General features: G+C 45.7%; 3 protein-coding genes, 1 long non-coding RNA gene and 1 other non-coding gene across 6 annotated transcripts; 2 read left to right on the plus strand and 3 right to left on the minus strand.

Moving 5' to 3' along the window:
• Positions 1-2632: 2632 nt before the first annotated feature.
• LOC137312617 (histone H2A-like) lies at positions 2633-3022 on the minus strand. The gene has a single exon (XM_067979143.1). The coding sequence runs from the start codon at positions 3020-3022 to the stop codon at positions 2633-2635; it is 390 nt and encodes a 129-aa protein (XP_067835244.1).
• Positions 3023-3319: 297 nt separating this feature from the next.
• On the minus strand, positions 3320-4192 carry LOC137312618 (histone H2B 1/2-like). Its single transcript, XM_067979144.1, has one exon. The coding sequence runs from the start codon at positions 4190-4192 to the stop codon at positions 3818-3820; it is 375 nt and encodes a 124-aa protein (XP_067835245.1). The 3' UTR covers positions 3320-3817.
• Positions 4193-6398: 2206 nt separating this feature from the next.
• On the minus strand, positions 6399-13345 carry LOC137312620 (uncharacterized). The gene is made up of 4 exons (XR_010960757.1): positions 12824-13345; positions 12380-12465; positions 9185-9247; positions 6399-8824 (listed from the first exon to the last, which is right to left on the minus strand). It is a non-coding gene; the product is annotated as an uncharacterized lncRNA (long non-coding RNA).
• A 2637-nt stretch (positions 13346-15982) lies between these two features.
• trnag-ucc (transfer RNA glycine (anticodon UCC)) lies at positions 15983-16054 on the plus strand. The gene has a single exon. It is a non-coding gene; the product is annotated as a tRNA-Gly (tRNA).
• A 4212-nt stretch (positions 16055-20266) lies between these two features.
• Positions 20267-24790, plus strand: LOC137312636 (zinc finger protein 271-like). 2 transcript variants are annotated; one of them, XM_067979156.1, is made up of 2 exons: positions 20267-20351; positions 23178-24790. In XM_067979156.1, exon 2 carries the CDS (start codon positions 23537-23539, stop codon positions 24629-24631), a length of 1095 nt encoding a protein of 364 aa, XP_067835257.1. In that variant the 5' UTR covers positions 20267-20351; positions 23178-23536; the 3' UTR covers positions 24632-24790. The 2 variants fall into 2 exon arrangements, with proteins under 2 accessions (XP_067835257.1, XP_067835258.1); XM_067979157.1 differs by lacking the exon at positions 20267-20351 and adding an exon at positions 20947-23046.
• The last annotated feature ends 47299 nt before the right edge of the window (positions 24791-72089 follow it).

Consider the following 72089-nt stretch of genomic DNA (forward strand, 5'->3'; position numbering starts at 1 on the left):
GGAGATCGTGTCAGCGATCGGGTGAGAGAGCGCGATCAGTGCAGCAATGAAACGGGTTTAAATCGAAACTGGTGCTTTCAATTCCGGTGAAAGTTTTTCGACAGCAAACATTCCGGTGTTAGATATAGGAAGGGGCGAGTCTGGGAATAGCCCCTTCCCATATCCTTGAATATGAAGCCCGAGTCTGTAAGGGTTTGTGCGGAGCGCTGTGTTTCGGTTCAGTTATCGATAAACGGTTTGAAATTGGCGGGTGGAGAAAGCTGGAGGTGGAGTTGGAAGATCAGAGGCCGCTCTCTGCTCTGTCCGTTACTCTGACTCTCTCCTCCCCTCTCTGTTTAATATCTCACTCTGTCTCCTCCCCTCTCTGTTCAATGTCTCACTTTGTCTCCTCCCCTCCCTCTATCATCCTGTGAATGTTTCAGTCAGGTCGGGACAGGCTGCATAAAAAGGGAACCAGCATAAGTTCGCTGTTCATTCAGCAGCGATCTGAGTGAAGAATCATCATGTCTGGCAGAGGTAAAGGAGGCAAAGGACTGGGCAAAGGAGGAGCCAAGCGGCACCGGAAAGTGCTTCGTGATAACATCCAGGGGATCACCAAACCAGCCATCCGCCGCCTGGCTCGCCGTGGCGGTGTCAAGCGGATCTCGGGTCTGATCTACGAGGAAACCCGCGGGGTGCTGAAGGTTTTCCTGGAGAATGTGATCAGGGACGCGGTCACCTACACTGAACACGCCAAGCGCAAGACGGTCACTGCCATGGATGTGGTGTACGCTCTGAAACGGCAGGGCCGCACTCTCTATGGATTCGGCGGCTGAACAACTGGACCCTTTCTAACCGAACACAAAACAAAGGCTCTTCTAAGAGCCACCCACCGCCTCACAGAGAGAGCACTGACCTGGGAACGGGGAGAGGAAAGATTTAGGAGTGGGGAAGCAGTTTCCGATATTTAATTACGATGGGGAGATTCCCCAACATTCAGTCAAGGGAGATCAGCCATCCCGAGAGAAAGCGGAATTCCCGGTTTCACGGTATAAATGAACAGGTGGTGATACAGAGTCTTTCCGCAGACATTACATTCTCCGTTCAGAGTAAAATCCCGCCTCACAACCTCTCCCGCTGTGTCCTCTCTGCTCGGTGTTTCATTCAATTATCAGGTCGATGTGAAGTTTCTGTTTGAGGAGCGGTTCACCGGGCTGGAACTGGCGGGATTTTTGAAATTGATGCTGGACTTTGTCCCGTTCAGGAAAACAATGACCGGGGCTTAATTCCCGCCCGTTTACAGACAGATCAGAGAATGAACCGGAATGTGAAACAGCTTGAGATTTGAGCTGAGGAGTTGGAAATAATGGAGATTATACAGAGAGGGATTCTTAAATTGCTTGAGGGAAATGAGATTTTCTTGAAACTGTTATTTGATGACCTGAAATTGGCGGGCATTTTGAAATTCATGTTTAGTTTCAGCTCAGCCAATTGGGCACAATACCTCCCGCCGTTTCGGTCTGACAGAGCTCGGTTCAAATCTACCAATCACAGTCCCGGGGCGGTCCCTCCCTGACAGGGTGTGGGACTTCAGCCAATCACATGCCAGGGGCGGATCAAATTAGACCCTTTAAAAGGCGGCCCCTCGCAAACAGTTGGCTACCAAAGCGGCCAGGAAGAGCGCTCCAGCCACGGGCGGAGTGAAGAAGCCTCATCGCTACAGACCCGGCACTGTGGCTCTGAGGGAGATCCGCCGCTACCAGAAATCCACCGAGCTGCTGATCCGCAAACTGCCCTTCCAGCGCCTGGTGCGAGAGATCGCTCAGGACTTCAAGACAGACCTGCGCTTCCAGAGCTCGGCCGTCATGGCCCTGCAGGAGGCCAGCGAGGCTTACCTGGTGGGGCTGTTTGAGGACACCAACCTGTGCGCCATCCACGCCAAGCGAGTCACCATCATGCCCAAAGACATCCAGCTGGCCCGCCGCATCCGCGGCGAGCGCGCCTAAACCCGACCCGGCTTCAGCACCAAGTTCAACAAAGGCTCTTTTCAGAGCCACCAAATCGGCGATGGAAAGAGCTGTGATCGCCTGGGTTGAAATCGCATGGCCTTGAGAAACTTGCTTGAATGGGAAATGCATAAAAGGGAGGGAGCAGATGTGGGACGGACAGGGACAGAATAATTCCCTCACTCACATCCAAAAAGAAATTTCACTCACATTCTTAATTCAGCAATCGCTGACACAATAATCAGCATATCAGTCAGCATCTGTTCAAATCTGGGCAAAATAACTCAGACTGAGCCAGTGTTGTCCGAGAATGAGACAGAAAATAATCAAATGCCTCCCTGGTATTTCTGTATTCCACCCGCCCAATTGACAATTCTGACGATTTTGTTATTTTTTGTCTCATTCACCATACAATCTGCAATGATCAATCTATGGGAGATTGGCGACATCTGCTGTCCGGAAGCGAGTACTGCAACAAACCGATCTGGATCATATGCATTGAACAAGTTATTGTTAGTTTCTCGGATCGGAATCAAGTCCCTATTAAATTGATTCATGACTCGCTTCGACAGTAACCAGCCCTTTCACCGATACAGTGGGTGGCTCTGAAAAGAGCCTTTGGGTTATCAGATCAAATCGTGTCCGCTTCACTTGCTCTTGGCGCTCACATTGCTGGTTTTCTTCGGCAGCAGCACGGCCTGGATATTAGGCAGCACCCCGCCCTGGGCGATGGTCACCCCTCCCAGCAGCTTGTTGAGTTCCTCGTCGTTGCGGATGGCCAGCTGCAGGTGTCTGGGGATGATGCGGGTCTTCTTGTTGTCGCGGGCGGCGTTGCCGGCCAGCTCGAGGATTTCAGCCGTCAGATACTCGAGCACAGCAGCCAGATAGACCGGGGCTCCGGCACCCACACGTTCAGCATAGTTCCCCTTCCGCAGGTGCCTGTGAACACGGCCCACAGGGAACTGCAGTCCGGCCCGGGATGAGCGAGACTTGGCCTTGGCCCGAGCTTTCCCGCCGGTTTTTCCTCTTCCAGACATTTCCACAATCTCACAAACACTTTCAGAAAGAATGAAGAAATCCTCCTGCACTCGCCCTTCTTTTCCCTTCTGGAGGACTGCAGTGGGGGCACTTGTGATTGGTCCATGTGTTCTCAACCTCATTGAGCTGTTCGTTAAACCAATCAGAGGGTTGTTTCATTCACCACTCAATAGCCGGCAATGAGAAAAGGGCGGAAAATACCGACCAGAACCGTTTTTTTGAAATTTGAAAAGCCCGCCAATATATTTGTAACACAAGAAGCGGATTTAGTAAATAATGTCGCGTAAAAACAAATATTTAAACATCTCATCTTTTACTCTGTTATTCCACATTTGTCGTCACAACTTCCAGAATCTGTTACAAACCGCTTCATTCTCCGTTCCCTTTCAATCGGGCGGGAATAAAGCCTCGTTTTGTCCCGAATAATTAACAAACAAACGTGAGAAGGAGAAAGAAATGACCGAACTCGAATCCACCGCCTTGAAACAGCGCTGAAGTGTCAGACGCGGGGGAAGGGGCGGAAAATGAACTGAAATGAGAGGTTCAGGGACACGTTTTTGTTTATTGGCTGTAAATTGAACATCGACACACAGATTATACCCGGCAGTGATTATGAGAATCTGTCCGATATCAAGAGAAATCACAAAAGGACAAGTTATAGAGAGACAGTTAGTGTCAAACTATCTACCGTAAAATGATTCCATCCAGAGGTGTCGGTACAGCGTCTTCAGAGAGACTGTGGGTGGCTCTTAAAAGAGCCTTTGTGTTCATTTTTTTCAGTACATTGTGGAGTTTTACTTGGAGCTGGTGTATTTGGTCACCGCCTTTGTCCCTTCCGACACGGCGTGCTTGGCCAGTTCCCCGGGCAGCAGCAGGCGAACGGCGGTCTGGATCTCCCGAGAGCTGATGGTGCGGCGTTTATTATAATGGGCCAGGCGGGAAGCCTCACCCGCGATGCGCTCGAAAATATCGTTCACAAAGGAGTTCATGATGCTCATGGCCTTGGAGGAGATGCCGGTGTCGGGGTGAACCTGCTTCATCACTTTGTAGACGTAGATGGAGTAACTCTCCTTCCTCGCCTTTCTCCGCTTCTTGCCGCCCTTGGCTGGTGCTTTACTCAAGGTTTTCTTGGCGCCCTTCTTGGGAGCTGCTTTCTTGTCCTCAGGCATTTTCAAACTCAATTTCAAACTCAGAAATGAACGAAATCCGCTCCGAGCTCGGATTAAATAGGCAACCCCACAGCCCTATGCTAATGAGGGATGGGAAATATAATGATTGTGATTGGGACTGATGTCACAACATTTTTCCTTTATCGATCTGATTGGATATCTGAAGAAACCAATCAGATTTAATACCTGCCACCAATCACAAACACGCTCACACTGCACATTGTCCGGTTTGAGCAATTTGTTCCGAACTGTTGCAGTTCTGCTTCCGGCCAGTAGATGTCCCCAAACCCCGGGTCATTGAAGTTTGCAGATGAGAGAGGGACAGAAGATAAACTCATTCTTCACATTATATTGCACGAGTGGGATTTAGAAAAACTGGGAATGGAGAACATTGTATTATACAAAGCATTGGTTGTAATGCTGTATTAAATGTTTGTAATTAATTTAGGGGGTATAGCCTACACTGAGGAAAAATGCAAAAAATATAAAAAAAGAGTTTAATAAGCTTGCTGAAAGTCCGTGTCAATGGCCATTGAATTTCCATATAGAAAGGTGTGAGGTGGTGCATTTTGCTGGGGGAATAACGAGGCCACATACTGATTGGAAAATACGAGTCTAAATGAGGTCGAAGAGCAAAGGGATTTAGGGGTACAGTTTGACAAATCATTTAAAGTAGCAACACAGGTTGTTCAGACCATAAAAAAGCAAACACAGCACATTCTAGAGGAATAGAATTTAAAAGCAGATAAGTTATGTTGAACTGTGATTTAAACTGTCAAACCTTCTGCCAAACTATTAAACCATCCCTTTCTGAAATCCGTGATAACTCTTCTTTATTATATTTTCGGTCTCTGGATTTTTTCTGTTTCATCAGTGATTAAATGATTCCATGATCATTCCTACCACCGATGTTTGGTGAACTGGATTTGTTCTATCTCCTGTTTCAAAATAGAAGAATCACATTAACTGTAATCCAGTCCTCTGGCACTATTCCTTTATGTAATGATTTTTCCGATATATGTAACGATGCCTCTGCTATCTCTTCCCTTGCTTCACTTACTATGTGCGGATGCAATCCATCTGGACTAGGAGTTCTACCACCATTTTAACATAAATGTCTTGATATCTCTATTGAACTCTTCCTTTAATATCATGTTCACCCTGTTAATCTCCCGTGTAAATACTGAGGCAAAGTAATAATTCAATATTTCTGCCATTTCGCTGACGTTACCTGTGAGTTTATCTTGTGAATCCCTGAGTGGCACTCAAGATATTCTGATTTTCCTTTTGTTATTTTTGTGTCTGTGGAATAATTTACTATTACTTTTTATATTCCTTGATAATTTGATTTCGTGGTTCCTGTTTGCTTCCCTAATTGTTTTTGTGACTTCTTCATAACCTCTTCCTATTCGCTTTTGCCATCCCCTTATTTAATATCTATGAATGAGAAATTCCACCAGCTTGTTGTGTCTGTTCAGGGGATGATTTTTTGGAACGATTTATTGTCTGTGATTAAACTGCCAGAAACCCAAAGGGAACAATTCAGTCCGAAATTCCACAGAAACTCTCTATTTCTCCATCCAAGTGAAATAAGGTGCTATAATGGTGAGTATAGCTGCCTTCCCAGCAATTAATTCCAACAGGTTTGAATCCCAGCACGCTGAATTCAGAAACACCAAGACTGGAACCGAATTTGATGATGTTCAGAGCGATAATGTTTCCAAACGGGTCCAATTTATATAAAAAATACTTTTAAAATTCATTTCTTCCACCATAACGTTGAATTTAACTGTTCCTTTGTATTATTATTTGCCCTGATCTGTACGGTGGATAAAGGACACAATTGCACGGATCTGTGAAATTAATTGATTGTCTGAAGTTTTTCCCTCTGTTGATTCCCGTTCCTTATTTAAATTATGTCGGATTAACCTTTCTGATCTATCGAAGGATCATTGACCTGAATCGTTAACCCGAGCTTCCCTTCTCCACAGATGCTGCCGGACCTGCTGAGTCTTTCCAGCATTTTCGGTTTTAATTTTTTCTATATTTTATCCCTTTCACTTTTGACGGTCGCCGTTGAAACTTCCAGATTTGCGCTCAGTTTTTATTTGTGTTGCAGTTCGGTATATTTGAATTAATATAAATCGTGTCATAAGAAATCAGACAGAAATTTTGCGCAATGTAGAGGGAAATATAATGGGGCAACTTTCGAACGATCAAAACAAAACTTTATTATGAATCAATTGTCTAATTTTTCACTGACAAAATATGAAAAAATACGAGAGTAGAAGTTACGGGGAGAAACTATTTCCTCACATTGCACATTGTGCTGAATCTGTAACAACGACAGATGATGTGAATTTATTCCACTCTGTTACAGTTCTTACTAATGTCCAATAGATGTCAGACTGTATGAGAGTGTGGGATTAATTCTCTGTCTGTCAGTCAGTATGAGATTGTGAGATTCATTCCGTATCCGTCAGTCTCCAGTACAGTCTGTGAGTGTGGGATTCATTCTGTATCTGTCAGTCTCCAGTACAGTCTGTGAGTGTGGGATTCATTCTGTATCTGTCATTCTCTGGTACCGTGTGTGAGTTTGGGATTCATTCTGTATCTGTCAGTCTCTGGCACTGAATGTGAGTGTGGGATTCATTCTGTATCTGTCAGTCTCTGGTACTGTCTGTGAATGTGGGATTCATTCTGTATCTGTCAATCTCTGGTACTATATGTGAGTGTGGGATTCATTCTGTATCTGTCAGTCTCTGGTTCTGTGTGTGAGTGTGGGATTCATTCTGTATCTGTCAGTCTCTGATACTGTCTGTGAATGTGGGATTCATTCTGTATCTGTCAATCTCTGGTTCTATCTGTGAGTGTGGGTTTCATTCTGTGACTGTCAGTCTCTGGTATTTTATCTCAGTGGGGGATTCATCCTGTAACTCAGTCTATGGGAAAAGTGCAAGTCTGGATTCGTTCTGCATTCTTATTTCAGGTTGCAGTATAGTGCTTGAAACTGTTTCTTAAATTCATTAATATGTACAAATCTTTTGTCTGGCATTAATTTGTAAATATGGATACACTATTGGATTTTGTTTTCATCTAACAACATGTGTGAGTTTTGTTGTAGGATTATATCTTAATCTCTGAAGATAATGTACATGTCAATCTTTTGCTGTGAATTTTTTGGACTCGTATTTAATGCGTAGCTCAGTCTGGACTAATGGAATTGATATTGTATCTTTCAGGCTGACATTGTATGAGATTTTTGACCTGGTATGTAATCTGTTGTTCTGTCTGTACAAATGGAATTGACACTCTAACTTTCAGTCAGACACTGCAAGAGATTTTTGGACTGGTTTGTAATGTGTAGCTCAGTCTGCACTGATGGAATTCATACTGAACCTTCCAGTCTGTTACTGTGTCATATATTTAGGCTGGTTTGTAAGGTGTCGTTCACTCTGCACCAATGGAATTGATACTGTATCTTTCAGTTTGACACTGAATGTAACTTTTGGACTGGTATCTAATGTGAACCTCAGTCTGCACTAATGGGTTTGATACTGTATCTTCCAGTCTGATACCGTGTGAGGTTTTTCTACTGGTATGTTACGTGTAGATCAGTCTGTACTAATCAAATCGATACTATATATTCCATTATGATACTGTACTTGATTTTTGGACAGGTATCTAATGTGAATCTCTGTCTGCAGTAAAGGAATTGATACTGTGCCTTTCAGTTTGACACAATGTGATTTTTGGACAGGTAACTAATGTGTACCTCAGCCTGCACTAATGGGATTGATACTGTATCTTCCAGTACGAGACTCTATGTGAATTTTGGACTTGTATATAATGTGTAGCTCAATCCGCACTGATGGAATTGATTCTGTATCTTTCAACCTGACACTGAGATTTTTGGACTTGTATGTGACGTGTAGCTCAGTCTGCACCAATGGGATTGATACTGTATCTTTCAGTCTCATACTTTATGATAATTTTGGACTGGTATCTAATGTGTACCTCAGTCTGCAGTAAAGGAATTGAAATGGACATTGCATTCTGACACTATGAGGTTTTTGGACAAATATGTGAGTCAAATTTGGGTAACATCTGAACTGGTATCTAATGTGTATCTCAGTGTACAATGTGGTCATGAATACTGCATCTTTAAACTCATAATGTGTGAGAGTTGTGGGCTGGTACTTAATTTGAATCTCGGGTACACTATTTTGATTCATTCTGTACCTATCAATCGGTCCCATGTGTCAGTTCTATCTGGGATTTAATTTGTAGCTAAGGCTGAACTAACGTGAGATTGACACAGTGCCTTTCAATCTGATACTGGGTGTGATTTTGGACTGGGAATTATTTATCTGCCGGTCAGCGGTACTGAGTCATTGTGAAATGGAAATTCCGTCTGTCTCTCCTGCTCTGTTTGACTGTTGGATTGGGATCAGTATGCGACTGGCTATTTCTGCTGTCTGAGATTGTGGGACTGGTGACCTGTCCTTGTCTCTGTGCTCTGTGAGTGTTAATGTACCTACTGTGTGTGAGAAGCAGCTGGCTGCATTGACTGCTCCACGTGCCTCGGGTGGAGTCAACATCACATTGACTGTGGGTCCTTCAAGGATTTGCCTGCAGGAAGAAAAAATATCGCTTGTAACTTAACAACAGGTGAAGTAGAAAATACAAACGTGATCAATTGAATCTCTCTGTTAATAATAATTGTAATATCTACAAATAGAAAACCAGTGATACAAACAGTGTCAGTGTCTGACTCCACTGCAGTACTGCAGCACTCAGCTTCTGCACACCAGGTGTGTTGGGCTGTTTTACAAAAAAATAGTGACATCCAGATACAACCCAACCCCTGCACTGATCCATGGGGCGGGAACCTTTGTACAGGTCAGGTTTCTAATCCCCTCTCCCATGGGACTAACCATAAAACCGAAACAAAACAGTCACTGTTTAAAATTTGTCCTTCAAACAGCTCACCTGATGCCTGCAATAGATGGTCTTTTTATAACTCCCCATATCCTTACTGTACGGCTCTGTTCACTGTTCAATAACAAACACTAAAGGTTAATGGGCAGATATGAAAAATCAGATTTAATTCCTGCCACCAATCACAAACACGTTCACACTGCACATTATCCGGTTTCACCAATTTGTACCGAATTGTTGCGGTTCTGCTTCCGGCCAGTTGATGTCCCCAAACCCCGGGACATTGAAGTTTGCAGATGAGAGAGGGACAGAAGATAAACTCATTCTTCACATTATATTGCACGAGTGAGATTTAGAAAAACTAGGAATGGAGACGTGCTGCAAGTACATTTTGTTAGACCAAACACTATTTGTAATGCTGTGTTAAATTCTTCTAATCAATTTAGGGGGTATTATCTATTCTGAGGAAGACTGTGAAGCTAGGAGAACGGCCGTGTAAATGCCAATTGAATTTCAATATAGAAAGGTGCGAGGTGGTGCGTTTCACTTGGGGGAATAAGGAGGCCATATACTGCTTGGAAAAGAAGAATCTAAATGGGGTGGAGGAGCAATGTAAATCGTGTCCTGAGAAACCAGAGATAAATACTGTGCAATGTACAGTGAAATATAATGCGGTAAATTCACAACTATCGAATGAGTAAAACAAAAACCTTATTATAAATCAATTGTCTTCATTTTTCACTATCATAATGTGCAAAAATGCGACAATAATTGTTACAGACAGAGACTTTCCTCACATTGCAGATTGTCCTGTTTCTGTAACCATGACAGATGATGTGAATTTGTTCCACTCTTTTACAGTTCTCGCTTACGTCCAGTAGAGGTCAGTCTCTGGTACTGTGTATGAGAGTGGGGTTTCTTCTGTGTCTGTCTGTCTCTGGGACTGTGTGTGAGAATGGGGTTTATTCTCTACCTGTCTGTCTCTGGTACTGTGCGCGAGTTTGGGATTCATTCTGTATCTATCAGTCTCCACTACTGAGTGTGAGCGTAGGGTATATTCTGCATCTGTCAGTCTAAGGTACTACATATAAGTGATGGATTCATTCTGTATCTGTCTATCTCTAGCACCTGTCAGTCTCTGGTACTGTCTGTGAGTGTTGGATACATTCTGTATCTGCCATTTTCTGCTATTTTATCTCAGTGTGGGATTCATTCTGTAATTCAGTCTCTGAGACAATGTGCAAGTCTGGATTCATTCTGTATTCTTATTTCAGATTACAGTATCGGACTTGAAACTATATTTTTAATACTTTAAAGTATATACAGTTCTTCGAGTATTTAATTTGTTAATATGGATACAATTATCGGTTTTCTTTAATCAAACAACGTGTGTGAGTTTTGGAGTAATGTTACATCTTAATCTCTGAACTTTATTATGAATGATAATGTACTTTTCAGTCTGTTTATGTTGAAATTACTGGACTGGTATGTAATGTGTAGCTCAGTCTGCAATAATGGGATTAAATCTATATCTGAGTCTAACACTATGAGGTTTTTGGACTGGTATGTAATATGTAGCTCATCTTGCACTAAAGGAATTGATACTGTATCTTTAAGTCTGATATTGTATGAGATTTTTGGACTGGAATGTGATGTGCAGCTCAGTCTTCAATAATGGAAGTGATATTGAATCATTCAATCTGTTACTCTATGAGATTTTTGGACTGGTGAGTAACATATAGTTCAGTCTGTGCTGATGAATTTGATGTTGTATATTTGAGTCTGTTACATTATGAGATTCTTGGACTGCTATATAATGTGTGGCTCAGTCTGCACTCATGGAATCGATAATCTCTCTTTCAGTCTAATATTTTATGGGTTTTTCAGTCTGGGATGCAATGTACAGGTCAGACAGTGCTAATAGAATTGAAGCTGTATCTTCCAGTCTGAACATTTATGAGGTTTTTGGACTAGTATGTAATGTGTAGCTCAGTCTGTACCAAAGGTATTGATAATGTATATTTCAGTATAATACTCTATGAGTATTTACCAATATATCGAATATGTAACTCAGTCTGAACTAATGGAATTGATACAGTATCTTTCAATCTGACACTATGAGATCTTTGGACAGGTATGCAATGTATAACTCAGTCTTCAGTAATGTGACTGTGACATTCATTCTGTATCTGTCAGTTTGTGGTACTGTGTGAGTGAGATTCATTCTGTTCCTGGTAATCTATGTGAGTATGGGATTCGTTCTGTATCTGTCAATTTCTTGTACTGTGTGTGAGTATGAGATTCATTCTGTATCTGCCATCTCTGGTACTGTGTGTGAATGTGGGATTCATTCTTTATCTGTGTGTCTCTGTACTCTATCTGAGTGTGAGATTCATTCTGTATCTGTATCTAATTATTTTCTCCGATTACATTATGGTATTCAATACTGTACTTTAATATCATAATGTTTAAATAATTTTTCTCATTATTTAATTGGTAAATTTGGATAAACTTCAGGATTTGATGCTGGAGGTTTTAATCAGATAATTTGTGTGCTTTTGGACTACTATTAAATCTATATCTCTTTGAGTAATATTGTGAATGTTAATATATCTTTCAAACTGACATGGTGACATTTTTGAATTGCTATATAATGTGTAGATCAGTCTGCACTAAATGAATTGATACTGCATTATTACATTTTATTTTATAACATTTTTGGACTGGTATGTAATGTGTATCTCAGTCTGTGCTAATAGAATTGATACTGTATTTTTAAATCTCATACTATGAGTATATTATAAACTGGTATCTAATATGTTACTTAGGTTACACTGTCACAGCATTTCTCAATCTGATACTGTACATGAGTTTTGGACTGGCAATTTGTATTCGAATGGTACACGATTCGAATGGATACTGCATGATTAAACTCACGTGTGTGTGAGTTCTGGGCTAGTATTCAATTTGAATCTCGGGGTATCTGGTACTTAATTCATGGCTGATGTGAAATTGACAATCTGAAAGCGAGACTTTGGACTGGGATTTTTGTATCTACCTGTCAGCGGGACTGAGTTCGGGAGAAATGGAACAGTGTCTGCCTCACCTCCTCTGTTTGACTGTTGGATTGAAAATGTGTCTCTGGAAATTTGGGATCAGTGTGGGACTGACTACTTCTGCTGACTGAGACTGTGGAACTGATGAGCTGTCTGTGTCTCCGTGCTCTGTGAGTGCTAATATACATACTGTGTGTGAGAAGGAGTTGGCAGCACTGTTCCTTTGCCTCGGGTGGACGAAATTACACATTTAATCTGGCTCCTTCAAGGGTTTGCCTGTAAAAAGAAACGTATCTCTTGTAACTCAAGAACAGGTGAGGTGGAAAATACAAAAGTGATCAGTTTAATATCTGTTAATAATTATTTTGAATATCCACAATTGAAAATCAGCGATACAAACAGTATCAGTATCTGACTCCACTGCAATACTGCAGCACTCAGCTTCTGCAGAGCAGGTGTGTTGGGCTGTTTTATAACAATTTAGAGGCATTCAGACACAACCCAACCACTGCACTGGTCCATGAATGGGACTACCCGATGTTCGGTTCAGGTTTCTAAACCCCTCATCCAGGGGACTAACCGTTCAACTGAAAGCAAACAGCCGTTGTTTAAAATGTGTCCTTCAACTTCTCACCTGGTGCCTGCAATAGATGCTCTTTGTATAACTCCCCACATCCTTACTGTCCGGCTCTGTTTCCACTCTTCAATGTCCAGTAACAATAAACAGGATGAGACTGGAAATAAACCAGGAACATTCACTGCTGGTTTGGGGAGAGAAAGCAGCAATGATTTTAAATAGCAGTTTCTTCCCATTCTCTCTCCCTTACCCTGGACACACCCTGTGCACAAACAGCCCGAGAATGACCTCTCCCTTCCCCCGCTCAATAGATGTTCCTGGACTAGTTCCTGATCCACTCCGCCTCTTACAAACAGCCCTCGGACTTCCCCTGCCCTTCCCCCGGACTCAATGGCGATCTGAGCCCATCTGCGGACACGGTCCCGAAGCGATGAGCTGCTGTAACGAGGCTGCTCTTTGCTCCCTTCCCCCGGGGGCCGTGATCTCTCCATTCCCGGCTGTTTTAAACCATCTTCTTCCGCTCACTGAGGGAATGGCGCCCACAGGCCGAGCTGGGGGAGGGGAGCGCGCATGCGCTCTTCCGCTCACCAACAAGCAGCCCTGGGGGCGGGGCTGATTCACGCATGCGCAGATATCTGGTAAAATTCCCAATACAAAAATCGATGGAAACTTTCCCCAATTGGAATTTTTCAGAGTCTGAGCAAAGGAAGTGGGGCTGGGAGAAAGGTCAGAGGGAATGGGGTCCACAGGCAGTGCAGGAACAGGCACCAGAATGGAAAACAGATGGGATTCCACCAGTGCCGAACGCTGGAATCCAGACTGACTTTACAACCTCTAACTATTAAACTTGATGTTTCCATCCTTGCTGTTCCTGTCCATATCTTGTGATGGTAAAGAGCCTTTCATAGATTAAGTGGGCGGCTGTGGAATGAGCCAAAGGATTCTGTTCATTTTTGGCCCCTCTACTGATAAATGAACGTGTGACTCCGAAACTGGAGGGTGGATTTCTCAGAACAATCCTGGAGAAACATGGGAGGAAAGTGGGAGTTGGTGCATTTGCTGGGACCGTGTAGAATTAATATCTGACAGCAACAATCCCAGATTAATTTAACCGGAGTGAAATTCTCGGTTACTAAGAGTAATATCGAACAGCCTTGAGCTGCAAAACTTCAGATGGTATAACAGGCAAAAGAGGGTTAAATGTGGCTTATTGTTTTTGTCACTCTGCACTTTCCCTGAGTGTGGGATTAATAGTGTGTCTGTCCCTTGTACAATATCAGTGAGAGATGAAATTGCATCTTCTGTCTCTCCAACGCGATCTTTCTGGATAAAACAGAACTTTACCGGTTCTCTCACCGCTCTCTCTGTCTCTCTCACCGTGTCTGCTTCCCTTTCTCTCTCTCTGGCGCTGTTTCTGAAGGTGGATATTGCTATTGTGCGTGATTTAGACACTGATACGAAGTGTAAGATTGATACTGTTTCTCTCTCTCTAGTGCTCACATGAAGGTGGGATACTGTCTGATATAAAACAGAGAGAATGAGATGTCCGGGCCGGGCCGCACTATAACTGGGGATGTGTTCGGCATCAGTCCAAGTTAATGGTCATTATCTTTTCACAGATTCAGGGCGAGTGTCTTTGTCAGACGGTAACGCTGGCGAAGCTAATTTAGTTGCGACTTTTAGTAATTTGTGTGTCTGTACCCCTCGATCCCTTTGCTCCTCTATCCTGTTCAGACTTATTATCCAAACAATATGTGAGCTCCTTATTCTTCATTCTGCAAGTTTATTGATGTCCTCTTGCATTTTGACACATTCTTCCTTTGTATTAACTGTACCCCCCAATTTGGTGTCAAAGTCAAATTTTGAAATTGTACTTCCGATTCCCGAATCCAAATCGTTAATGTTAATTGTGAACAGCAGTGGTCCCCGCACTGATCCCTGTGTTAAACCACTTCCCACTTTTTGCCACTCCAAGCAACTAACCGTAACCCCTATTCTCTGTTTTCTGTTTTGTCGCCAGCTTGCTTTCCATTCTGCGACCTGTCCCCTGACTCCACGTACACTAAACTTTGCCATGAGTCCACAATGCGGTACCTTACATAAGGCTTTCTGAAAATCCAAATGTATTACATCTACCAGGTCACCCTTATTTACTCTTTCTGTTAATTAGTCAAATGATTTAATAAGATTGGTCCTGTCCTTGTCCTGTTATTAGATTAAATTTTGGCCGCTTCACTTGTTCTTGATGCTCCCAGCGCTTTTCTTCGGCAACAGCACGGCCTGGATATTAGGCAGCACCCCGCCCTGAGCGATGGTCACCAGTCCCAGCAGCTTGTTGAGCTCCTCGTCGTTACGAATGGCCAGCTGCAACTGTCTGGGGATGATCCGGGTCTTCTTGTTGTCTCGGGCCGCGTTGCCGGCCAGCTCGAGGATTTCAGCCGTCAGATGCTCGAACAAAGCAGCCAGATAGACCGGGGCTCCGGCACCCACACGTTCAACGTAGTTCCCCTTTCGCAGGAGGCTGTGAACACGGTCCAAAGGGAACTGCAGTCCGGACCGGGATGAGCGAGACTTGGCCTTGGACCGAGCTTTACCGCCGGTTTTTCATCTTCCAGACATTTCCACAATCTCACAAATACTTCCACAAAGAATGAAGAAATCCTCCCCCACTCGCCCTTCTTATACCTTCTGGAGGAGTACAGTGGGGCCACTTGTGATGGGTCTCTCTCAGAGTGTTTACACTGCCCGCTCACCCTCACTGATATTGCATCTTTCAACTGCTGTAATATTGTCCTTTACTAATATTGCTACTCTGCCTTCATTCCCTATTTCCCTGTCCTTTCAAAAGATCTTATCGGCTTGAATATTAAGCTGCCACTCGTGCCCAGCTGGTCGTCCGGTCTCTGTAATGATTTAATATAACTATTTAACTTTACTCAATGGCTGATGTGAGCTGCGGCAAAATGTATTTCCAACTGGACAAGTATTGCAGGTATCGACTGTCTCTTCAGTCCGAGAAAAGGTGAAGAATTACTGGCTGTTGTGTAATTTCCATTGATTGGGGGTTGGCGACATCTACTGGGCGGAAACGGGAACTGCAACAGAGCGAGAAAGGATCCGTCAGAAACCAGTTTCAATGAAGGACAAAATCCAAAAGCCTGCAGTGTCTGTTTAGGGTCTAATGTTTAGGAACTATTTTATGGTGGCAAATTATCAGCGATGGTGGTATAGTTGTGAGCATAGCTGCCTTCCAAGCAGTTGACCCGGGTTCGATTCCCGGCCATCGCAATTAGTTATTCTTATTATTTCACTTCCTTTTGAAACTGGAAGTTTGCAATCGAATTTGATGCAGTTCAGCTGGATATTGTTTCCAAAATATAAACCGCTGTAATTATATTAAAATGTTTTCAACGTTCATTTCTTTTCCCTATAGAAGGAACAGAGGAAAAACATAATGGGAATGGTGAGTTACCAAGGGTCGAATGAGAGTGAGGAAGGCAAATGATATGTCAGCCTTTATTGCAAGGGTGTTGGAATATAAGAGGAAGGAATTCTTGCTGCAATTGTACTATGTTGAAATATTGTGTAATATTGGCTTATATTCGCTGGAGTTTTGAAGAATGGTCGGTGATCGCATTGAAACGTATAAAATTCTTAGGTGGTTTGACAGGGTCGGTGAGGAGAGGCTGATTCCCCTGCTGGAGAACCAAGAACTAGAGGTCATAGTCTCAAGATAAGGGGCCGGACATTTCGGATCGAAATTAGGAAGAATTTCTTCACTGAAAGTGTTGTGAATCTTTGGAATTCTCAACCCCAGAGGGCTGTGGATGCTCAGTCGTTGAATATATTCAAAGCTGAGATCGATAGATTTTTGCACTCTCGGGGAATCGAGGCATATGGGGATCCAAGTACAGAAATCACTAACAGTGATTACTAAATCACTAAAAAGAAGTTAAAATGGAGATGAAATTTTGATTTTTAGCTCAAGGGAACGGGAATAAAAAGGACTGGAAGTTTTGTCACAGTTATACAGAGCTCTGGTTAGTCCTCATTTAGAGTACTGTGTTCAGTTCTGGGCACCGCACTCTCTATAATGGCTTGGAATGAGAAGGAGTTTTTCTCTTTGGGATTCTATTCAATGGGAGGGAATAGGAAAGGGTTTGGTCTTTTCGGATTTTTTCCAGTGGGAGTGAAAGAGAAGAGGTTTGTTCCATTGAGCTTCATTCTGCGTGCTCTTGCGTTTACTGGGGAGACCTGTATGTTGCCAAATTGCTTTGTTTTTAACATTGTGCCCCCTCGTTTTACCCTAAATAGAAAAGTATAAATATAATGAGACATGGAAAGGAAATTCGTCAGATATCAGGTTATCAGCGGAGCTTATAAGGCCAGTAGCTGCTCGCCAGAGAATGCTGAGCCCGATTGACAATATCAGCTCACTGCCATTAAATGGGTACGGTCACAATACAAACACAGGAAAATAAAATGAATCAAAACTGGACATCAAATAAGAAAGAGGCAAACATTTATTTCATAAGTAGATGATATGTCACAGGCAGTCTTGTCGTCAAAAATTGTGATTGCGTGAAATTGATTGGTTGAATGTTGGACTGAAGTTTACTTTCACATCTGCATTAGGTAATTTCCGTTGGGCAAATAGCAGGCAATCATTTCACAGGTAATATCCGGTTAGGCAGATGGCAGGCAGTCATTTCACAGGTAATTTCCGGTTAGGCAGATGGCAGGCAGTCATTTCACAGGTAATTTCCGGTTAGGCAGATGGCAGGCAGTCATTTCACAGGTAATTTCCAGTTAGGCAGATGGCTGGCAGTCATTTGACAGGTAATTTCCGTTGGGCAGATGGCAGGCAATCATTTCACAGGTAATTTCCGTTGGGCAGATGGCAGGCAATCATTTCACAGGTAATTTCCGTTAGGAAGATGAGAGGCAGTCATTTCATTCTGTGGAGCGATGGCTTTTTTCTGGTGGAATACACTTTCAGTTATGATTAGTTTTTCCGGAGCAACAGCCAAGACACGCTCTTCCTCGCCGACAAAGTCACGGTGTGTGGTGCTGGTGTAAGTCCAGTATCAAGGGGAAAGGAGTCGGGGGCGGCTTAATCATCAAACTTTATTTCCCAAAAATGAATCGTTTTGTAAGAAGAGAAAGAAGTTCTTCTGCAACAGAAAGTTCAATTGATGATGGACGCTCTTCTGCCATATCGACCGGGTCTGAACCACCTCTGAACCACCTACCACATCGAGGATGAAGCAGTATAGTGAGGCTTTTTTGAAATGTGGTTTCATCAATTGTGCAAACGCAAACAAAGATCGAAAGCCCCAGTGTGTTATTTGTAACGAGGTGCTTGGAAACAAGAGTTTAAAACTCGTCAGAATTAAAAAGTCATTTATTGACAAAACATGGGGAACTCGTTGATCACCCGCTTGAATATTTTTAAAGGAAGAAACAGGGATTAAAGTTATCAGCACAAGTTCTTACTCGGTCAACTGCTCTGAATGATAAGGCACAACTGGTGTCATATTTGTTCTCATATCGTGTGGAAAGAGAGAAAATGGCCCATACAGTTGGCGAAAAACTTATTCTTCCAGCATCTCTGCATATGGTGCGTACAATCTTTGTCGAGAAGCCTGCTGAAAAATTGAGAAGCATTCCTCTCAGTGACAACACAATGTCTCGGCGAATATGTTCTATTGCTGAGCATTTAGAAGCCAAGCAGCCGGGGATTTTGCTATCCAACTTGTCGAAAGTGCTGATATTTCAAATTGTGCAACACTGTTAGTTTATGTGAGATATGTCGGGCAAGAAGACTTTATGGAATTTTTGTTGCGTTGTCTAACTTTATCAACAAATAAAACAGGAGCAGAGATATTCGAAGCACTGCATCACTGTGCAGATGGAAAATACAAATTGGACTGGGCTAATTGCAAAGAAATTCCAAGTGATGGAGCAGCAAATATGACAGGTAGAAATAGCGGAGTTGTGAGAAGAATATCTGAGGCAGCTGGTAATGATGGTTAGAATCACTGTTTCATTCACCACGAGGCTTTGGCGTCCAAGGGTATTCCCCGTGATCTTATGGCAGTACTGAAGGAAGTAGTGAAAATTGTTAATTTCATGAAAGGAAGCTCACTGAACTGCAGGCTTTTTGAAGCATTATGCTCAGAAATGGGAGCTGAGCTTACTCATTTACTGTTTCACACTGAAGTACGATGGCTGTCACGGGGCAGGGTGCTTACAAGGGTTTACGACCTCAGGAAAGAGATTCACATTTTTCTGGTGGAGAAACATTTAATTTTGCAAATGTATTTTATGATGACAGTTGGTTAATGAAGTTGTCTTACCTGGCTGACATGTTCTCAATTTTAAAGGAACTGAATTTGAAGTTACAAGGAAGAGGCAATGATTTGTTCCGACATTGTGAACAGATAAAAAACATTCCAGAAGTCATTAGAACTGTGGCAAGCCCGACTGAAAAGTAATCACCCGAGATATTCCATGATCCCAACACTGTTACAACACATTGAGGAGAACAGCACCAATGAAGGTAAAGTGAATGAAATGAAATGTGTCATACAGTTACATCTCGCTGCTCTGTCTGACAATTTTTGTCGCTACTTCTCTGCAGAGGGATTTGAAAATTTGAAGGAAAAGCGTTGGGTGAAAGATCCTTTTGCTTTCGAAAATCCTGAATAGAAAATTAAACTAAACTTGATGCCTGAGCAAGAAAACGAACTGGTGCGACTCACCTGTGAGCATACTGAAAACACGCCACAAGTCATTCAGTGTGTCTTCTTTGTGGCTCAGTGCTTTCAAATAATATCCTCTGTTGACTAAGATTAGTGTTCTGTTTTGCTGCCATTCACAACAGCCTACATGTGCGAACTGGGATTTTCGACTTTGAGAATGTTAAAAACAAGAGAAAGAAACCGAGTCAACAGCGCACCTGATATGCGTGTCGAGCTTTCATCTTGTGATCCAGATTGGAATGAGATCATGAACAACAGGCAGACCCATCCCTCACATTATTTAAGTGAAACTCAACCTGATCTTTTATTTACTGTATTTATACTGTAATAAAATGTTTTTCAAGTAACGTCGATGTCTAATTTTATTTATTACTTGAAGTGAAGTGAAGAGCGAGCATGCATTGATCTTTATTGGGATTTGATGAAAACTCCAGTCAGAAGATATTTTTTTTGGGTCCCTGGGGGAAGTGTTTTTCTTCCACTGAGTCACGAGAAAAAAAATTGAAAATAAATGTTCGACATTGTACGGTCAGTCTCTGTTTAGCAAACCGGATCTGAATTCCTCAGTCTGCATTTCGAGAAACGGTTCTGTGCGCGACGCGGGCAATAAAACACTGACCGACGCATGGAGACTAATGGCTGCCGGAGGCCCCACAATCCGCCATGCCCCAGAAACCCCTCTATCTCTCGAACGCGCTGACTTCCCGCTCAGACTGCGCATGCTCCCCAGGCCCGCCGTGCATTCTGGGAAGTCGTCGCTCCTTTCCTTTGTTCGCGAGTCGGACTCGGTGGAAACGGGAGAAAAAACCGGGAAGCGGCGGGTAGGACGGGGGAGGCGCAGGGTGATGGGTGTAATGGAGTCCCGGGACCCCCGCCCACCCGATCCCCCGGGTCCCCCGGCTCTGATTCGGGGCCTGAGCCGCACTCGGTGTTGCTGAGTCTCCGCTCAATGCAAATTCAGGTTGTTGTTGATCTGCTCCCGTTGGCCTCAGCTTTGCCGGACAGAATCAGCCAGGGACGGTGACTGTGCTGCTCCCCATAGTTGAAACGCCGGCAGCTAGCTGTACAGGCTCACAGGTGCAGAATTACCACTTGGCCGGGCGCTCGACGGCAAACAGTGACTGGGGCCGAAACCCAACATCACACAGAACCTTCAGGAGAGAAAAGGAGGAAAAATAGATCCTGCAATGAATCTGGATTTCAAACAGCGAGGACGTGTCACGGAGGGATAGTGTGTGGGACGGGGGATTTACAGCTTAATAGGGGCAAGGAGGGAGAGTGTGGGACGGGTGATTTACAGCTTAATAGGGGCAGGGAGGGAGATTGTGTGGGACGGGGATTTACAGCTTAATCGGGGGGAGGGAGAGTGTATGAGACGGGGCATTCACAGCTTAGGAGGGGCAAGGGAGAAAAGAATGTTCCAGAGAAACTCGAACTGTGTGTTCTGAATTTCTATTCTGTACTTATGGTGATGAATTATGTAAATGATGAGCACAGATGCGTAGACGAGGCTTGTATTCTCTTGAATAAACAAGATTAAGGATTGATCTAATTGAGGTGTTTAAGATGATTAGAGGTTTTGATAGAGTAGATGGAGATAAACTATTTCCTCTGGTGGGAGAGTCCAGAACAAGCGGGAATCATCTTAAAATTTGAGCTCGGCCATTGAGGGGTGACGTCAGGATGCAATTCTTCACACAAAGGGGAGTGGAAATCTGGAAATCTCTTCACTCCAAAAAGCTGTTGAGGCTGGGGGTCAATTGTAAATTTGAAAATTGAGATTGATAGATTTTTGTTTGGCCAAAGTATTAAGGGCTATGATACTAAGTAGGGTAGATAGTGTTAAGTTATAAATCAGCCATGATCTAATTGAATGGCGGAACCGGCTCGTGGGGCTGAATGGCCAACTCCTGTTCCTATGTTCCTAAATGCAGCCATCCGCAATAAGATTGTGGATGGCAAGGGCCTTGCTCACAAGTGAACGGACTTCTGGAGGGAGATGCGGTGAGAGGAGGTGACTGGTCAGGGTGTGTCTGTAAATGAAGCAGAAATGATAACCGATCAGGGAGTGTCTGCAAATGAAGGAGAAATGTGATTGGTCAGGGAGTGTCTGTAAATAAAGTAGAAATGGGGACGGTCATAAAGCGTCTGTCAATGAAGGAGAAATGGTGATTGGTTCGGAAGTGTGTCTAAATGAAGGAGAAATTGTGACTGGTCATGGAGTGTTCGTAATTGAAGGATAAATGGTGACTGGTCATGGAGTGTCTGGAAATGAAGGAGAAATGGTGACAGTTCAGGGAGTGTCTCTAAATGAAGGATAAATGGTGCCGGGTGAGGGAGTGTCTATATATGAAGGAGAAGCGGTGAAGGGTCAGGGAGTGTCTATATATGAAGGAGAAATGGCGACGGGTCAGTGAATGTCTGTAAATGAAGAAGAAATGGTGATCGGTCAGCGAGTGTCTGCAAATGATGGAAAAATTGTCTGATTAGGGAGTGTCTGTAAATGAAGGAAAAATAGTGTCTGGTTCGGGAGTGTCTATTAATGAAATCGAAATGGTGACAGGTCAGGGCGTGTCTATAAATGAAGGAGGAATGCTGACGGGTCAGGGAGTGTTTATAAATGCAGGTGAAATGGCGTCTGGTAAGGGAGTATCGATAAATGGGGGAGGACATGTTGACAGGTCAGGGAGTGTCTATAAATGAAAGAGAAACTGTGACGGGACAGGGAGTATCTATAAATGACGGAGAAATGCTGACAGTTCAGGCAGAGTCTGTAAATGTTGGAGAAATGGTGACTTTTCAGGCAGCGTTTGTTAATGAAGGAGAAATAGTAACTGGTCAAGGAGTGTCTGTAAATGAAGGAGGAACGGTGATTGGTCCGGGAGTGTCTGTGAATGCAGGAGAAATGTTGACAGGTCAGGTAATGTCTACGAATGAAGAAGAAATAGTGATGGGCCAGGGAGCGTCTATTAATGAAGGAAAATGCTGACTGGTCAGAGAGAGTTTTTAAATGAAGGAGAAATGGCGATGGGTCAGGGAGCGTCTATAAATGAAGGAGAAATGGTGACTTGTCAGGGAGATTCCGTCGCCAAATTTGGAGGTACTACATATGGACTGCTTACAGGCAGCTATAGGGAGGGACATAGTGTCGAAATGAGGGGCAGACCTTACACACAGCAAGAGTGAGCATCTTCAGGAGAGGAGAGAGGAACCAGTGAGTGTCGAACTGAATCCAACCAGAGTCAGCACCTTCAGGGGAGGAGAGGGAGGGGAACCAGTGAGTTTAGAACTGAATCCAGCCAGAGTCAGCACCTTCAGGGGAAGAGAGAGTTGGGAGCAGTGAGTGTAGAACTGAACCTAGCCAGAGCAAGCACCTTCAGGGGAGGAGAGGGAATGGAACCAGTGAGTGTAGAACTGAAACCAGTCGGAGTCGGTATCTTCAAGAGAGAAAAATAAAATCGAAGGAAAATTGTTGGAAGTGGTGCGATGGGTTTGCGTTTCATCAGACGGAGGAGGGTGAGTGTGCGGGACGGGGATTTACAGTCTGGAGGAATGAGCGGATAGAATGTTCCATAGAAACTAGAATTGCCTGTTCTGAATTTCTATTCCGTATTCACAGTGAGGACTTTTGTTATATCCTTTTACAGGGTATTAGAAGGGGAGGATTTGCAGAAAAGAAACTCAAACCAAACATCACGTCAAGATCTGACAGTCACTCAATTCACCAGCACCTGAAGATTATCGGCCTTAAAATATAGGAGAAATGTTGATCTGTTCCACCTGTGGGAAAAGATTTCAAACATCACTGTGACTGGAATAGCAGCGAGACACACACACCCGAGTGAGAGTGTTCCAGTGCACTAACTGTGGAAAGAATTTTAACCTTTTACACAGCCTGAAAAAACATCGTACCATTCACAGTGGGGAGAAACCAGACAAATGTTCTCTGTGCAGACGAGACTTGTTCTGATCGTCCAACCTGGAGAGACACGAGGACGCCCGCACCATGGAGAAACCGTGGAAATGTGGGGACTGTGGGAGGGGATTCAGTTACTCGTCCCGGCTGGAAACTCATCGGCACAGACACACTGGGGAGAGGCCGTTCACCTGCTGTGTGTGCGGGAAGGGATTCACTCAGTCATCCCACCTCATTGAACATCAACTTGTTCACACTGATAAGAGACTTTTTAAATGTTCTGTCTGTGAGAAGAGCTTTAAAAGAAAGAGTGATCTGCTGACACACCAACGCATTCACAGTGGGGAGAGGCCGTTCACCTGCTCCGTGTGTGGGAAGGGATTCATTCAGTCATCCAACCTGCTGACACACCAGCGAATTCACAGTGGGGAGAGGCCGTTCACCTGCTCCGTGTGTGGGAGCGGATTCACTCAATCTTCCCACCTCATTGAACATCAACTTGTTCACACTGATAAGTGTCTTTTTAAATGTTCTGTCTGTGAGAAGAGCTTTAAAAGAAAAAGTGATCTGCTGACACACCAACGTACTCACACTGGGGAGAGGCCGTTCACCTGCTCCGTGTGTGGGAAGGGATTTACTCGGTCATCCAGCCTAATGACACACCAGCGAGTCCACACTGGGGATAGGCCATTCACCTGCTCTGTGTGTGGGAAGCGATTCACTCGATCATCCCACCTCCTGAGACATCAGCAAGTTCACATCGGGGAGAGGCCATTCACCTGCTCCCTGTGCGGGAAGGGATTCGCTCAGTCATCCACCCTGCTGACACACCAGCGAGTCCACACTGGTGAGAGGCCGTTCACCTGCTCCGTGTGTGGGAAGAGCTTCACTCAGTCATCCACCCTGCTGACACACCAACGAGTTCACACTGGGGAGAGGCCATTCACCTGCTCTGTGTGTGGGAAGGAATTCACTTGTTCATCCGGCCTCATTGAACACCAACTTGTTCACACTGATAAGAGACAATTTAAATGTTCTAACTGTGAGAAGAGCTTTAAAATAACATGGGATCTGATGAGACATGAACGTCTTCACATTGAGGAGAGGCCGATCACCTGTTCCGTGTGTGGAATGCGATTCACTCAGTCATCCCACCTGCTGAGTCACCAGCGAGTTCACATGTGACTGTAGGAGTTGGATTCTGCTGTTATTGCTGTATCCAAGACTAAACCACGTTCATTCTGACAGTTGCAGTTTGTTTCTGATGTTAATGACCCCCTTTAACTGGGCTAGAGTTTAGTATTCTGTACAAGTGTCAAATAAATCAACTTTCTTTTAAACACAGTGTTTTGACCTTCATATCTCGATGATAAATGATAAAAGGAACAGTTTGAGGACTTATGACGACGTGAGTGGAATACGTCTTAGAACTGAGCTCCTCCACCTTTTTAAAAGATGGATCTACAAGATGTCCAAGTCTGATAGGACAGAAAATTCTATTGTATCACAGGTTCCACTTCAATCAGCCTGAGCAGGTTTCCACTATCCTTGTGTGAAAAAGAGCTTCCTGATTTCAATCCTCGACGCCCGATCTATAAATTTAAGGTTATGTCCTCTTGTTCTGGATTCCCCCACCAGAGAAAATAGTTTATATTTCTACCCTATCGAATCCCTTTATCATTTTATATCCCTGGATCAGATCACCCCTCAAACTTCCAAACTCAAGGGAATGCAAAACCAAGTTTATGGAACCGGCCCTCATAATTGAACACTTCAATCCCCAGTATCATTCTGGTGAATCTGCACTGTCTCCCCTCCAAGGCCAATATATCCTTGGTGAGGATCAGTACTCCAGATGGGCTCTGACCAAGGCTCTGTGGAACTGAAGCATCACTTCCTTCCCTTTGTATTCCAACACTGGAGATAAAGGCCATTAGTCTGCGGTTGCTTTTTGCATCTGTGCACTAGCCTTTAGTGATTTATGTACATGGACACCCAAATCCCTTTGCTCCATCACCATTCCCAGTCTCTCACTTTTAGAAAATACTCCAATGTTTGCTTTTTGCATCCATATTGAATGATCACACACTTCCCCACATTGAACTCCATCTGCCACAGTTTGTCCATTCGCTTAAACTTTCCCTTTGTAACTTCGTGCTTCCATCTACACAACTTACTGTACCTCATAACTAATGTCATCTGGAAACTTGGACCTATTACTCTCTGTTGCTTCATCCAAGTTATTGATAAATATGGTGGAAAGCTGAGGTCCCAGTACAGATTCCTGGGGACACCACTAGTCATATCCCGCCAATCAAAGAACATTCCCTTTCTCTTTACTCTTTTCTCCGACCTCCCAACCAATTCCAACCCAAGTCGCAAGGTCACTTTCAATTTTCTGACTTTTATTTATTCTATTAATCTCTTGTGCTGAACCTTTTCAAATGCATTCTGTAAGTCCATAGAGAAAACCTTCATAGACACTCCCCTGTCCACCTTCTTAGTTTCCTCAACAAATCCAACTAAATTTGTCAGATATGACCTGCCCTTCACAAATCCAAGTTGACTCTCTTTGACCAGCTCATTTTGTCTCTCCTGCTAGATTTCAGTAAGTTCCCCACAACCGATGTTAAAATGACAGGTCTGTATTTTCCTGGTTTCTCCCTCCCTCCTTTCTTAAATAAAGGAGTGACATTTTCAACATTCATATCCAAGGGCAGAATTCCTGAGTCTGGAGAGCTTTGGGAAATTATGACGAATGCATCTGCAATTTCCCCACCGGTTTCCTTTTATACCCTGGGGTGGAAACCGTCAGGTCCTGGAGATTTCCTTCTTAGATTACAGTTATGTATTTATCTGACTGTGTGTAACAGGACTGAGTTCCCAGCGCTGACTGTGTCCATAAGAGGACTGAGTGTCCCAGCACTGACTGTGCTTTACAGGACTGAGTGTCCGAGCACTGAGCGTAGGGTGCACATTGGTGCAGGAGGACGTATATGGGTGGGGTCGAATCCATGACAGGGTGGCGAGACTTGGTGTTGTCGTTGGAGATTAAATCGGTTGGAGGAGGTGACAGAGATAGGGAAAGTGAGAGGGTCATGGAGGGATTTGAACATGAGGATTGTAGGGCTGGAAGAGGTTACAGAGATAGGGAGGGGGTGAGGGCCACGGAGGGATTTGAACATGAGGATTGTAGGGCTGGAAGAGGTTACAGAGATAGTGAGGGGGTGACGGCCACGGAGGAATTTGAAAACGAGGATGAGAATTTTAAAATCGATGCATTGCCATGCCGGGAGTAATAACACACGAACAGAAAAAGACACACACACAGATCTCACAACAGTGCATGGACGGTCTCAAAGACCATCTCCCTCCTGGGGTCATGGTCCCTCCGTCCTGTGGTCGCGGTCCCTCCCTCCCGGGGTCGCAGCACCTCCGTCCTGGGGTCACTGTCCCTCCCTCCCGGGGTCGCGGTCCCACCGTCCCGGGGGTCGCAGTCCCTCCCTCCCGGGGTCGCGGTCCCACCATCCCGGGATCGCGGTCCCTCCGTCTCAGGGTCACGGCCCCTCCGTTCATGGGGACGCGGTCCCTCCATCCCGAGGTCACGGCCCCTGCATCCCTGGGGTCGCGGTTCCTCGATCCCGTGGTCGACGCCACGCTGCCCCGGGATCGCGGTCCCACCGTCCCGGGGTCTCGGTCCTCCGTCCCGGTATCGCGGTCCCACCGTTCCGGGGTGTCGGTCCCTCCGTCCCTGAGGTTGCAACCCCATTAACGCCGCTCGGGCCTGAATTTAGAGGAGCTGCAGCTCGGGCCGCTCTCACTGCGCCATTCCAAGGCCCCGGGGCCCAGGCCACTTCCAGGTACGGACCCTCCCTCTGTCGGTCTCGACCCCTCCCACACCAGCGGCCGCCCGAACGCCGACCCGAGGCCGCCATCATCATCCTCCTGGGACGCGCCTGTTGCTAAGGGAACGCAGCATAGGGACCGCGCGGCACATGCGCGGCCTCCCTTGGGCCGGAGATGCATGCACGCATCATGATGTCAGCGCGCAATGGTGAAAGACGGTTCCGCGTATCACGTGATAGGAGGCGTCAGCCCAGGACGAAGGCGGGCCGAGGTGAGGGCTGTCAATCAAAGGGCCCGGAGTCAGCACTCACTGCGCAAAGGGGTTTGGAGAATTTGTTTAAAAAATTAAAATAGAAATGTACAATAAAGTGAATAAATTGCAAATTCAATAATCTGATTTAAAAACAGAAATGTCCAAACTCACATAAGGCTAATGGCCTGGGTCCTCCCGGCACTCTCAGTCTTCTCTACCTGGGGCACAGGATGAGCAGAATGCTTGAATATATATTTTTTAATGCAGAGGGCGCTGGATGTATGGAATGGACCAGCAAGGGAGGCAGTGGGGCCTGATTGTATCAGCAAATTCCAGAGAGTTGGCTAAGTACCTGATAGCGCTACCTTGGGATATGACAGCCTAGAAATTGGGATCTTTCATTCATTTTTTACGCTTGTGCGCTTATTTTTATTGTTTGGTGTACCTGGACACCCAAACCCCTCTGCTCCTCCACAGTCCCTAGTTTCTCACCCTTAAGAATATACTCCCTATTTCTCACCTGATGCCTGCAATAAATGATATTTGTATAACTTCCCACATCTTTACGATTCGGGTCTGTTTCCACTCTTCAGTGTCCAATAAGAAGAGACATAGTGAGACTGGAACTTTTTTTTAATATTTCAAAATACACTTCATTTCATAAAATTCATGGATACACACAGTTCAATGTAAATGTTGCAATAACAATTCAAAACAAATACAATACACATCATACGATTCCATTATTACAGGCCAAAACACAGTATATATCTTCTAACACATGCTGTACAATACAAGGTGGGATCGCCGTACACGGTTGCCTTTCCCCATAAAGCCTTTGTGTAGGCCGCACCTCGCTTCAGTGTGCACCTCAGCATGAAATACTGGACCTTGGAGTGTGCCAGTGGCCAACACTTAGCCGCGGAAAGTTCCCTCGGCTGGAAGACCAGTAGGTTTCGGGGGAACAAAGGGCCTCCTTGACCGAATTGGTGGTCTTCCAGCAGCAGTTGATATCTGTCTCGTTGTGCATCTTGGACAACTGCCCATAGAGGACAGCGACCTGTGTTACCGAGCTGTTGGAGATGGACTCCTCTTTGACTCCACGGGATAGGGGTCCAGTCTCTTTTACCCGAATACACGGATCCATTAGCCCACATTCATGTTCGTGTTTGGCAAACACTGTCTGATGTCTTTCATACATCTGTTGAACCTTGGGGTCAGAGACTTTGGGGGTAACTTCACCTTCACTGCTTGGGCGGTAAACTGACGGAGCAGAAATTAAAATCGGGTCGGTTCTATAAGGGGCGGGTGATCCCCTCTACCAGTTCAGTCCCCAGCGATGCTGAAAATTTCCCTCCACGTGTTATGAACCGATGCAGTTTGAGAAAATGGACCAGCTTGTGGGCTTCGAAGATTTATTCTAGAGCGTCGGTCAAGAAAGGTGTGGCCGATTTTAAGTATCCCACCTGGCCGAAATGAGGTGGATGAGGCGAGTAAATGGTGTCATGTCACTTACCGCCCCTTCAACGCTGGCGTTCCTGCATCCAGCATCGTGGGTAGGGTCCTGAGAAGAGCGGCCCGAGCAACACCCACCTGTTTCCGGTCAGGCCACGTGTAATATGTAAATCAGAGTATGTTGACTTACATGGGACACCATTTAATGTTGGACACAAATGGTTGGAGGAGCCGCCCTTTCGATGGGCATTGAGTGGTCCAGAACACTGAGAAGTTTATTTTTAACTCATATTTCGTGGAGCAAGGAGGAGCAGGAGAGATTTCCCTTGGCCTGCTGCGGCCTTGTGAAATCTCCCGGCCCCTGATCGTCTCAGAAATATATCAGAAGGTTTCCTTATTGATCTGTGTAACCAGGCCCAGCCTCATGTCCCATTAGACTCCCTGCAGTGAGTAAACATTACTGCACAGCAGCTCAGAGAGGAAACGATCTCCAGAACTCCCCACTGGAGTTTGAAATTACATTAATATTTTACCAGTTAGTAACGGTCCGGGTGTTGGTCCATTATTATTCTGTTCGGGTCAAAACAAATGTCCCAATGAACAGGGCGCTGTCTGACCCTGACAGCTCACCCTCAGTCCATCCCACCGGGCAGTGTGTTTGATGGGAAATAATCATCAACCGAAAAGGAGGATTTGATTTTATTCATTTCAGGGTTAAACATTTAATATTGAAATCATATTATTTCAAGACTAATAACAGCAAACCATTTCATGTTCGAATCACATCTTGTATCATTTCACAACACCGCATTTGTTGGATAAAATATAATTCCTGTCTGGTATTTCCAAATGTATTTAAACTATTGGATTGATAGCAGTTACTTTCGTGAACTCATTGATGTCAATGGATAGTAAAATCAGGCGCGATGAATAATGGGCGCCCGATCCGCTACCGGCCGTCTGACGCTACAACCAAACGTGATAATTTACCGGAAATGACTTTTAATTTAATTTTGGATGAAAAATCTTCAGATGTTTCTATGATTTAACTAATGTAGCAATTAGATTCAGTGGGTATTTCACCCCGTTCTTGAGCTCCTCCCTGAATTTAGTCTGGGTCACAGCATAAATACACGTGTTGGTGCAGGAACTGAGAAGTTGAAGCATGAATCCGACTGACTCAATGTCACTGGCCATATAGGACTGGGCGTTTGTTGTATGCAGAGAGATAACATAAAAAACGAATGCGCTCCATAATAATAAAAAAACTGCCTGATATACTGAACAGTAAAATGATGGATTTCCTTCGATTCTCCATCTCTGGATCCCTGTGATTCTCTCCATTGCTGCGGCCCCGGAGTCCCCTGCGGACTCGACTGGCCGCTAAAATGTGCCTGGCGGTGAGGACATTGAACAGCAAAATCAGAATGAATGGGAGACAAGGCATGAACACAAGATTAAACAAGTCAAACGCTGCCCATGCGGGTGAAGTGAAAAGGGCCAGTTTCAAGACACAACCCCGGTGTACATTGTCCATTATATATTCCGGGTCAAATGCAAAGTACCAGGGAATGTTTAGTAAACAGCTCAGCGCACTCACCACCCCGATAACAGCAGCCGCCGTTTTCTCGGTGCAATATTTTGTTTTCAGCTTCTGACAACAAATGGCCACATATCGATCAAAGGTGAAAACGACTGTGAACCAGACAGAGGCCGCTGTGGCTGGTACACTCAGGATGACAATGAGACGGCACACGGGGGTAATGGTCAAGAATGAAACTGGGAAATAAATATTAACAATGCGCCACATTATGACAGCACTGATAACGACCAGGAGATCGGCCGCTGCCATTCCCACCAGGTAGCGAGTGATACATTTGGAGAGTCCGCACTTTCCTCGTGACAGGATCACAATCGCCACCAAGTTAACTGTAAGAGAGAGAAACGGAAGCAGAGAAATTAGTGATCAGACCTGGAGCCAAAGCAGCAGTTTGACAGGATCTGGGGTGAAATTTCCAGCTTTGATGCTGCATCAAACGGTGGAAATTGATTCACTGACCTGGGCAGCGCTTTCGGGCAGAGAAATGTTTTTCAACACAATTATCAATAATGAATTGGGAAATTGATGCAGAAAGTGAATAAAGTGAGCACCGGATCCACTGGAAGGGCCGAGTGAGGGCGTTGAGCCGGTGGGGAAGGGAGGTAGGATTTAAACACCGGGAATCTAACGGGTTAAATTCTGAATTGGGCGCCAGATGGATGGGTAAGTGAGCGAGGGCCAGGAAGGTGAGGGGAAAGGGGGAGATGCTGCTGCTTTGCTGCACAGGGTGGAGAGAGCCGACTGTGGCCGGCACAAAACGGGAAAGACCGAGATCCGTGGCGGTGAGTTTGAGGCTTCCGATTGGATTGGAAAAGGCAGCTGGAGGCCGAGCGAGTGATTGAGATTGGGAGGGAGACAACGGAAAAGGACATGAATGAGCTGGAGGGTAGTCAGCAGCAGATAGTTTGGGAAAGCGAATTAACTGAAGGATCGAATGAGGAGACGGAGGATTCAATGCAGTGGGAGGAGAGGCTGGGATTCACAGGGAGAGACTGCAGCAGAGTGTTAGAGGAATTCTAATCTATAGGTCCAACTCACACAATCCAATTAATGAATTCAACCATTAATTTCTGTGGTTATTGGTGTCAATGAACTGCTCGTTGGTTACATAATGTGTTCAATAAATTTACTTTGCATATTCAACTAAAATTACATTAAAATGCAATCATTGAATTCGCTTCGTTCTTTATTGAATAAAGCTGACACATAACTCCTCGAATACAATATCCCCATAATTCAATGCGATAAAGAAATCACTGATACTATTCTTTAAATACTTTTCAATTATGTTTATTTATTCAATCAGTAAACAAGTAAAAGGAACATTCACATAAACAGACTGAAGACCTGATGGCGATAAACACACCCGGCGCGAGTATAATAAAACTCTCACAATCTTACAACATCATAATAACACCTTCAAGTCACATTTCCTCTTCATAATTGTACTGGAAGTTTTAGCAGTTCATTCTGACGATTTATTCACACCGCTGCTCATCTCTCTCTCCCCCTCTCCCTCGTTCTCTATCTGTGTATCTCTCTCCCTGTCTCTCTTTTTATATAGTCCCTTCTCCCCCGAGCTCTCGTTTTCCTGCTCAGTTCCTTTCTCTATCGATTCTCTCTATCTCTCCGCACTCTCTCTACTTTCTCAATGCCCCTTTTCACATCCGAGTAAATCCTATCATCCTGCGCCTGCTTTCTCCTCACCAGCCCCGTGCGCCAACAATCCTATTCTCAGTGTCAGTTTGTTAAATGGTGGACCCTCTGTGAACAGTTTAATGCTTCCACAGATCTTGCAAGTCTCCGCCTGTTCACCTGCACTGTTCACTTCATCTACAATGGATGGAATAAACAGAATCGAAAGCCTCTTCAAGACACATCTCACAATAATTGAAATTCCTTCTCCTGGAATTACAAAGTACAGCATCAAATGGCGGCATTTTTCAATTAACAAAACGCCAACATCACCACTGCTTAGAATATAGAGATGAATATATGGGCCAATGATTTCAACAAATAAAGTGCAAACTGTTAACAACATTACCTCAAAACATTGCATTTTACAGTGAATTCATCCACAGTGAAGCAGGGAATGAGATGTGAAAGAATCAGCAGCAAACACAGTTCAGTAACCAGACATCTGGAGCTGCGTCAGATACACACAAAGTGAAATAATATTTCATCACGGTGATCACCAATCAATACCATGAAACCCCAGTTAAACTGCTATTGTGGAGGGAGGACATTGCGCTGCCTCCTTGTAATTAACAAAACGCCAACATCACCGCTGCTGCTTATAATCCACAGATAAATGGAACGGCTTAAGATTCCAAAAGATAAAGTGAAAAATGATACAACATAACCTCAAAACATTGCATTTCACAGTGAATTCATCCACAGTGAATCAGAGAATGAAATGTCAAAGAATCAGCAACAAACTCAGTTCAGTAGCTTGACATCTGAAGCGGCGTCAGATACACACACAATGAAATCATCTTTCATAACAGTAATAACCAATAAATACATTGAAATCCCTGTTAAACTGTACCATTTGATCGGGCAGGGAGGATATTGCGCTGCCTCTTTGTCACCCCGAGACCGTGAGCTGTCTCATTATGAATCACTGAAAACAGATTGATGAAAAAATACTCCAGGAGAGGTTAGTTCAACAACATGAAACAGTTAACAGCTCCTGATGGTCTGATACCAGCTCGTCGCCAGACACCTGATTCCAATACATCCAGTACAGAGAATATTCCAGCAACAATGCCAGGGTTGGATATACAAGATCATAACGCGTATAATGCAGCTGCTACAAGACCAAAAGAGCAGAGACTTAGGACAGTCGATCAACTGATAGAACAGAACAGTCTACTGTGTAATACACGATGGGAGATAAAAGAGTGCCAATTACAGCACCAGAGTTAATACCGATTTACACCATGAATAGCTGAGATAATGGCTTACCTGGAACTCCAACGGCTGCAAGAACAGGATAATAAATACATTCTATCTGATACATTATTGAATATCCCATTTTTGTGAGAAGCAATGACTTCTGTTGGCCTGGAAACTGCAGCTCCGGCAAGCAGTCTGAGTGGATTCATTACAGCGATCCCTGATTTATACAGGGGGTGAATCTCCACTGACACGGTTATACCCCGGATCATTGCTATTAGTTACAGTCATTTGAACAAACAGATTTCTTCAGCAGCTTTGCCTCCGTGTAAATAATGACGTGGATATATCACAAACATCTCAAAGTCCAGAACCTTGTCTTACTGAGACCTCTCTCAGGAATAAAGTTAAAAGCTGTGCTCAGAAAGGACTGGTCCAACAACAATGAGCGGCTTCATTTACAGTTTTCATATAATTGTATTGACCATGTTCATTTCTGCCGATTCATTTATGAATTTTACCGATTTCTCCACATTGTGCATTGAATCCAGGGACACAAGCAGACCCGTTTCACTCTGTTCCTGCAGTTTCCCAGTTAAAGTATGAATTTTGTGTCTCTGACACGAAGAGAGTCTCTCAAAGGGAACCCATCCTTTCAGGCAGTGCTTAACAACCCTCTGTGTGAAAAAATATTCTCCTCATTTCCCCTCTTGCTGTTTTCCCAATTATTTTAAACTTATGTCCTCTGGTGACCAATCCAGTTGCCACAGTATGCAGTTTCCACTATTTGCTCTCTAAAAATCGCTCATTATTTTGAACACCAATAATGGACTCTCCTGAACATTCTCTGATCTGAGGAGAACAATCCGAGCTTCTCCAATCTCTCCACATAACTGAAGTCGTTCATCCCTGGCAGCACCCTGGTAAATCCCCTCTGTACCGTCTCCAAGGCCTTGACATCCTTCTTAATGTGTGGTGCCCAGTGTTGTACGCAATACTCCAGCTGAGGCCTAACCAGTCTTTCGTAAAGATTTAACAAGACTTCGCTGTTTGTGCATTCTATGCCCCTATTTAAAAGCCCATGCATCCCATACCTTGCTTAACCGCTTATCAACTTGCCCTGCCACCATCAAAGATTTGTGAATATGCACCCCCAGGCCCCTCTGTTCTTCCACCCCCCTCAAAATAGTACGTTGAGTTACATGGAGTTACTTCGAAACCACAGCACAGAAGCAGGCCATTAGGCCCAACTGATTTATGCCAGCATTTATGCTCCACACAAGCCTCCTCCCTCCATACTTTATCTAACCCTGTCAGGATACCCTATTCCTTTCTCCCTCTTGTGCTTATTTAGTTTCCCCTTAAATGCATCAACTACTCATTGTGGTAGTGCGTTCTAAATTCTTCGCACTCTGGGTGAATAAGTTTCATCTGAATTCCCTGTCGATTTATTAGTGACTATCTATTATTTATTGCCTCTAATTTTCGATTCCCTCACAAGTTCAAACATTTTCTCTACGTCTACCCTACTAAACCCTATCATTATCTTAAAGACCTCAATCAGGTCACCCCTCCGACTTCTCTTATCCAGAGAAAAAGAGTCCCAGCCTGTTCAGCCTTTCCTGATAAGGATGTCCTATCAGTTCAGGTGTCGTCCTTGTGAATCTATTTTGTACCCTCTCCATTGCCTTTATATCCTTCCTATAATATGGAGGCCAGACTGTGCACAATACTCCAAGTGTGGCCTAAGCACGGCTCCAAACAAGTTTAACGTAACTTATTTGCTTATCATTTCTATCCCTCTAGATTTGAACCCCAGTGCTTGATTTACATGTTTAACCCGCGTGGCTACTTTTAGTGATTGGTGCATTTGTACCACAAGATTTATTGACATTTCAAAATATACTTTATTTCATAAAATTTAAGGACACACACTTCAATGTAAATGTCACCATTACCGTTCAAAGCAAAACAATACAGATCGTACACACTATGACCTCATTATTACAATTCAAAACACAATACATATCTTCTAATATATTCTGTGCAATGCTCGGTGAAATTGCCTTACAGGGTGGCCTTTCCCCATAGAGCCTTGACGTAGGCCGCACCTCGCTTCATTACATCCCTCAGCACGTATTTCTGGACCTTGGAGTGTGCCAGTCGGCAGCACTCAGTGGTGGACAGCTCCTTCAGCTGGAAGACCAGCAGGTTTTGGCGGGACCGAAGGGCCTCCTTCACCGAGTTGATGATCTTCCAGCTGCAGTTGATACCTGCCTTGGTGTGCCTCCCGTAGAGCACAGCGTCCTGTGTTACTGAAGTGTTGGGGATGAACCCGGACAGATACCAACGCATCGCTCTCCACACATTCTGCAGGGAGGGGTAGTCCATCAGGAGGTGGACCACGGTCTTGTCCCTGCTGAAGCCTCGAGGGCAGCTCCCGGTGGTGCTGAGATTCTGTGAGTTTTGGAAGGACTGCACTGGGAAGGCCTTCTCACCAACATCCAGGCTACATCCTGGCGCCTGTTGGTCAGTTCTGGCGATGAGACGTTCTGCCAAACCGCATCGACCGTCTGGTCGGGGAATTGCCCGATCGGATCCACACTCTCCTTTCCTTGCAGGGCTCCTAGAACGTTCCGTACGAGCCACCATCTGATGGTCGAAGGGATTCCCTCCTCAGGAACAGGTGGTGGGGTACGGTCTAGTTGGACGGGACGTGCTGCATCTGTTCAGACAGATCCAGCCTTCTCATTGCGTTGGGTCATTCTCAGGTTGGCAGGCTGTAACTAGTGGGGTGCCGCAAGGATCAGTGCTTCGGCCTCAGTTATTTACAATCTATATTAATGACATAGATGAAGGGACCGAGTGTAATGTTTCCAAGTTTACTGACGATACAAAGCTAGGTGAAATTAAGCCGTGAGGAGAACGCAAAGAGTCTGCACGTGGATACAGACAGGCTAATTGAGTGGGCGAGAAGGTGGCAGATGGAGTATAATGTGAGGTTATTCAATTTGGTAGGAAGAATCAAAAAACAGAATATTTATTAAATGTTGTTGTTCAGACAGACCTGGGCGTTCTTGTACCAGAAACACAAAAAGTTTGTTTACAGGTGCAGGAGGCAATTAGGAAAGCAAATGGCATGTTGGCCTATTTTTTGCAAGGAGGTTGGAGCACAAGAGTAGGGAAGTCTTACTTCAATTGTACAGGGCTTTTATGAGACCTCACCTGGAGAACTGTGTACAGTTTTTGTCTCCTTATCTAAGGAAGGATACACTTGCTTTGGAGGCGGTGCAACGAACGTTAACTAGATTCATCCCTGGGATGAGAGGGTTGTCCTCAGAGGAGAGGTTGAGTAGAATGGGCCTATTCTCTCTGGAGTTTAGAAGAATGAGAGGTGATCTCAATGAAACATGTAAGATTATGAGGGGGCTTGACAGGTTAGATGTGAGAGATTGTTTCCCTGGCTTGAGAGTCTAGAACAAGGGGGCACAATCTCAGGATAAAGTGTCGGCCATTTAAGACTGAGATGAAGAGGAATTTCTTCACACAGAGTGTTGTCAATTTTTGGAATTCTCTACCCCAGAGGGCGGTGGATGCTGTATCATTGAATATGTTCAAAGCTGAGATCGATAGACTTTTGGACTCTAGGGGAATCGAGGGATATTGGAATCGGGTGGGAAAGTGGAGTTGAGGTCGAAGATCAGCCATGATCTATTTAATGGCGGAGCGGGCTTGAGGGGCCGTATGGCCTACTCCTGCTCAAATTTCTTATGTTCTTATGGACAGGTAGAAACTCAACACGTAGTGACACTTGGTGTTCCGTAATGTGGCTCTATACACATCCTGAGGCAGCCGCATACAAAAGTGGCCATTAGGGTCAGAGCGGCATTGGGGACTCCCTTCCCCCCTTTGTCTGGGAGCTTGTACAAGGTGTCCCTGCAGACGCATTCTACCTTGGACCTCCAGACGAAGTGGAAGATAGCTCTGGTGACTGTGACGGCGGATCGGCGGGGAATGGGGCAGATCCTGACCACGTGGAGCAACACAAACTCACATCTTATCACCAGGTTCCTGCCGGTTATGGAGAGGGAGCGCCCCACTCACTTTCCAAGCTTCTGTTTGGCCTTGGCGACCCGCTCCTCCCAGTTATTTGTGCAAGCCAGGGGTCCCCCGAAACGGATCCCCAGCACCTTCAGGTAGTCGGACCTGACGGTGAAGGGGACAAAGAACCGGACCTCCCACCTGCCAAAGAATATGGACTCACTCTTACTATGGTTCACTCTAGCCCCCGAGGCCAGATCGAAACGGTAGCAGAAGCCCATCAGTCTGTGAAACGACTGCTGGTTGGAGCAGAAGACGCTGACATCGTCCATGCACAGGGAAGCCTTAACCTGAGAGCCTCCGCTGCATGGGATCATCACCCCCTTGATATCTGCCACCATCCCGATGGACGTGGCAAATGGCTCGATACAACATATGAACAAGACCACGGAGAGAGGTCAGCCCTGCCTGACTCCAGGTCTGGTTGGAACGCTCTTCAATTCCCATCTATTGATTAGGACTGCGCTACAGATGTCCGCAGAGTGGAGTCGGATCAAATCGCAAATTCGCTCCACAAAACTCATTTTGGAGAGCACGTCCATCATGCACGTGTGGGATATTCTGTCGAAGGCCTTCTCCTTGTCCAGGCTGACGAGGCAAGTGGTCACCCCCATGTCCTGCATGTAGGCGATCAAATCCCTAAGCAGCGCAAGGCTATCAGAGATCATCCTGCCGGGTACAGTACACGTCTGATCCGAGTGGTTCACCAGATCCAGAGAAGACTCGAGCCTGTTGGCGATGACCTTGGACAGAATCTTGTGGTCGACATTTTTCTAAATTTGCTTTGTCTCTCTATCGCCTTCTGAACACCTTTGAGGATGAAGAAGCTCTCGATGTTGGCCTCGATTTCTTCCCACCAGTGCACCGTCGAGTCGATGAGCGGTTTCACGGTCCTCCAACCTGTGTAATCACTCATTAGTTCATCGATGTTCTCTGGGGTTTACAGTCTCACGTTCAGATTCCAGGTCTCACGACCCGCCCTCTGGTCATCCTGCGATTGACATTCCGCCAGTAGGAGGCAGTGGTCAGAGAGGAACACCGGCTGGACGTCGGTTGATCTGACCTTGAGCAAGCCACGACCAAGCTTGTTATGTGGGTGGGGCGCTCCCTCTCCATAACCGGCAGGAACCTAGTGATAAGGTGTCAGATACTCGCAGTATTGCTCTACGTGGCCAGGGTCTGGCCCATTACCTGCCAATCCGCCGTCATAGTCACCAGAGCTATCTTCCACTTTCTCTGGAGGTCCAAGGTCGATCACTTCCGCCGGGAGATCATGTACATGCCCCCAGGCAAAGTGGGGAAGACTGTCCCCAACGCCGCTATGATCCTGATGGCCACTTTTGTGTGTGGTTTCCTCGGGATATGTGTGAATCCCAAATATACAAATGCCAAGCTTTGACCTTGACACCAATAGGAATTTCATCTTGGAACGGACGGACACATCCCCGTCTGGACCAGGTGTATTGACGGGATGCTCCGTCTGCAGGGTTGATGGAGATGTCGCGATGCTTTATGTATTTCACTGCCTCCATCAGGAGTTAGAATGTGGTGTCCCGTATTCTGTTGCCCCTGCTGGATCGTCCAGCCGCATCGATGATGCATTGGAGTCTAAGGCTAGAACAGTTGGCCTGGAGGTCGCCACTAGCATCGGGAGATGCTGAAAGACATCCAGCCTCCCGCTCCTGAGGACCGCGGCGTACATGTTGATCAGTCGGACCGGGGTTTTCTGAAAGAGAACGTCTGCTGCGAGCTGCTGGCCCCCAGCCACCTCCTTAACCTCCGTGATGGTGAATTGGCCAGCTCGCAGTAGAATTCCCAGGCCCGAGGAACGACTATCGTTGCCTCTCGACCAGATCCACATCCTCTGGATCCACATGAGTGACCACTGCCGGTAGTTGCTGAGGTTCTGCATCCCGCACTCCTGCAAGTAGAGCACGTCCCTCTTGACCCTGGACAGGTTGTTCAGAGTTCCAGAACATTGCCTAGTCGATTTAACACTATGCACGTTGATTGATGCGACTTGTAAATCATAGAAGTTACAACATGGAAACAGGCCCTTCGGCCCAACATGTCCATGTCGCCCAGTTTATACCACTAAGCTAGTCCCAATTGCCTGCACTTGGCCCATATCCCTCGATACCCATCTTACCCATGTAACTGTCCAAATGCTTTTTAAAAGACAAAATTGTACCCGCCTCCACTACTGTCTCTGGCAGCTCGTTCCAGACACTCACCACCCTTTGAGTGAAAAAATTGCCCCTCTGGACCCTTTTGTATCTCTCCCCTCTCACCTTAAATCTGTGCCCCCTCGTTATAGACTCCCCTACCTTTGGGAAAAGATTTTGACTATCGACCTTATCTATGCCCCTCATTATTTTATAGACTTCTATAAGATCACCCCTTAACCTCCTACTCTCCAGGGAAAAAAGTCCCAGTCTGTCTAACCTCTCTCTGTAAGTCAAACCATCAAGTCCCGGTAGCATCCTAGTAAATCTTTTCTGCACTCTTTCTAGTTTAATAATATCCTTTCTATAATAGGGTGACCAGAACTGTACAAAGTACTCCAAGTGTGGCCTCACCAATGCCCTGTACAACTTCAACAAGACATCCCAACTCCTGCATTCACTGTTCTGACCAATGAAACCAAGCATGCTGAATGCCTTCTTCACCACCCTATCCACCTGTGACTCCACTTTCAAGGAGCTATGAATCTGTACTCCCAGATCTCTTTGTTCTATAACTCTCCCCAACGCCCTACCATTAACGGAGTAGGTCCTGGCCCGATTCGATCTACAAAATGCATCACCTCACATTTATCTAAATTAAACTCCATCTGCCATTCATCGGCCCACTGGCCCAATTTATCAAGATCCCGTTGCAATCATAGATAACCTTCTTCACTGTCCACAATGCCACCAATCTTGGTGTCATCTGCAAACTTACTAACCATGCCTCCTAAATTCTCATCCAAATCATTAATATAAATAACAAATAACAGCGGACCCAGCACCGATCCCTGAGGCACACCGCTGGACACAGGCATCCAGTTTGAAAAACAACCCTCGACAACCACCCTCTGTCTTCTGTCGTCAAGCCAATTTTGTATCCAATTGGCTACCTCACCTTGGATCCCATGAGATTTAACCTTATGTAACAACCTACCATGTGGTACCTTGTCAAATGCTTTGCTGAAGTCCATGTCGACCACGTCTACTGCACAGCCCTCATCTATCTTCTTGGTTACCCCTTCAAAAAACTCAATCAAATTCGTGAGACATGATTTTCCTCTCACAAAACCGTGCTGACTGTTCCTAATTAGTCCCTGCCTCTCCAAATGCCTGTAGATCCTGTCCCTCAGAATACCCTCTAACAACTTACCCACTACAGATGTCAGGCTCACTGGTCTGTAGTTCCCAGGCTTTTCCCTGCCGCCCTTCTTAAACAAAGGCACAACATTTGCTACCCTCCAATCTTGAGGCACCTCACCTGTAGCGGTGGATGATTCAAATATCTCTGCTAGGGGACCCGCAATTTCCTCCCTAACCTCCCATAACGTCCTGGGATACATTTCATCAGGTCCCGGAGATTTATCTACCTTGATGCGCGTTAAGACTTCCAGCACCTCCCTCTCTGTAATATGTACACTCCTCAAGACATCACTATTTATTTCCCCAAGTTCCCTAACATCCATGCCTTTCTCAACCGTAAATACCGATGTGAAATATTCATTCAGGATCTCACCCTTCTCTTGTGGTTCCGCACATAGATGACCTTGTTGATCCTTAAGAGGCCCTACTCTCTCCCTAGTTACCCTTTTGCTCTTTATGTATTTGTAGAAGCTCTTTGGATTCACCTTTGCCTGATCTGCCAAAGCAATCTCATATCCCCTTTATGCCCTCCTGATTTCTCTCTTAACTCTACTCCGGCAATCTCTATACTCTTCAAGGGATCCACTTGATCCCAGCTGCCTATGCATGTCATATGCCTCCTTCTTCTTTTTGACTAGTGCCTCAATCTCCCGAGTCATCCAAGGTTCCCTACTTCTGCCAGCCTTGCCCTTCACTTTATAAGGAATGTGCTTACCCTGAACCCTGGTTAACACACTTTTGAAAGCCTCCCACTTACCAGACGTCCCTTTGCCTGCCAACAGACTCTCCCAATCAACTTCTGAAAGTTCCTGTCTAATACCATTTTAAAAATGCAAAGGGGACAAAATTAAGGTCCTACAATTGCATCAGTCCGTGTTCTACGTTCCCCTCCGTTTCCATCTCTTGGTCCAGATTCTTCATTTGCGCGGTGTACACAAACTGCTGGACTGTCCTTTGTCTAAGGATGAGGCCTGTCCTCCGTTGGGAGATTGTCTGGGCTCGCGGGTCACCAGTGGGGTCTCGTGGAGCGATGTCATCCTGAGATCCACGACCGGATTCGCCTCCTTGGATCTCGCTGGTTGTTCGTTCTCCGCGTCGTTTCTCCCGGTGCCCCAGAGCGGGGTGTTACTGCTCCCGAGTCCCTGGAGCTGGAGCGTGCTGTCTGTGTCACTTCTCCCTGTGCCCCAGTGCTGGGTTTTACTGCTCCAGAGGACTCTAAGCGCCTCTTGCTAGAGGTCCCACCTTTGCTCCTACTGAACTTCCTCTTTTTCTATTCCTGCGTGCTCCATCTTTCCACCCGCCCGACCGTGCCCTGTCTCACCTTCCATTGGCTCTGTATTCTCATGGATAGTCTCGGGGTTGAGTGTCGACCTTCTGGCTAGTTTCCCCGGCGCTCCCTTGCTGCTCTTTGTCCTCCTCCTGGTCTTTGGCTCTTTCACGGTGGTCCACAGCGTTGGAAGGGAGGTCTGGCCTCCTCTGGAGCAGTCGCGACTGCTGCTCTCTGGTCCTGCATCACCTCGCCCCTTACTGCCTGTGTGTAACTGTGTCTGCGGTTAGGACATGTCTTGTACAGCTGAACAGCCTCTCCGCAAATGTTGCAGCACTTGGCCTCCTCACAGTCCAGTATCTGGTGGCTCTCCATGCAGCAGATCACTGCCGTGCAGCAGGCCACCCCTTGGCCGGGTTTACTGCAACAGCGACACACTCTGGGCTGTCCTTGGCACAACACATAGCCACGACGAGAGAAACCGTCCATTTGCTCAGCAAATACGAAGCACGACAGCAGACATGCTATTTGTGCAGAGTTTCTACGCACGGCAGCAAACAGAACTCATGACCGAAACTACAGCAATATCTCCGAATCAAAGCAGGATTGTTTCTCCAGCAAGATTCTGTGAGTGGAGGATAGTTACATCATACAAATTGTTTATTTCTCCAGTAAATTCAGTGTTTGGAGGATAGTTACATAATATAAATTGATTATTTCTCCAGCAAAATGCAGTGTGAGGGATAGTTACATAATATAAATTGATCATTTCTTCAGCAATATTTCAAGCGAGTGCTGGACCTATTTCTGCCAGGGATGGAGATCACCGCATACAAAAGGCAGGCAATGCATAAAATTATCAGGGCCAGAATGATCTTCTGGTCCAGTTCCGATCTCTTAACGTGGTCAGAGAGGAAATTCCCAGATTCCCCCCAATTGGTACGGGTTTTTACCTGTTTTTTCCCCTGCCGCAGGAGATCGCATCGTTTTGGGTGGGATTGGGAGTGTAAATTGTATGAAACACAAAGCATGAAATTGCATGAGACAGGCTGCATCGACCAGAGGGTCCTTTCCTGTCTGTCATTGTTCGTATGTTTGTATGTTTGTAAAATACGATGCGGGGAGAATAGTTACATCATACAACTTAAGTGCTTAAAATCAATCCCAGTCACTTAGTGAATTTTAGCTCGAAGCGACATTGAGTGATGTTAGTCAATTATAGATCTAAAATAAAATTGAAGCTGCTTCGGCCGGGAATCGAACCCAGATCCCTCGCGTGTTGAGCTAAAATTCTGCCACTGATCCACCAATGCTGCATTGAAAGCTAATCGAGATTCTTACGTCTAGAACAAGCACCCGTGAGAGATTGTTGTCTGGGAGAGACAAAGGGGAAAGCACGCCTGGTTCCTCAACTGGAGCTTATTCACGAATGTGACTGCAGCTCAGTGATGAAGCGCATGTGCGCAGGTTTGTGTTCTATTCCGGGCATCTCTCTTCACTTATGTTTCGAGTTTTGGAAAGATCCTCTTCGACTCGCCTCGCCTTTAGACACAAGGACAGGCAGGACTTTCTTTACCTCGAGAAAAATCTAATGCTCCGCATAGGACACAATTCAAAAGGAGAGCGCACGCGTCGTTTCAATGGCCCCCAACCCCATCTCGTCAAGATGTTTTCAGTGAAACGATCTTGATACACAAACCCATATTTGGGACATGTCCTAAATCCGTCTTTAGTGAATTGAGACCCAGTTCTCTCTTGCCTTATGAGGCTCTCTTCTGAAATTCAAGGACTCAAAATATTCTTACAGGCCTCTGCTACAATGCGCCTGTGTATTTCTAATGGCGTCCAACTGAGTGTTTCCTGACTGATAAGGGTAGAGTTCGAAAAAGGGGACCTGAAACAGGAAGGATGTTTGTTATCCAACAGTGCTTGCAATTACTTTTGGAGATAACTCTCATATTTCCACCCCCTCGAACACTCTGTCCCGGATGATAATAAATAACCCTGAATGGGTTAAATCCGAGCCTTTGAGAGGCAAAGTTTTGGACCAAATCTTCACAACGCCCTGACATTCGATATCTGCCGATATCTGCCGATGAGGACTTAAATTCTTTACACGAACGGATCTCCTACTGCACCTACGTTTTTCCAGCAAAGGTTGCTCCGCAACTCTGTGAGGCCACTTTTTTGTCAAAGAGCCACTCTCGGTAATCCTGCACCAGCAACACACATTCGGTTCCGAAAAACATGTTCACCAGTTTTAAAAGAAGAAAACAGAAAATCCACTGTGGTTGTTCTTGAGAACCCAAGAGGTGAATTGCATAACATGCATTTGTCAATTCCTGATCTCCTTCCATCAACGTGGGGAAATATCCATGCAAATTAAGAAACTTAAACATGTAATAATGCCGGATATATGTTTACATTCTGCAATAGAAAAGTTGCTGCTCAGTGAATATTTAGGCAGAGTTAATCTGATACCAGAAAAAAATCTTAATCAGCTGGCTGTGGAAGGGGTTAACTTCTCTGGAGTGAAAAGAAGGCGGAACCAGATATCGTCAGACTCACGCAGCTTGGGTCACGCTGCTTTCAAATCAACTGAAAAAACTGAGCTGAATGAAAAAGAATCAAATTCCATTTTACTTCTCCCCCGACCCCCAACCATATATTTGTGCCATTAAGCAATAATAACTTGCGCAAAGATCCTAACACAATTACATTCTGGAAAATAAATGTTAGCTTATTTTGACTTCCAATTTTCAATACATGAGCCGTGAAAGCACAGAATTTTTTTTTACCAAACTTTTTTTCCTTAGGAATTGAAATCTGCTAAAACAAGCAGAAATCTTTAATAACATCACGATTAACTTTATACATATTCCTGTCAGGGAAGACAGCATTTTAGTTCATACATCTCTTTTCAAAGAGAGTGGGTTGTACCTGCCCTTGTGCCTACTAATTACATAGAGTCATAGAGTCATAGAGTTATACAGCACGGATAGAGGCCCTTCGGCCCATCGTGTCCGCGCCGGCCATCAAGCCCTGTCTACTCTAATCCCATATTCCAGCATTTGGTCCGTAGCCTTGTATGCTATGGCATTTCAAGTGCTCATCCAAATGCTTCTTGAATGTTGTGAGGTGGATAAGGAGTTAATGTTGAATTACACTCAACATTAACTCCTTATCCACCTCAAATAATTAACACCTTGGCATTTGTCAGAAATTCAAAAATGCCAATTGCTTTTAATGTGATAATCTCATGTCTGGAAATAAAGACTCTCACATAATTTACAATAATCAGAATTTCACCTTGGCCCCAATAAAAGTCTGGTTTTCATAATTTATTAGATTAGTCAATCTCAGTATCTGCAATTTAGTTCAGCAATATCTTAAACTGAATACAATAAAAGAGATAATATTATAGAAAACACGTGCTAACAAAAACGCAATAAGTTACTTTACCTCTCTTTTTGTTGTTTCTTCATCGCCTTTCCAATTGAGCTTAAAACTATAATTGAAGAAAGGACAGCCTTCGCAGCTAAATAAAATCTTTGTACCATTCTTACACTGCAGGCTGAAAAAGAAGGTTTCGCCACAGACAGTGGCACCGAAACATTCACACAGGCTTTTAAAGAAACAGTGCGCTGCAAACAAAAGAACTTTTGTAGCTTGTAACTAAAAAAGGGATTGGATCTTCCCCTCTCTCCTTCTTTATTATATGACAAACTAATTTATCCTGTTTTCTCCCAAACTGATTTTCAATTTCTGTTGTTCGCTACTGAACCCCATTGTTTACTGAGTCAATGTCTCAAGCTCACACTCTGTGTCTCAACCAAACCTGTTACCTCCTGGACAATTCTGAACAGACTTCTCTGCACATCACGATGCTAAGTTTCTTTCAAAAAGCTTCCATGATAGTCCCCATGGCTACTGTTAGTATTGGAGGGAAAAACTCATGCTGCCGCCGAAACGGTTTTCCTACATTAACGTGTCCCGAGGCATTTAGTTTCATTCAATCCACATTATCTCATGTCAAGGTCCGTCGCCGCAGTCGCCAGTTTATAAGATCGATTCAGACTGGACAACAATAAGTTGCGATTAATCCTTTATTGGATAGAAGCAAGTATCAACACACACAATGTTTAAGGCCATAGTATTACTAAGAAAGACACGATACTAACCTTCAGTCTTGCTTTGGATAGAAGCTGTAACCCTCGGGTTGCTGCTTATCCGTCTCTCCCTCTCTCTCTCTCGCCGTCCTGTCCTTCTATAAATTCAAATGTAAACTAGAATTCTTTATACCGCTCATTTCATGCAAACTCTCCTTTATCTTTATTTGTTATTCACTTTCCTTGACCCGCCCCCACCCCCCGCCTCATCAGAACTGCTCATGATATGTGCGGACCAAAGACCCCGATATCTCAACATGCCCAACGTCTACATATTCTCAACACATTCGCTACATATTCTCTAAATATTCTAAACACAATCTCAACACATTCTCAACATATTCTCAAAACATTCTCTATTTAATCTCCACACTTTCACAATTTCGGCGATTATCTTCTGGTAAATGCTTCAACCCTGCAATGTCAACAGTTTCCAGCATCACCTCGCTCAGTCTGATCTTCTGCATTCTGGGTAAGTTTTAACTCGGCCATTTCATGATCCTCAGCGACTATCCTCCGATTCCCAGCGGTCTTATGTTTAAAAGCGGGTGCTGTTTATGTATTAAGATGCCTTGTGTAAACGAGATTGGTTTCTATGGTTAATATTTTGAAAACTCCTAATCTAAATGTACGCTCTATATGCTGAAAATGCCTCATCTTACACCAAGGAGCCTCTTCCCCATCTCCCAACCGCCGCCCACCGAAAGATGAATATTCTGAGACTCCACAGCATTAATTTGGCCTGGAGCAGGACTTCGTCTCACGGCCCCCTCAACAGCTCAGCTCATTGCAGGCCCCGACTGACCGGAATGTGTGACGGTGCAATGTCGAGCGAGCAATCCCAGTTCTCGTTCCTGTTTGACGCTCTGTCATTCATACAACTCACTTTATGATTCAGAGGCTGGAATTCAGCGGAAATGCGTTTAGACTACACAGAGGTAAGAATAGGCTGGATGTTAGGCGGTTCTTCATTTCCCAGAGAGTAGTGAGCCTCAGGAATGCATTGCCGGCTGATGTGGTGGATACTGAGTCTTTCTCTGCCTTCTCGACGGATCGGGATTGTTTTTTGAATGGGACAGAGATCGGATCATATGGAAGGTGAATGGTTTTACAGTTAACCTCCGCATGATCAGTGTCATGTCCTGGACTGGTTTCGATCGCCTGAAGATGTCGGGGAGGAATTTTCCAGAAATTGGCCCTGTATTTTTTTCTGGTTTGTCACCGCTCCCAGGAGATGATATCTTTCCGGTGGGTGGGGCGGATGGTGTCGGTCGGAAGTGTCCAGTCACGATGCTCCGGGGATGTGTGACAGGATTGATGAACCAGCTGGTCTTTTCCTGACCATTATGTCCGTCAGTAACCACAGCTCATCAACGTGTTTTTTTGTGAATTGATCTTTAAACACAAACTCACACCTGGCCCTTTATAGTGAAATGAGACTCAATGCTGTCTGTGCCTCACCTTGCCCTCCTCGGAAGCTGGAGGACTCAAAATATTCTTGCCGGCCCCTGCTACAATGTGCCTGAGCATTTCTAGTCCCGTCCAACCGTAAGCCAAGCGACTGATAACGGGACCGTTGGAAAAATGCGCCCTGAAATAGGAAGGGTGGTTACAGCTCAGTTCAAAGAGTCTCTCCCCCCTTTCCCGGCCATTCTTCTCAACTCCCGCTTTCTCATTAGACGAAGTGCCGAGGCCTGGTTTCTTCCGTTCACCCACAGTTGCATCAGGTCCGCATCCTTCATCTTTAATTATCTGTTTGGACAGAAAACTTGATGATTTTATGCCCAGTATACAGAGAGTCACCACCCACCACACCAGGTTGCAATGTATTCCACGGACTCACTGCTCCATGGGAAATGATGAACCGCCTAATATCCAGACTATTCTGACCTCTGTGTGGTCTGAACGCTTGTTCCCTGCTCCTCCCCAATCTGTGGAACTGGAAATAATCGATCACCTGGCAGACGCACCTTGGGTGGCCTCATAAAATGAGAACAATCAGTTCTTCATTCCTTGGGTAGCTGGTGACTTTAGTTGGGGGTGTAGCTCAGTGGTAGAGCGCATGCTGCGCATGTATGAGGTTATGGGTTCGATCCCCAGCATCTGCAAAGGTATTTTTTCTTCAGAATTAAGCACGGAAAAGCGAATCTCGCTTTCTGAGCGCAGCGAGTTCCATCTTCTGAGTGCTCGACAAGCATTAAATTGTCCCGGAGCAGGACTTTATCTCACGGTCCCCTCAGCAGCTCAGTTCATCGCCGCCGCCGACTGACTGGAATGTGTGACTGTGCAATGTCCAGCGTGCAGTCACAGCTCTTGTTTGACGCTGTGTCATTCATTCATCTCACCTTATGATTCAGAGGTTGGATGTCAGCCTCGTCACTGACTATTGGCAATTTTTTTTTTTATTTCCACTGACTTTTTTTGCAAAGTTCAAAGTGAAGAGGAGCAGAAACCCCGTGAACTGAAGCAGAGGTTTAACATTGTGAGCACGTGGTACGACTGGGCATCTCGTTGTCCGGGAGAGACAGAGCGGGAAGCCCACTTTTTTATTCTAAATTGGAAAACCTTTTGGTGAGGTGATGTAGCTCAGTGGAAGAGCGCATGCTTTGTCTGCATGAGGTTCCCAATTCAATCCCAAACATCTCCAAACGTTTTATATTTCGAATTTTGAAAAGACCCTCTTGTCCTCACCTCACCTTCACACACAAGGACAGGAAAGGGTTTCTTTCCCTCGAGAAAAACAGAAAGCTCTGCACACGATAAAATTCAATGGAAGCACGCACGCGCCTTTGAAATGGCTCCCATCCCGGGGCTGGAGAGCGTGCCCAGTAATAAGAACAGAGAAAATAGGATCACGAGTCGGCCTTTCGTCCCACCGAGCCTGCTCCGCCATTATATATGATCATGGCTGATCCTCGATCTCAATACTATTTTCCCGCTCCGGTACCATACCCCTTGATGCCTTCGGTGTCTATCTGTCTCCATCTTAAATACAGTCAGTGACTTGGCCTCCACAGCCTTCTGTGGTGGAGAATTCCACGGGTTCACCACCCTCTGAGTGAAGAAATTGATTATTCCCAGATTCACAGATTGGGGAGGAGCAGCGGACAGGCGTTCAGACTACACAGAGTTAGGACTAGTCTGGATGTAAGGCGGTTCTTCTTTTCCCAGAGAGCAGTTAGTCTCTGGAATGCATTGCTGGCTGGTGTGGTGGGTGCCGACTCTCTCTCTCTGTCTTCTGGATGGATCTGGACCAGTTCTTGACTGAGGCAGAGATCGCATCATATGGAAAGCGAGTGGGTTTATAATTAACCTGCACATGGTCAGTGTGATCCACTGGACTCGATTCCATCGCCTGAAGGAGTCGGCGAGGAATTTCCCAGAATTTCCCCTCCTTATTGGCGCTGGATTTGTTTCTAGTTTGTCGCCGCTCCCAGGAGATTACATGTTTCCCGTAGGAGGGGTGGGTGTTGTAGGTAGGACGTGTCCAGTCACGATGCTCCAGGCATGTGGGGCAGGATTGATGAACCAACTGGTCTTTTCCTGCCCATCATGTCCGTCTGTAGCCCCAGATCGTCAAGGTGTTTTCAGTGAAGTGATCTTTAAACACAAACCCACACCTGGGGCAAGTTCTGCTTCCGTCTATAGTGAAATTATACTCAATGCTGTCTGTGCCTCACCTTGCCCTTCTCTGAAACTCAGGGACTGGAAATATTCTTGCCGGCCTCTGCCACAATGTGCCTGAGAATTCCCAGTCCCGTCCAACCGGAAGCAAAGTGACTGATAACGGGAGCGTTCGAAAAATGTGCCCTGAAATCGGAAGGATGGTTCCAGCACAGCCAAAGGAGGCTCTCCCCCTCTCCCAGTGTTTCGTCTCAACGCCCCTTTTCTCATTGCTCTGAGTGCCGAGGCCTGGTTTCTTCTGTTCACCCATAATTATATCAGGTCCGCAAACTTCATGTTTAATTGTCTGGTTGGAGCAGAAAAGGAGATGAATTTAAGCCCAAAAAAAATCTTATGTGGCTTCATATAATAAAGGAGATCAACTCTTCGTTGCAATTTCGGCATCTTTGGGGATGTAGCTCAGTGGTCGAGCGCATGCTTCGTATGTATGAGATCTTGGGTTCAATCCCCAGGATTTCTAAAGGTTTTTTTCACCTGAATTACCCACAGAAAGGCGAATTTTGATTTCGGTGTGAGAATACCTACGAGGTGCCCCTCTAATGAAATGCATATGTAGTAAGCTTTCAGTAGCTCAATAAGATGCCTCCATAACAAAATGGCAGTATGGTAAACCAAGGGTTAATATAAGTGGCCCATTTTGCTCGCTAGAATTAGAACAATGAGCTTTTCAAATGAGTTTATCCTTGAGCATTCGTTTATGTTATTAATTCCCTGTGTGAAAATGTATGCTTTATTATGAATCAAGCAAAGCGATATGATAAGCTGAATTCTGGGGTAAGCAGGTGTAGGGAGTGTTGTTTTGCAGCTACCTAATGAATGGATCCTTATTTCGGACAAGGTCGAAAAACATCCCAGGCCTGAGATAAGTGAGACTCCCTTTCCTGTGACCTACGTATGAACAGGTATCACCTGTGAGTGGTCGGTCATTATGTCAGTTAGTATGGCTTGCCCAGACTCAGCTTATGATTGGTTTTAACCCCTTGCTACTCATGTCCCTCCCCACTCTGAAAATGTATAATTGTGTGAACTCTGACTGTGTAATTTGCCTGTTCTGTGAGATTGACCAGACTCTGTCAAGAGTTGAAATCAATTCTATAGATCGGGCCAGCTGCAGCTAATAAATTGTGTTAAAACTTTCAAGTGTATTCGCTTTCAGTTTTTGCTGAACCAGACTAAGAGTAAAGAATCCGGTATCGTCATTTGGGGGCTCGGGTCCGGGATCTCAACGGTCGGTCGCCGAGAGTTGGCGGCGTAAGAGACGAATTGTCTTGGACACGGACGAAGGAGAGGGCGCCCCGGGTGAGTAAACACTTCTTTACCACACCGGCTTTCCTAAATCTGTCACGTCTGACGACGAATCGTCCCATCGCTAACTCTTGCGTGGCGTCCTTACGAGATTCAGCCTAGTACTTAGTCTGGCGAATACACGGATATAGGTTAGTGATTAATATCACTAAGGTTCAGTCGGCGTACTGAGGGAGTGGTAATCAACATACCACTAGGTCAGGCTTTGAGTTCCGGGTAATTGAGTATAAACCGAAACTCTGAAGCGGTAGGTCAGTGATCAACAAACATCACTGAGTCCAGTTCGCGTTCCTGGTCATTGAAAATAAACAGGAAGTGCGAATACGGTGCGTTAGTGATCAAAATATCACTCGGTTCGAGTTCCTGGTGATTGGATATAAACAGGACCTTTGAACACGGTGGGTCAGTGATCAATATCACTAAGGGTTAGGTTTCAAGTCTCTGTTGATTCGGTATAAACCAGTACTTTGAATCCTTGGGGATTGTATACAAACAGGAACTGATTGCTTGTGCTGATCGACTACAGAAGGAAGTGCCTGTCACACACCCCGCCTTAGACTGGCTGTTAAGAGAGGAGATCCTCCATGCGAAGGTCAGGACCCTGAAGTGGGTGTAGGCACAAAGGGCACTTAGGATTGTGAGGCACAAGCAGTCAGGACCATAATTAAATCCAGTAAGTAACTGGGTGGCCACATACGGTAGCGTTAACTGGTTGACTTGACTGGGTAGCGACCAATACAGTTGTGTTAACTGGTCGACTAAGGGTAACAAAATAAGATAAGATGGGTAATTGTTTGGATCTCACTACGGAACCGGGAAGTCCCTTACAAATTTTGTGTGAAAAATATCCAGACAAGGTAAAACAATTAAGACAGTTGTCAGGGGGGCTGAATAAAAGACTGGGCAATGAGGAATGGCCATTGGGGGGCAGTAAAAACCTAGATGCCGTCACTAAGGCTGAGGAACTAATTTGGAAAAATAACGGAGGTAAACCAGCCAAAGGGTTAATTGCTTTATGGAAACAGCACTGTCAGGAATTCAGAGGAGCGTCAGTATTAGCCAGCTGGCAAGATAACGCGTTAAAGTTAGGAATAGGACTCACTGAAGGAGGAATAGTTAAGTCTGCAGAACTCCTAGAAAAAGAATGTGCTCATGCAGAACGGGAGTCTGAAAAGACTTCGGTCGAGTCTAAAACACTTGATAGGAGTGGATTACGTAATCCAATGGTTGGCATGGCTTTGACCGGGGAAGACGATGAATGAGATGAATGGAACTTCAGGTCCCATGTAACTCCCCAGGGTCCGAGTGCTCCTCCTGCATACAGTAGCCTCTATCCCTCAGCAGCTCCGACACCGCTTGTTCAAACTGCTGTCATAACGCCTCAAATTGTTTCCCCAATCTCCTCCCGTACCAGAAGTCAAACTAAGGGCTTAGTGGCTCCAATTTTTAAACCCTCAGCCAACCCACCTAGTTCGGGACAGCAGCTGAGACTGGACAGTCAGGGACTTAGAGACACAGACACTAGAGAGCCAGGTGACGACTTGATATCACTAGACTCAAGACGTAATACTGAGACACGAGTTAGATATGAACCGACCCCTCGTCAGTTACCAATGAGACAGGTGCCGAACCCCGCCTATGTCGCGGCTAACGCCGGAGACGCTGACAACCCCCAAACGATAAATGTGTACTGTCCATGGAGACCCCACGAAATAATGGCCATTCTAACCGGGATACCGGATAGAAAACAAGCACCTACCTCATTCGTGGACTTTCTTCGGACTACCATTTCCGTCTATAATGCCGAATCAAGGGACTTATGGTCACTAATACAGCAAGTTTTAACCCCTGCTGAACATACTAAATTCCTAGCAAAGTTGACCTATCAGAATCATGCCGCACTGGTGGAACAGGTAGCAAATGATGAACACCGCCAGCAGCGTCTTTTTGCTGCCCTTAGTGTTATTCTACAAAAACCAGTTGACATAAGCAAGATCTTAGACACCAAGCCTAAAAAGGGAGAGGGAGCAGAAGAATATTTGGAAAGATTCTCTGAAATATACCAGAATCAGTCAGGGGATGTAGCATACCGTGACAAAAAGGACTCGCCACAGTACTGTGCTATGTTATTAAACTGCCTACCGAGTCAGGTTGCTCAAGCAATTAAGACTAATAATATGAACTGGTCAGAGAATACTCCCACCCAGATGAATAGGGCAGTAAAATACTACTGGACGAATAATTATCACCAGGAAGGTCAAGCCCAAGTTAGGGTCAAGACTGAATATGTGATGAAAAAGGAAGAGCCAAAACTCATAACAGGATATCAGATGGAGCCTCAGCCTTGAGTCCCAGGATGGGTGGACAGGGAAGGGAATGGATATGTTACACATCCTAACGGACCAATCGCTACACGCACTTGTACCCAATCCGGCCCATATTCTGGCTCAAGTCCCGGCAGCAGCTAAAATCTTTGCGGTAGTTGATCTCCAACATGCCTTTTTCGCCTTGCCGCTAGACCCATCTAGCCAGTATCTTTTTGCCTTCACTTACAAGGGACAGCAATATACGTGGACCCGACTGCCACAAGGCTTCGTTAACTCCCCAACGTTGTTTTCTAGATGCCTACAGGAGCAATTACAGGCATTGACTTTAAAACAAGGGTCTGCACTAGTCCAGTATGTGGACGATCTGTTGATAGCCAGCCCTGATGAGCAGAGTAACCGGGAAGACACTGCCCAACTGCTAAATCACTTATCCTCGCTAGGGTACATAGTATCCCAGTCGAAAGTACTGGTGGCCCAACAGAGGGTTAAGTTTCTTGGCGTCTTGCTCTCAGCAACTGAGCGAGGCTTAGAAAGAAGCAGGGTTGAACCAATCTGTCAATTCCCTGTACCTCGCACTGCAAAGGAGGTACGGCAGTGGATGGGAATGGTAAACTATTGCAGACAGTGGATCCCTAATATTGCCTTGGACACTAAATTATTAACGCCATATGCCAACAAAGAGGGCGAATTTCAACTAGATTCCGAAGCTTTAAAGGCATTCAAGAGATTAAAGGAAGCTTTGTCACAAGCACCCGCATTGGGGAGACCCCTGTACGACAGACCCTTTCAGTTGTACTGTACTATCCTCACTGATTGCTCGATTGCTGTTCTGACTCAAAAACATGGAGACAAGCATAGACCGGTAGCGTACTACTCTTCGAAGTTAGACCCGGTAGCACTGGGACATCCAGTTTGTACTCAGACTTTAACGGCCATTTACAATAGCCTGCAGTCGGCTGCTAATCTGACTTTACAACAGGACATCACTGTATACAGTTCACACTCGGTAACTGCATTATTAGGACAGCTGCAGACTCAACATCTTACCATGGCCCGATAAAATAAGTATGAGATATATCTGCTGAATAATCCTAAGCTGCAATTTAAACATTGTACTACCATCAACCCAGCATGTTTTCTCACAGAACCACCCTTTGAACAAACTGACCCAGGACACGATTGTTTATCTTTAATTAAGGAAGAGACCTCTGTCAGAGACGATCTGTCTGATGTCCCAATAAAGGATCCAGACCTAACTATGTATGTAGATGGGAGTGCCTCTATTGGTTCCTTTGGGGAGAAACTTTCGGGATATGCAATCGTGAATCAATACCGTGAAACTATTGAATCTGCTGCTTTTGAATTTCCATATTCTGCCCAACAAGCGGAACTGTTTGCATTAATAAGAGCCTGCATTTTAGGAAAAAACTTGAGAGTGAACATCTATACAGATTCGAGATACGCTTTCGGGGTAGTTCACGATTTTGGACAGTTATGGAAAAACAGGGGATTTCTGACTTCTGCAGGTACGCAGATTTCCCATCAGAAGTTAGTCTCAGATTTATTACAAGCCCTTATGCTACCAAGACAGATCTCGGTTATGAAATGCTCCGCCCATACGACAGGACAGACCTCAGTAGATATAGGGAATAGATATGCTGATCGGGAAGCAAAGGAAGCGTCCCAGACACAGAGGGTGGTTGTCCCTAGAATGATGAGTCAGACTAAAAGCTCAAACAAGAGCAAGTCTCCCTATGAAAAACCAATGCCAACCATCCAAGACGTCATTAAATTACAGGAGGACGCTCCTGGCTGTGACAAGAAATTGTGGGAACAACTTGGTTGTACTTATGACTGTGTTTCTAAATTGTGGCTTACCCCTGCGGGGCAGACTTGTATGTCGGATGAATTAGCAGTATGGGTTATTGAATGTGTACATTTTGCAACTCATTGTGGGGCCAAAGCTGCTAGCGATACACTGCTGGCCACTTGGTGGCATCCTAGGTTGCAAGCCCTAGCACAGGGCATCAGCAGTCGTTGCCTTATTTGTCAGAAACACAACCCTGGAAAGGCAGTGTCTTGCGAAAAGGGAAAAAACCCTTTTCCTGAAGGTCCCTTTGAGACCCTCCAAATGGACTACATTGAGCTGCAAAGATGTCAGGGTTATAAATATGTTTTAGTTATTGTTGATGTATTTAGTAAATGGATAGAGGCCTATCCGACAACGGATAATAAAGCCTCCACTGTTGTAAAAGTTCTGATGAAAGAGATCATTCCTAGATACGGAATCCCAAATCAATTGAGTTCAGATAACGGCCCTCATTTTGTAGGCCAGGTGAATAAAGAATTCTGCACCCAGATGGGCATCAAACAACAGCTACATTGTGCCTACAGGCCACAGGCCGCTGGGTTGGTTGAGCGTGCTAACCAGACTTTGAAAAATAAACTGGCCAAGCTGCAGGCTGAGACTGGTACTACTTGGCTCAAACTTCTTCCTATAGCCTTGTTTCAGATACGTACTACCCCGGCTGGGGCAATGCGGTTAAGTCCTGCTGAAATTATATACGGGAGACCCCTCAAGACCCCGTGGAATCAAAACGTTCCGAAGACTGTCCATTTTCACCACATGACAACAGAAATGACTAACTATATTTTGTCATTAACTAAGGCATTGAGAAGCCTTCAATCTCGGGTACGAGCTGCCTACATCGAACTTCCTCCTATAGCCAGTCCATCTAAAATCGAACCTGGAATGTATGTGTTAATCAGGAATTGGACAAGGAAAGGACTGGAACCTCGTTGGGAGGGGCCCTATCAAGTCTTACTCACCACCCCTACCGCTGTGAAAGTGGAGGGGAAGAGTGCTTGGGTTCACCTCCACCACTGTAAAACTATCAGTCCCACGTTTTAAATTTAAAATGCTAACTTCTCTTTTCTTTCAAGAAATCTTTCCTATACAGGTGCCGTGACCAGCCATGAAAGCCTTACTACGGATCTCCTCTATTCTACTCTGCTTCACCCTGGCAGTGAAAAAAACAGGATACCTGTCAGCGCGACCAGCCTGAACGCATATACCACCTATGCTCAGGAGACGTACTTCGATGCAACGACCCAGATGGATTCGGAAGATGGAACGTCACCCAGGTGGACGCCTCTACCGGGCTCTTGCGGCAGCCCTACCGCACACTGATATTGGGAGCACAACAAAGGAACAGTCACTTACCATGTTACCGGACTAAATGCAAATTTGATTTTGTTTGCCACCGAAACGAAAGTGAATTCCCAGCCCCAGATCCATGCTCTAAAGGAGGGATCAGGCGCTCTGTGACTCGGGTGTCTAGGGGACTGTATTTAAATACTTTTCTCTGTATGTCTCATCTCTATGCCCAAAGCTTAAACATGTCCTCCTGCTGGGTGTGTTCCCATATCTCTACCCATTCCAAGGGAGGTATCCCTCTAAGGCCGATTCCCCTAACTTCCCCAGAAATGGCAGAATGGGTGATAAATCGGAATGAAACTGACGGGAACGGCATTAGAGACAATGGCTATGTACGAGCATACGATTTAACAGTGCCAGTTCCAGTGGGGGAGCAATGGAGAAAATACACCAACCACACCAAGTGTGGGATCAAATTTAAGGGATGGTACCAACCCAATTACAATCGTACCTATAAGCCCCCATTCCTGATGCTCACCAAAACGTCAAGGCCTCAGGGGGTAATATACCTGTCTAAAAACACCACGGGTGGACAGGTAATGGGATGGAGCAGATGTACTCAATACATCAATGTGACAATGCACCCCAGCCCCAGTACCATCCAATGGACCGGCTGCAGAAATGGGTCAGTATTGCAGCACAGACTCCGGGGTGGGGGGGGGGGGGAACAACCTCTGGGACCAGACGGGGTGCCCCCATTCACGGAATTGCCCTCCAATCTGACAGCCTACAATGGTACGTATTTCATATGCGGCCATAAGGCATACCCATGGTTGCCTCAGAAATGGACTGGGTCCTGCTTTTTGGGATATGTGGTACCATACATCCATCACTTGCCCTCCCTAGCAGATCATCGCCATTACCGACTCAAAAGGGAAATCACAGAGACAGAACGATACTTCGCTATTTTGTTCCCTGGGTATGGGGTGGGCAGGACAATCAAGGAAATTCGGCTTATCGCTTCCGTCTTAGAACAGGTAGCTAATGAAACAGCAGACTCACTGCAGGACATTAACGCCGAAATGATAGCCATGCGTACAGTGGCCTTGCAAAATCGCATGGCTCTAGACTATCTGTTGGCCGAAAAAGGGGGAACATGTGCGCTGATTGGATCAGAGTGCTGCACCGACATACCAGATAACTCAGAAAACATAACTAATCTGGCTAAGCACATACGGGACGAAGTAAAGAAATTACGCCAAACCCCAAGGGAGGGTTGGTTAGACTGGCTTTTCGGTACCTCATGGGGAGCGTATCTAGTGCATGGATTGGTTATCCTAATTGCAGCAATACTCATTTTCGCCATAACCGTTCTTAGCTTCAAAATTGTCTGCAAGATAGCCATCAACCAAATCCGAGTATAGAGCCTTGACCAATCAGAACTGATGATTGAGCAAAGATTAGTTATCATAAATGATAAAAGGGGGGAATGAGAATACCTACGAGGTGCCCCTCTAATGAAATGCATATGTAGTCAGCTTTCAGTAGCTCAATGAGATGCCTCCATAACAAAATGGCAGTATGGTAAACCAAGGGTTAATATAAGTGGCCCATTTTGCTCGCTAGAATTAGAACAATGAGCTTTTCAAATGAGTTTATCCTTGATCATTCGTTTATGTTATTAATTTCCTGTATGAAAATGTATGCTTTATTATGAATCAAGCAAAGCGATATGATAAGCTGAATTCTGGGGTAAGCAGGTGTAGGGAGTGTTGTTTTGCAGCTACCTAATGAATGGATCCTTATTTCGGACAAGGTCGAAAAACATCCCAGGCCTGAGATAAGTGAGACTCCCTTTCCTGTGACCTACGTATGAACAGGTATCACCTGTGAGTGGTCGGTCATTATGTCAGTTAGTATGGCTTGCCCAGACTCAGCTTATGATTGGTTTTAACCCCTTGCTACTCATGTCCCTCCCCACTCTGAAAATGTATAATTGTGTGAACTCTGACTGTGTAATTTGCCTGTTCTATGAGATTGACCAGACTCTGTCAAGAGTTGAAATCAATTCTATAGATCGGGCCAGCTGCAGCTAATAAATTGTGTTAAAACTTTCAAGTGTATTCGCTTTCAGTTTTTGCTGAACCAGACTAAGAGTAAAGAATCCGGTATCGTCACCACCATGTAAGGCCATTTCTGCTTGTATATTTTGAAATATAAAAAAAGTTCCAGTCTCACCATGTCGGTTGTTAGTGGAAAGTGAAAAGCAGAAACAGAGCCAGACAGTTAGAATATTGGTAGTAATACAAAGAGCATCTATTGCAGGCTCCAGGGGAGAATCATAGAGTCCTAGAAACACAGAAAATTTACGGCACGGAAGGAGACCAATCAGCCCATGGTGTCTGCACCGGCTAAAAATGAGCCACACAGCCTAATCCCACTTTCCAGCAATTGGCCCATAGCCTTGCAGGTTACGGCACTTCAAGTGCCTATCAAAGTACTTTTTCAATTTGTTGAGGGTTTCTACCTCCACCACCCTTTCTGGCAGTGAGTTCCAGACACCCACCACCATCTGGGTGCAAAACATTTTCCTCAGCTTCCCTCTAAACCTTCTACCAATCATTTAAATCTATGCCCTCTGGTTATTGACTTCACTGCTAAGGGAAATATGTCATTCCTATCAACTCTATCTTGGCCCCTTATAATTTTGTACACCTCAATTAAATCTCCGCTCAGCCTACTCTGTTCCAAAGAAAACAACCTCAGCCTATCCAATCTTTCCTCATAGCTAAAATTCTCCAGTCCTGGCAAAGTCCTCGTAAATCTCCTCTGTACATTCTCTAGTGCAATCACTTCCTTCCTGTAATGTGGTGACCAGAACTGTACACAGTACATAAAGAAAGAGAGATAACAGTTATTTGTTAATGGTGAGGAACTAGGGAGTGTCGAGGAAAAAAGAGGTTTGTGTGTCAAGTTACTAAGCGTTACTGAACGTGTACAGAAATAATTTTCAAGATCACAATTTCTAGACAATCACATCCCAAGGTTCCCGATCAGGTACAGTCAACTCCCTGGAATTTGCTGATACAATCAGGCCCCACTGCCTCCTTCGCTGGTTCATTCCATACATCCAGCACCCTCTGCATTAAAACGTTACATTAAAGCATTCTGCTCATCCTATGACCCAGATAGAGAAGACTTATAGTGGCAGGAGGACCCAGACCATTAGCCTGAAGTGAGTTTGGACATTTCTATTTTTAATTCACGTTATTGCATTTGCAATTCTTTATCCTTTTTTGTACATGTCTACTTTTATGTAATTGTTGCAGATTTTGAATTTTTAATCGAATTCTCCAAACCCTGTGCGCAGTGAGCGCTGACTCCGGGCCCTTTGATTGACAGCTCTCACCTCCCTCCCCTCTCTTCCAGTGTTGACTCCTCCCATCAAGAGACACGCGTCAGCGTCATTCCCCATTGCGCGTTGACGTCACGACGCGTACGTGCCGCTCCTGCCCTCGGGACGCGGCGCATTCGCCGAGCGGTCCCTCTGCCGCGTTCCCTTCGCAACAGGCCGGCACTGGGAGGAGGATGATGGCGGCCTCGGGCCGGCGGGCGGGCGGTCGCTTCTGTGGGCGGGGGCGAGACCGACAGAGGGAGGGCCCGCACCAAGCTTTAATGGGGCTGCGACCCCGGGACGGAGGCACCGTGACCCCGGTACGGAGGGACCCAATCTCCAGCCGATGTAACTGCAAAAAGCGTGACTTGGAACATCATGGCAGGTGGGAGGGATTGAGGGCGGAGAGGTGGAGGGACTGAAGTGGGAGACGGGAAAAGGGACTAATGGAGGAGTGGGCTGGTCTGAGGGTGGGAAGTGGGAGACGCGGAGGGGGGAGACTGAAGTGGGAGACGAGAGAAGGGACTGACGGAGGTGGGAGAGGGTTTGAGGGCCGAGAGTTGGGGAGACGGAGAGGGGATGGATCAATGAGGAGACGGGAGAATGGACTGATGCGGGAGGGAGAGTGTTTGAGGGTCGAGATTTTAGGAGACGGGGAGGGGAGGGACTGAGGCGGAGACGGGAGAAGGGACTGATGGGTGTGGGAGAGCGTTTGAGGGTGGTGATGTGGCGAGACAGGAAGGGGAGGGACTGAGGGAGGAGAAGTGGGGAGATGAGGAGGGATGGGTCTGAGGAGGACATGGGAGAAGGTACTGATGGGGGATCGGAGGGTCTGAGGGTGGAGAGGTGGGGAGACGAGGAGGGGAGGGACTGAAGGGGGAGACGGGACTGATGGGTGAGATGGAGGGTCTGAGGGCGGAGAGGTGGGGAGATGGGAGAAGGGAATGATGGGGGAGTTGGATGGTCTGACGGCGGAGAGGTGGGGAGACGGGGTGGAGAGGGACTGAAGGGGAAGACGGGAGAAGGGACTGATGGACGAGACGAGTGAATGGACTGATGGGTGAGGTGCAGGGTCTGACGGCGGAGAGGTGGGCAGACGGAGAGGGGAGGGTCTGAAGGGGGAGACGGGAGACGGGACTGATGGGCGAGACAGGTGATGGGACTGATGGGTGAGGTGGAGGGTCGGAGGGCGGAGAGGTGGGGAGACGGGCATTGGAGTGCGAGACGGGAGAATGGACTGATGCCGGAGGGGAGGGACTAAAGGCAAAGACGTGGTGAGACGGGAAGGGGAGGGACTGAATCGGGAGACGGACGGAGGGACTGAGGGGGAGACGAGAGAGTGAGTGATGGGGGATGGGAGGGTCTGAGGGCGGAGCGTTGGGAAGATGTGGGGGAAAGGGCTGAAGGGGGAGACGGGAGAAGTGATTGATGGAGAAGGGGGAGGGTCCGAGGGCGGAGAGGTGGGGAGACCGGAGAAGGGACTGCTGGGGGAGGGGGAGAGTCAGAGGGCGGAGAGGTGGGCAGACGGGCAGCGCAGGGACTGAAGGGGGAGACGAGAGAAGGAACTGATGGGAGAGGGAGAGACGCAGAGGGCGGAGAGGTCAGGAGACTGGGAGGGGATGAACTGAATGGGGAGACGGGAGAAGGGACTGATGTGGTAGTCGGATGGTGTAAGGGTGGAGAGATGCAGAGACGGGCGAAGGGACTGATGGAGTGGGTGGGTCTGAGGGACGAGAGGTGGGGAGACAGGAGGAGGGACTGATGGGGGAGACGGGAGAAGGGCCTGATGGGGGAGTGGGAGGGTCTGAGGGCCGGGAGGTGGGGAGACGGAGAGGGGAGGGAATGGAGGGGGAGACGGGAGAAGGGACTGATGGGGGTGTGAGATAATGTGATGGTAAAGAGATGGGGAGACGGGCGAAGGGACTGTTGGACGAGACGGGAGAAGGGGCTGATGGTGGAGGGGGAGGGTCTGAGGGAGGAGAGCTGAGGAGACTGGATGAGGGATAGATGCGGGAGACGGGAGAAGGGACTGATGTGGGATTGGGAGGGTCTGAGTGCGGAGAGTTGGAGAGACGGAGAGGAGAGGGACCGAAGCGGGAGACGGTAGAAGGGACTGATTGAGGAGTGGAAGGATCTGAGGGTGGAGAAATGGGGAGTCGCGGAGGGGAGTGACTGAAGTGGGAGATGGAAGAAGGTACTGAAGGGGTAGTGGGAGGGTCTGAGGGCGGGAGGTTGGGAGACGGAGAGGAGAGTGACTCAAGGAGGAGACAGTAGAAGGGACCTATGGGGGAGGGGGAGGGTCTAAGGGCAGAGAGGTGGGGAGACGGGGAGGTTAGGGACTGAAGGGTGAGCCGGGAGAAGGATCGGATGGTGGCGTGGGAGGGGCGGGGAAGTGGGGAGACGGAGAGTGGAGGGACTGAAGGGGGAGACGGGAGAAGGGACTGATGGGGTAAGTGGAGGGTCTGAGGGCGGAGAGGTGGGGAGATGGGGAGGGGAGGGACTGAAATGGGAGACGGGAGAAGGGACTGATGGGGTAGTTGGATGGTGTAAAGGCGGAGAGATGGGGAATCGGGCGAACGGGCTGATGGACGAGATGGGAGAAGGGTCTGATTGAGGGGAGGGTCCGAGCGACGAGAGCTGGGGAGACTGGAGGAGGGACTGATGGGGGAGAATAATGTCTGAGGGCGGAAAGTAGGGGAGGCGGGGACAGGAGGGACTGAAGTGGGAGACGGGAGAAGGGACTGATGGGGCAGTTGGAGCGTCTGATGGCGTAGAGGTAGTGAGACACGGCAGGGAGCGTCTGAGGGCGGAGAGTTGGGGAGACGGAGGGGGGTACTGAAGGGGGAGACTGGAGAAGGGACTGGTGTGAGAGTGGGAGCGTCTGAGGGCGGACAGTTGTGGAGACGGGGAGGGCAGGGACTGAAGATTGTGACGGGAGAATGGACTGATGGGGGAGGGGGAGGGTCTGAGGGCGGAGAGGTGCGGAGACGGGCAGTGGAGTGACTGAATTGCGAGACGTGAGAACGGCCTGATGCTGGAGGGGGGGTCAATTTGCACTCATCTGAAGTTCCCTTGAACCACCCCTTTATATAAAGATCTTGGCTCAAATTAGGAGTTTGACTAATTTCGATGAGATTTAAATCTTTTTGGATCCGGGGCAGTAAAAATTCTCCAAACATCTTCTGCTGGTGAGACCTCGAGGGATTCGGTGGACAAGGCAGCCAATCAGTGACTCGGCCACGAGACACATTTCCCTCTTTAATTCGGCCTTTTGTTAGAAAAAGCCCTGGGCTGTCATGGGTTTAAACATTAATCTTTTGATTTCCAATGATGTGTAGCAACTTAGAGTGGGCGCAATACAATAGGAGTACCTGCCTCTCTCATCCTGTGTAGTTCAGCTCAGCTCCCAGGAGACGAGTCGATGCAAAATTAATGGGATTGCCCTTAGCATGATTGATCCGCCCAAACATGGCCACGTGGCTCTCTGATGGGGAAATGGGGTGTAGGGCACAGTTCTTGGCATAATGGGAGGTGGGTAAGCATCGGACCAGTAGCAAGACTCGTATGAAGTGTGCTGATGATATTAGTGTGGCTCTCTGTCCACTGCCTTTCAACTCCCTCCCGAAGTAGTCCATATAGACGAGCAACAATTTCTGTATAGTCAGAGATAAAATCCCCACAAAATCCTGTCATATCCAGAAACAATCTTCGGGAGGTCTCATCGGTGGGCCGTGGTCAGGAGGTAATAACCTTGACTTTATCCTGGTCCACAGACCGGGACACGGCCTCTCGGATGACACCAAGTAATTTTACCTGCGGTTTCATCAACTGCAGCTTAGTAACATTGACCTTCAGTCCAGAGGATTACAGCTGATGGAAAATCTCACTCACCATTCGCAGGTGCTCTTCCCACGTTTCGATATGTATTAGGATTTCATCCACATATTGAACTACAGCCTGTGATTCACAGCCCAATTATGTGAGCAGGGAAAATAGCGGGGCTGTTGTGGGAACCTTGAGGGAGGACGGTCCAAGTGAACTGCTGCCCTTCGAATGTAAAGGTGAATTTATACTGTGAATCGGGGTGGAGCGGGAGTTTCCAGAACCGGTTCGAGATATCTGTCACTGAATACCAGTGAGACCGATGGACCGTTCGAGATATCTGTCACTGAATACCCGTGAGAACGATGGATCAGTTTGGCTAACATCTCTGGGTATGAGGCCACAATAGGACGCACTGTTGGAGTATATTTGTTTAATTGACTGTAATTTTCTGTTGCACACCAAGATCTAGTGGATTTAGATTCGAGCCGCAGAGCAGCGTTACCCTCTGACAGACCATAATTTCCCTGAACACCCTTGTTGCTCTAAACATATTATTATCGCACGCAAACTCTCCAATGCCTCTCCCTGATACGAGTCCTGTTTCTATGAAGGGGGGTTATCGCCTTTTACCTGAATACACGGATCCATTCGCACACATTCATGTCAGTGTTTAGCAAATACTGTCTGATGTCTTTCACACACCTGTCGAACCTTGGGGTCAGAGATGTGGGAGGTAAATTCACCTTCACTGCTTGGGCGGTAAACTGACGGAGCAGAAATTAAAATCGGGCCGGTTCTATAAGGGGCGGGTGATCCGTTCTACCGGTTCAGCCCCCTGCGATGGTGAACATTTCCCTCCACGTGTTGTGAACCGGTGCAGTTTGAGACAATGGACCCGCTTGTGGGCTTCGAAGATTGATACTTGGGCGGAGGTCAGGAAAGGTATGGCCGATTTCCAGTATCCCCGCCTGGAGGAAATGGGGTGGTAGAGCACAGTAAATGGTGTCAGGCCACTTACCGTCCCTTTAATGCAGGCGTTCCTGCCTCCACCATCGTGGGTAGGGTCCTGAGAAGAGCGGCCAGAGCAACACCTGCCTGCTTCCGTCAAGCCAAGTTTACTATGGAAATCAGACAATTATGACGTACATGGGGCACCATTTAATGTTGATTGCAGATGGGTGGAGGAGCCGCCCTTTCGATGGGCATTGAGTGGTCCAGAACACTGAGAAGTTTCTTTTCAACTTATATTTGCTGGGGCAAGGAGGAGACGGAGAGCTTTCCTTGGCCTGTTGCTGCTGTGATAGATCTCCCGACCCCTGATCATCTCAGAAATGTATCAGGAGGTTTCCTTATAGCTCTGTGTAACCAGGCCCAGCCTCATGTCTCATTGAGTAAACATTTCTGAAAAGCAACTCAGAGAGGACACGATCTCCGGAACTCCCCACTGCAGTTATACAGGGCCTTAGTGAGAACACACCTGGAGTATTATGCGCAGTTTTGGTATCCTTACTAAGAAATGATATACTTGCCACAGAGGGAGTGCAGCGAAGGTTCACCAGATTGATCCCTGGGATGGCAGGACTGTCGTATGAGGAGAGATTGGGTTGACTCGGCCTGTATTCACTCGAGTTTAGAAGAATGAGAGGGGATCTCATTGAAACATACAACATTCTGACAGGGCTAGATAGACTGGATGCAGGGAGGACGTTTCCCCTGGCTGGGGGGTCAATAACTAAGTGCCACAGTCTCAGGATACGGGGAAGGACATTTAAAACTGAGATGAGGAGAAATTTCTTCACTCAGAGAGTGGTGAACATTTTGAATTCTCTACCACAGAAGGCCAAGTCACTGAATATATTTTAAAATGAGATAGATCGATTTCTCGACACAGAAGGCATCAAGGGATATGCGGAGAGAGCAGGAATATGTTATTGGGATAGAGGATCAGCCATAATCACATTGAATGGCGAAGCGGGCTCAAAGAGCCGAATGGTCTAATCCTGCTCGTATTTTCTATGTTTCTACAGAGTTTGAAATTACATTAATATTTTACCAGTTTATAACGGTCCGGTTGTTGGTCCATTATTATTCTGTTCTGGTCATAACAAATGTCCCAGTGAACAGGACGCTGTCTGACCCTGACAGCTCACCCTCAGTCCATCCCACCGGGCAGTGTGTGTGATGGGAAATAATCATCAACCGAAAAGGAGGATTTAATTTTATTCATTTCAGAATTAAACATTTAATATTGAAATCATATTATTTCCAGGCTCATAACAGCAATCCATTTCATGTTAGAATCACATCTTGTATCATTTCACAATAGCACATTTGTTTGATAAAATATAATTCCTGTCTGTTATTTCCAAATTTATTTAAAGTATTGTATTAATATCAGTTACTTTAGTGAACTCATTGATGTCAATGGATAGTAAAATCAGATGCGGTGAGTAACGGGCGCCCGATCCGATACCGCCCGTCTCACACCACCACCAAACGTGAAAACCTACTTTCACTGACTTTTATTCAATTACGGATGAAATGTCTTCAGACTTTCTATGATTTAACTAATGTAACAATTAGATTCAGTGGGTATTTCACCCCGTTCTTCAGCTCCGCTCTAAATTTAGTCTGAGTCACAGCATAAATACACGTGTTGGTGCAAGAACTGAGAAGCTGAAGCATGAATCCGGCTGCCTTAATGTCACTGGCGTTAGCGAACTGGGTGTTTGTTTGCAGAGACATAACATAGAAAACGAGTGTACTCCATAACAATATAAAACTGCCTGATATACTGAAGAGTAAAATTATAGATTTCCTTCGGTTCTCCATCTCTGGATCCTTGCGATTCTCTCCATTGCTGCGACCCCGGAGTCCCCTGCGGACTCTGCTGGCCGCTAAAATGTGCCTGGTGGTGAGAACATTGAACAGCAAAATCAGAATGAATGGGAGACAAGGCATTAAAACAATATTAAACAAGTCAAACGCTGCCCATGTGGGTGAAGTGAAAAAGGTCGGTTTCAAGACACAACCCCGGGGTACATTGTCCATTATATATTCCGGGTCAAAAGCAAAATACCAGGGAATGTTTAGTAAACAGCTCAGCGCACTCACCACCCCGATAACAGCAACCGCCGTTTTCTCGGTGCAATATTTTGTTTTCAGTTTCTGACAACAAATGGCCATAAATCGATCAAAGGTGAAAACCACTGTGAACCAGACAGAGGCCGCTGTGGCTGCTGAAATCAGGATGAGAATAAGACGGCACACGGGGGTAAAGGTCAAGGATGAAACTGGGAAATACATCTCAACAATGCGCCACATTATGACATCAGAGATAACGACCAGGAGATCCGCCGCCGCCATTCCCACCAGGTAACGAGTGATACATTTGGAGAGTCCGCACTTTCCTCGGTACAGGATCACAATCGCCACCAAGTTAACTGTAAGAGAGAGAAACGGAAGCAGATAAATTATTGATCAGACCTGGAGCGAAAGCAGCAGTTTGAGAGGATCTGGGGTGAAATTTCCAGCTTTGTTGCTGCATCAAACGGTGGAAATTGATTCACAGACGCGGACAGCGTTTTCGGGCGGAGAAATGTTTTTGAAAACAATTATCATGAATGAATTGGGAAATTGATACAGAAAGTGAATGAAGTGAGGAACGGATCAAGTGGAAGGGCTGAGCGAGGGCGCAGTTCCTGCGGGGAAGGCGAAGGATTTTTACTGAGCCAATTAAATCCGGATTTGGGCTCCAGATGGACGGGAATGTAAGTGATGGTCGAACAGGTGAGGGGATAGGAGGAGGCGCTGCTGTTCTGTTGCTGTGAGTGAAGAGAGCCGACAGGGGCTGGCACAAAACGGGAAAGACCGACATCCGTGCTGGTGAGCTTTCGACATTGGATCGGATTGGAACAGGCAGCTGGAGGCCGAGCCAGTGAGGGAGATTTGGAGGGAGACAAGGAAAAGTACATGTAGGAGCTTGAGGGGAGTCAGGAGCAAATAGTTTAGGAAAGCGGATAAACTAAATCAGCGGATGAGCGGACAGAGGATTCAATGCAGTTGGAGGAGAGACGAGGATTCACAGGGAGAGACGATAGCAGAGTGTGAGAGGGAATCTAATCTATAGGTCCCAGTAACACAATCCAATCAATAAATTCAACCATTGATTTCTGTAGTTATTGGTGTCAGGGAACAGCTCGATCGGTACAAAATGTGTTCAAAAAATTTACTTTTCAGATTCAATTAAAATTAAATTAAAATTCATGAATTAAATTCGCCTCGTTCTTTATTGAATAAACCTGACACGTAGCTTCTAAAATATATTTTCCTAATAATTCAATTCGTAAAAAAAATCACTGATCTTATTCTTTAAAAACATTGCAAGTGTATTCATGTATCCATTCAGTGAACAAGTAAAAGGAACATTCAAATAAACAGGCTGAGTACCTGATAGTGATAAACACACCCGGAGTGAATACAATAAAACTCTCACAATCTGACAATATCCAAATAACACCTTCAAGTCACCTTTCCTCTTCATAATTGTAATGGATGTTTCAGCAGTTCAGCCTGATGAATTATTCACACCGCTGCTGCTCTCTCTCCGTCTCTGCCTCTATCTCCTTCTCTCTTCCTACCTGTTTCCCTCTGTCGTTCTCTGTGTGTTTCTCTCTTTGTGTGTCTCTCTCTTTCTCTCGTCCCTTCTCCTGTCTCTCGTTTTGCTTCTCAGTCGCGTTCTCCAACACTCCTCTCTATCTCTCCGCACTCTCTCTACTCTCTTTCGAAATGACCCTTTTCACATCCGAGTAAATCCTAACATCCTGCGTCTGCTTTCTCTTCACCAGCCCCGTGTTCCTACGATTCTATTCTCAGTGTCAGTTTGTTGAATGGTGAAGTCTCTGTGAACAGTTTAATGTTTCCACAGATCATCCAAGTATCCATCTGTTCACCTACACTCTTCAATTCATCTACGATGCATGGAATTAACAGAATCGAATGCCTCATCCAGATGCAACTCACAATAAATGAAATTCCTTCTCCTGTAATTAAAAAGTACAGCGTTAGACGGAGGCATTGTTCAATTAACAAAACATCAACATCACCGTTCCTACTTATATTCTGCTGATCAATAGAAGTGCTCCTGATTCCAACAGATAAAGTGCAAACTGATGCAGCACAACGTAAAACATTGCATTTTACAGTGAATTCATCCACAGTGAAGCAGAGAAGGAGATGTGAAAGAATCAGCAGCAAACTCAGTTCAGTAACCAGACCTCTGGAGCAGCTTCAGATACACACACGATGAAATAATATTTCACAACAGTGATAACCAATAAATACATTGAAATCCCAGTTAAACTGAACCATTTTATTGTGGAGGGAAGACATTGCGCTGTCTCCGTGTAACACTGAGATAGTGAGCTGTCTCATTATCAATCACTGAAAACACATTAATGAATAAATATCCCAGGGCAAGTTAGCTCCACAAGCTTTACAAGCTCTTAGCCCAGACATCTGACTCCAATACATTCAGTACAGAACATAATCCAGTAGCAATGCCAGGGTTGGATAAAAAAACTATCCTAACACATGCAATGCACCTGCAACAAGACCAAAAGAGCAGTGAATTATGACAGAACAGTCCACTGTGTAATACGTGATGGGAGAAAAAAGAGTGCTAAGTGCAGCAGCAGAATTAATACCGATATACACCTTGAACAGCTGAGATAATTGCTTACCTGGAACTCCAACGGCTGCAAGAACAGGATAATAAATGCATTCTATCTGATAGATTAATGAATATCCCATTTTTGTGAGAAGCAGTGACTTCTGTTGGCCTGGAAATCACAGCTCCGGCAGGCAGTCTGTGCGGATTCATTACAGCGATCCCTGATTTATACAGGGGGTAAATCTCCACTGACACGGTTATACCCCTGATCATTGCTATTAGTTACAGTCATTTGAACAAACACATTACATCAGCAGCTTTGCCTCCATGTAAATGATGACGTGGATATATCACAAACATCTCAAAGTTCAGAACCTTGTCTTAATGAGACGTCTCTCAGGAATAAAGTTAAAAGCTGTGCTCAGAAAGGACTGGTCCAACAACAATGAGCGGCTTCATTTACAGTCTTCATATATTTGTATTGACCATGTTCAATCCTGCCGATTCAATTCTACATTTTACAGATTTCTCCACATGGTGCATTGAATCCAGGGACACAAGCAGACTCGTTTCACTCTGTCCCTGCAGCTTCCCAGTAAAAGTATGAATTTTGAGTCTCTGACACGAAGACAGCCTTTAAAAGGGACTCCATCCTCTCAGGCTGTGCTAAACAACCCTCTGTGTGAAAAATATGCTCCTCATTTACCCTCTAATTGTTTTGCCAATTATTTTAAACCTATGACCTCTGGTTCCCAATCCAGTTGCCAGAGTATGCAGTTTCCACTATTTGCTCTACAAAAACGCCTCATTATTTTGAACACCACTAATGGTCTCCCCTTAACATTCTCTGATCTAAGGAGAACAATCCCAGCTTCTCCAATGCCTCCACATAACTGAAGTCCCTCATCCCTGGCATCACCCTGGTAAGTCTCATCTGTACCCTCTCCAATGCCTTGACATCCTTCTTAAAGTGTGGTGCCCATTGTTGTACACAATACTCCAGCTGAGGCCTAAACAGTCTTTGGTAAAGATTTAACATGTCTTCCCTATTTGTGCAATCTATGCCCCTCTTTAAAAACCCATGCATCCCATATCTGTCTTAACCGCCTTATCAACTTGCCCTGCCACCATCAAAGATTTGTGAATATGCGCCACCAGTTCCCTCTGCACTTACACCACCCTCAAATTAGTACGTTTGGTTACATGGAGTTACTTCGAAACTACAGCACAGAAGCAGGCCATTCGGCCCAACTGATTTGTGCCAGCATTTATGCTCCATACGAGACTCCTCCCTCCATACTTTATCCAACCCGATCAGGATACCCAATTCCTTTCACAGTCATGTGCTTATCGAGCTTCCCCTTAAATGCATCGACGTTATTTGCTTCAACTACTCATTGTGGTAGTGCGTTCCAAATTCTTAGCACTCTGGGTAATTAAGTTTCATCTGAATTCCCTATCGATTTATCAGTGACTATCTGTTATTTATTCCCTCAATTTTTGGACTCCCTCACAAGTGGAAACATTTTCTCTACGCCTGTCCTACCAAACCATATCATTATCTTAAAGACATCTATCAGGTCACCCCTCAGTCTTCCCTTTTCAAGAGAAAAAGAGTCTCAGCCTGTTCAGCCTTTCCTGATAAGGATGTCCTCTCAGTTCTGGTATCGTCCTCGTGAATCTATTTTGCACCCTCTCCATTGCCTCTATATCCTTCCTATAATATGGAGACCATACTGTGCACAATACTCCAAGTGTGGCCTAACCAACGCTCCATACAAGTTTAACGTAACTTATTTGCTTATCATTTCTAACCCTCTAGATTTGAACCCCAGTGCTTGATTTACATTTTATAACCTGCATCGCGACTTTAAGTGATTGATGCATTTGTACCCCAAGATTTTATTGACATTTCAAAATACACTTTATATCATAAAATTTAAGGATACACACATTTCAATGTAAATGTCACGATTACCGTTCAGAACAATACAATACAGATCGTACACACTATGACCTCATTATTACAATTCAAAACACAGTACATATCTTCTAATATATTCTGTACAATGCTTGGTGAAATTGCCTTACAGGGTGGCCTTTCCCCATCGAGCCTTTATGCAGGCCGCACCTCGCTTCATTACATCCCTCAGGACGTATTCCTGGACCTTGGAGTGTGCCAGTCGGCAGCACTCAGTCGTGGACAGCTCCTTCAGCTGGAAGACCAGCAGGTTTTGGCGGGACCAAAGGGCCTCCTTCACCGAGTTGATGGTCTTCCAGCAGCAGTTGATATCTGTCCTGGTGTGCGTCCCGAAGAGCACAG

Source organism: Heptranchias perlo, unplaced genomic scaffold (genome assembly GCF_035084215.1).
Source record: "Heptranchias perlo isolate sHepPer1 unplaced genomic scaffold, sHepPer1.hap1 HAP1_SCAFFOLD_43, whole genome shotgun sequence".
Lineage (NCBI taxonomy): Eukaryota > Metazoa > Chordata > Chondrichthyes > Hexanchiformes > Hexanchidae > Heptranchias > Heptranchias perlo.

Excerpts from the sequence above, each read along its gene's own strand:
- LOC137312617 (XM_067979143.1), bottom strand. The coding sequence starts at position 3,022 with ATGTCTGGAAGAGGAAAAACCGGCGGGAAAGCTCGGGCCAAGGCCAAG.
- LOC137312636 (XM_067979156.1), top strand. The coding sequence starts at position 23,537 with ATGGAGAAACCGTGGAAATGTGGGGACTGTGGGAGGGGATTCAGTTAC.
- LOC137312618 (XM_067979144.1), bottom strand. The coding sequence starts at position 4,192 with ATGCCTGAGGACAAGAAAGCAGCTCCCAAGAAGGGCGCCAAGAAAACC.